The 70,883-nt window shown below is 40.4% G+C and overlaps 6 protein-coding genes and 1 long non-coding RNA gene across 10 annotated transcripts in view; 3 read left to right on the forward strand and 4 right to left on the reverse strand.

Annotated features, from left to right (window-relative positions):
• Positions 1-434: 434 nt before the first annotated feature.
• On the reverse strand, positions 435-4,505 carry cfap97 (cilia and flagella associated protein 97). The gene is made up of 4 exons (XM_086034745.1): positions 3,633-4,505; positions 2,700-2,971; positions 771-915; positions 435-609 (listed from the first exon to the last, which is right to left on the reverse strand). Exons 1-4 carry the CDS (start codon positions 4,171-4,173, stop codon positions 488-490), a joined length of 1,080 nt encoding a protein of 359 aa, XP_085890871.1. The 5' UTR covers positions 4,174-4,505; the 3' UTR covers positions 435-487.
• A 516-nt stretch (positions 4,506-5,021) lies between these two features.
• ufsp2 (ufm1-specific peptidase 2) lies at positions 5,022-9,274 on the reverse strand. Its single transcript, XM_086034743.1, has 12 exons — positions 9,142-9,274; positions 8,902-8,989; positions 8,233-8,416; positions 8,076-8,142; positions 7,504-7,658; positions 7,222-7,414; positions 6,840-6,986; positions 6,611-6,775; positions 5,864-5,988; positions 5,713-5,789; positions 5,420-5,544; positions 5,022-5,322 (listed from the first exon to the last, which is right to left on the reverse strand). The coding sequence occupies exons 1-12, from the start codon at positions 9,142-9,144 to the stop codon at positions 5,236-5,238; spliced, it is 1,416 nt and encodes a 471-aa protein (XP_085890869.1). The 5' UTR covers positions 9,145-9,274; the 3' UTR covers positions 5,022-5,235.
• Positions 9,275-14,429: 5,155 nt separating this feature from the next.
• gucy1a1 (guanylate cyclase 1 soluble subunit alpha 1) lies at positions 14,430-31,310 on the forward strand. Its single transcript, XM_086032760.1, has 8 exons — positions 14,430-14,918; positions 15,055-15,113; positions 17,049-17,128; positions 18,919-19,631; positions 21,997-22,482; positions 25,538-25,681; positions 27,183-27,337; positions 27,532-31,310. Exons 1-8 carry the CDS (start codon positions 14,673-14,675, stop codon positions 27,668-27,670), a joined length of 2,022 nt encoding a protein of 673 aa, XP_085888886.1. The 5' UTR covers positions 14,430-14,672; the 3' UTR covers positions 27,671-31,310.
• Positions 31,311-32,321: 1,011 nt separating this feature from the next.
• On the forward strand, positions 32,322-50,057 carry gucy1b1 (guanylate cyclase 1 soluble subunit beta 1). 2 transcript variants are annotated; one of them, XM_086032762.1, is made up of 14 exons: positions 32,375-32,452; positions 32,679-32,752; positions 33,952-34,272; positions 35,936-36,036; positions 37,178-37,296; positions 37,584-37,781; positions 39,342-39,572; positions 39,702-39,818; positions 40,366-40,499; positions 42,072-42,269; positions 43,630-43,867; positions 45,314-45,454; positions 47,505-47,659; positions 48,818-50,057. In XM_086032762.1, the coding sequence occupies exons 3-14, from the start codon at positions 34,232-34,234 to the stop codon at positions 48,939-48,941; spliced, it is 1,797 nt and encodes a 598-aa protein (XP_085888888.1). In that variant the 5' UTR covers positions 32,375-32,452; positions 32,679-32,752; positions 33,952-34,231; the 3' UTR covers positions 48,942-50,057. The 2 variants fall into 2 exon arrangements, with proteins under 2 accessions (XP_085888887.1, XP_085888888.1); XM_086032761.1 differs by lacking the exon at positions 33,952-34,272 and having other exon boundaries at positions 32,322-32,452.
• A 3,362-nt stretch (positions 50,058-53,419) lies between these two features.
• On the forward strand, positions 53,420-57,655 carry fabp2 (fatty acid binding protein 2, intestinal). The gene is made up of 5 exons (XM_086033304.1): positions 53,420-53,477; positions 54,568-54,695; positions 55,080-55,252; positions 56,527-56,634; positions 56,742-57,655. Exons 1-5 carry the CDS (start codon positions 53,455-53,457, stop codon positions 56,790-56,792), a joined length of 483 nt encoding a protein of 160 aa, XP_085889430.1. The 5' UTR covers positions 53,420-53,454; the 3' UTR covers positions 56,793-57,655.
• Positions 54,636-58,648, reverse strand: LOC147146220 (uncharacterized). Its single transcript, XR_015087116.1, has 3 exons — positions 58,257-58,648; positions 56,517-56,592; positions 54,636-55,250 (listed from the first exon to the last, which is right to left on the reverse strand). It is a non-coding gene; the product is annotated as an uncharacterized LOC147146220 (long non-coding RNA).
• Positions 58,649-58,893: 245 nt separating this feature from the next.
• The window catches only part of usp53b (ubiquitin specific peptidase 53b), a 30,714-nt gene continuing 18,724 nt past the window's right edge, over positions 58,894-70,883 (reverse strand). For 2 of the 3 annotated variants that reach the window (XM_086033255.1, XM_086033254.1), the window contains exons 14-17: positions 69,951-70,012; positions 69,098-69,176; positions 67,530-68,317; positions 66,613-67,388 (exon numbers count right to left, since the gene is read on the reverse strand). In XM_086033255.1, the coding sequence (XP_085889381.1) occupies positions 67,267-67,388; positions 67,530-68,317; positions 69,098-69,176; positions 69,951-70,012 (1,051 nt within the window). In that variant the 3' untranslated portion in view covers positions 66,613-67,266. The other variant, XM_086033256.1, reaches the window with a different exon arrangement.

Here is a 70,883-nt window from a genome sequence, read left to right on the forward strand (position 1 = left end):
AAATGACTGTTCTTTTTTTCACTTTTTTCCAAATATATAAAACATTTTAATTTATAATTCAATAAAAAATTAACATGATGAATAAAGTGGTATGTACATTTTTAAACATTGGCGCTGTCCTGTGAAAAACACTTGTCCATTTTTCTTATTTTTACATTGTTTCGGCGTTACAGACGTCGCATTAATGTGAATTTTTTTTAACATTCCAAAATTGGACATACGTATTTTTCACAGGACAGCAACAAAATACAATTTCAATTGTATTTTAATACATGATTTAATTAGTTTTAAAAATATAGCAGCGTTACTTTTTGAATAAAAAAACTTTTATTTGATTAGTGTTATTTCCATTTTAAAAAATATAGAATTAAAATAAATCGAAACCGACTATTCTATTATTTACCCTGATGAAATTGTTTTAAATCACTCAAACATTTCCTCAGATAAAATAGATGCATTTATTAAGGAAAAAGAAAGACACATGCAACTAACAACAAAAAGGTGGGCGGGCTGCGAGCAGCGCTTTGGACCTGGTTGCGTTGGAGCTTGCGGAGGTGACCCGTGTTCCGATCTGGGAGGTGGTGCCCCGTATGGAACTCATGGCAGCCACTGTGGATGAGGACAACGCGACATATTTGACATCTCATATTCACATTCAAACAATCATGGGATCAAAGACATGTCCTTTATCACTCCCATACTTGCTGCTGCCATACTAAAGATTCCGGACACTTTTTGCTGACTATTTTTGTGTGTCGTCGAGGTCGTACCGCTGGATGGAAGTCTGTTGGTGGCGGCGTCGCACACTTCACACGGTGTGGCCTGATATCTGGCTTGACGCTGGTAGTCGGACAGCTGGTTGGCACGCTTAAGTGTCGGCGTGGACTTGACGTACTCCAGCCTTTTCAGGAGGGCCTGCAAAGACAGCAAAGACGCCGTTAGGCAACTACCAACACGTCATCAACATTATTGAGCTTGCTGTCAGTGGTAAAAAACCACAAGACTGAAAAGGCTATCATGATTCCTTTCAGAGTTTTGTCACTTCTCTAATATTGAGACACGTGAGTGGAGTGATGAACATGTGATCGCATATTCAATTACTGCGCACCAGGAATAGACCATGTGACAGAGTGGACACTCTGGACTGTATAAATTAATCATCACACAGCAATGTAGTGATATTTTGGTCAAAAGATCATGCGAAAGCAAAAATCCAGGTACAGTATTGTGGGAAAAAAACAGATGATGTAGAGATATAGAGTAGGTAGAAAAAGCTCCCAATGTTTACGATCATGTATATATTTGTTAGGCTTTTATTTTGAAGTCAGCCCTCGCGGCACATTGCCGTGTTACCGCAATGCTTAGTATGAACAATCATTGAGGTGGCAGGTTTCAATAAAAGGTTTCTTTGATTTAACAATTCAAGAACAGTTGTGAGCAAGCAGAGTTGAGAACCACCAAAAAATATTTTAAAATATCATAAAATAGTGACAAACATTTTTGCAAACACGTGGATCCGCTGGGTGCCGAACAGTATACCATACATACAGTACATGGCAATATCAATATAACTCAGGCTACGTTTGCAGTGCAAGGCGGAATATCCAACGCATCCGTGATGTACCACGCATGCGCACAGGGCACAATGTCGAGTGACACGCACAAAAGACGTTACGAGTCGAGTTGTCGTGCTTTGTAAAAAGTTCAATAAAAACTGAAAACATTTTCACCCATGATACTGTACTGAGACATACAATATGAGCTATATTTCAAGATCAGTTTTTGGCCCTAATATAAACAATACATCAAAACAAGTTTAAGCAAGATTAACATGGACTTTGTATGGATTAACATCACAATAATGACTGTCTTTACCAGCTTCTAATTTACCATACACTCTTGTGGGCGTGGTTAGCATAAGTCAACAAAATCATTGGCCCACGGGGCAGTTACCATAAGAGCCCTACGAACTCTGCCCGGCAACAAGCGTCCTTGCGAGCGTGGCATGACCATGAACAAGAATCCCAGGATTCTGTCAATTTAGGTTACTGTGTATGCTTGGCGCTTGTTTTTCAGATATAGACCAAAAGCGCACCACTTTTTCAGCATATGTACAGTACACTGTGTGAAGAGGCAAAAGAACTGCAGAGTTTGGACTTTCCCATAATGTCACAGTGCAGTCCTGATATGGTGCGCCACCATCCCCCACCTGCTGCCATCCGTCCACTTCTGTCCAGTGTCTTCTTTCAATGTGCCCACACTCACCAGAACTCAGCTGAGCAACCACCTAGACTAAAGCTTAAAAGTCATCAGTGGACTAATTCCATCATTGTATCCAGAAATATAGAGTGAGGGCAAAACCAGGGCGGTTTTGTATCATGTAATTCACTGACGCCGGGGCAGTATACTCACATTTGCATAGTAATCACTTTCAGGAGAAAAAAAAAGCAAAAAAAAAAAAAAAACAGCATGTTTGTTGAGCCATTAACATTTTCAACACTTTGATTGGTCAATTTGTAAAAAACAAACCAAAAAAATAACTTGAGTGACTAACTGAACCAATATTTGATCATGTGATACGATAGGTTGCATTATCAACTTTGTCGCACCTGTATCACATCGACATCAAACTATCATGTTGATTATTTGCAATGCTATGAGAAAACGTGTCATTTGAGAGCAAAAGAAGCTGGACTCACTTGGTTGTCCTTATCGATGCGTTTCTGCTCCCGTAAGCGGTTGACGGAGCTGTGGGGGATGTGCGGGGCGGTGTTCTTGCGGGTGAACTGGTTTACGATGGCGCCGGGCGCTAAGGAGATGCGGGAGAGCACCCGCAGGAGTCGCTGATTCTCGTGGTCGATGCGTCGCACCTCGTTGTTGTTGAAGGTGAAGTTTTTCCTGCTCGGCCGTCCTCTGCAGTGAAGGATGAGGTTCTCCTGCATGACACTGTTGCTGGCAAAGGAGTCCATATCTGGAAGATTGTCAGAATTCTATTTTTTCCCAAGAATGTCCTATGCAGGCCCACTAGTTGAAACAAGGCATTCTGATAAATATTGCATTTGTGGAATAAGAGTTAATCTTAAATTAAGGTAACGACCAATCACAGCTCACCTGTTTTCTGGGTTGGTCTTTATCTGAGCCCTGAGAACTGTGATGTCATTTTCAGGCGACAGAAGTGACAAAATCGCCGGCCCCTGATATAGCTAACCCTATTTTTCTGCTTAGCTTAAAATAAAATGAATATACCAATGTTGCACACGCTGATAAAAATACAAACAGGAACAAACCTAAGTAAAAAGCAACATTCAGAATTGTGAATAGCATTGGATGTCAGTGACAATTGATTATTCTGATTGGCTGATAGTTAGCGAATCGGTACGTGAGCTATGAGACAAAAGCAAAAGAACACCAACCAACATGGCATTAACTAGTCAATTAAGTTCAGCAAAACGTTGCTGTGGATGGTATGATAAATGACGCACGCAGGCGCACATGTATGCACCGCTACCTGTGTTGCTGTCACCCTGGCCAGTGGTCACCCCGCTGAAATATTTTTGGGCTATGCCCCTTGTTGAGATGTACTAGTCGATCCAACAAAGAGCATCTCCGCTACACTGACAATTGCACCGCACCTGCATTCAAGGGTACCCCTGGACGGAGGATGCTGCTGGCTCGGGTCGGGGTCGGACTCTCCCGCCGCTTCCCCTTGGCACTGCCCGCCCTGGGCTCCACCAACTGGAGGCGCTGCAAAGGTGAGGAGACCGGACTGTCCCCGTCCCTCAGCGTGTAGTCCGACTCCTCGGCCAGGGAAAACCTGTTGGACGTCCTGCTGGGGACGCGGGCGGACGGCTCTCGGCCTCTCCTCCTGGAGCCTCCCGGCGAGCTGTAGCGGCTGGAGACGGTTGAAGAACTCGGCGGCCGTTTGGCTCGGGAGGACCGCTCGCTGACTCTCTCCGACGCAGAGTGCGGGGCGGTGGTTGGCCCTCGGGTGTCGTCCGTGCTGCTGTCACTGTCTCCGTCGTCTTCTAACGCATCGAACGAGCCGCTGGGCGCGTCTTCATGCGCTGCATTGTCCTCGCTCCTGCGTCCTCCTCGCCGGTCTCTGTCTTCGTCGCGGTCGCTGTCAAAAAAGGAGTGGTCGACGTCACCCTCCAAGTCGCTTGGGTTGAACATGGCCGGCGTCCGGGCAACGCTCGAGCGCGGAGTTTAAAACCAGGAAGACGAGGGCCGAGTGCGATGTGGATGACGTCACTTCCTGGCAACGGTGGCTGTGGGTCGTTGTTGCCGGATTGGTGAGTCCTCGAGACACAATTTCAAGTTTCGAGCGAGACCGTACCAGCCATCGAGATGGGAGCTCGAACTCTGATTTAAAAAGCGCATCATGTTCTCACGCAAGTGGTAAAAAGGTGACAACGGTGTTAATCAAAGCCGTACACCGATGACGGCTCGCAATTACATCAGCGTGTCAATTACACCGCTCAAAGGCCTTACGTGTTGATGTCAGTAGATTTAAAGGCTTATGTCAGCCCCTGACGCGGATGACGTGTCTATGCAATTGCCCCGTTTGTCCACAAGATGTCACTCGTCAACAGACACAGGGTGTCATCGCTTCATCGTTATCACGATGGAATTTGTACGCAGTACGAAACGCGCTGTGGTCTGATAATAATTGGTGTAATTTGAAGGATCTATTTAATCGTAGTTTGGCAAAACTATTGTGAGCCAAAGCAGCCGCTATAACAAGAATAAATATACATACTGCAGAAAGAAAGTATTTTGCCCCAACCGCCCCCAAAAAAAAAAAAACCCAAAAAATTCTCTTTTGTCAAGTTCGAGGAAATTGTGATTAGTCATGTTTTTTCAGTGAATATTGTGGGTAATGTTTAAAAAAATCCACTAATAGATTAATTTGTGAATGCCAGGCCATGGATATGCAGGGAACCACTGTATTACAAACAGCTCTCATGGTGATGCAGTGCAGTGGCAAACCACTGCAGAATAAAGCCACAATAATAACCATATTATTGAATGAATACTTCTTTGACTGTCACAAAAAAAGAATAGCATTATATTCTTTGTGAAGGTTGAGCTCTTGTATTGGATCTTATGAGACTGCACCTAATGAAGTGGCCATTCAGTTTTAGTATGACACAATCCCAGAGCACAATGTCAGTCTTCTGAAGAATCAAAGCCTGATTTGACTGATTTGGGGTTTCACATCATCATGGCTATATATCAGATTGTTTTGGGCCTCTGGGGGAGACACATATTGTAATATGCAGTTTGATCCCAAAAGTCAGGTCCTTTCCAGCCACACCAACCCTGAGAGAAACACGAGACACACAAAACCGAAGTCAGCAATGTCTGTAACGGTTTTTTCATTGACATCGGAGAAGCGCCAATTCATTTCGAGGCCCACCTTCTCTGTGATGACTTGCAAGTCCTCTGCGCCTGTGTAATGAGGGTCCAGGATGAGGAAGCGAATCTGCCCAGTGGTCTCGCTCCAAGCAACGCCCAGGATGGTGTGAGCCAAGACCCCCCCACCTGCGAAGGACAACAAACCTTTACGTCAACATATTTTCACCATACCTGGTGCAGTAAAATCAAAATTGATTACGATTGTGACAAGAGCTCATAATGGCTCAAATAAGAGTGTGCAGGTATGAGTATGTATTTTGAAAACATGTTTAAACATCAGAGTGAAGAGCTCACCAATCATCACGGGTGTGCCCTCAGAGAGGAAGTGGTTGGCCAGTTCTCTGCCTTTGGAGGCCATTTCAGAACCCTGACTGAAAGTACAAGTATTCATTATTCAATAAATCTATAATATGAAGCCATCAGACAGGGTGCAAGGCAGACAAACCTCACAAACAAGATCTTGGACGTGACCTCCAGGAGTTGGTTGAGGACGGCGTGGACCTCGAAGGATCCAATCCACTGACGAGACCCCACAAAGGACCCTTGTTTGTCACCAACATCCACTAAAGCCTAATAAATGTTTAATAGGGAAGTTAACCCAAACTTTTTTCCCCCCAAGAATATGTTCTATGAATCCCACTAGTTGAAACAAGGCATTCTGATTAATATTGCATTTGTGGAAAATGAATTAAGCAGCAAAATCCACCCGTTTTTAGCCATCCCAGAGGGCGGCCATTTTGTCACTTCTGTCGACTAAAAATGACATCACAGTTGCTCAGAGCTCAGGTAACAACCAATCACAGCTCACCTGTTTTCTGAAATTGCGCCATGATGTGTTCCTTATTCTGTACGAATGTACAGCAGTACCAGAATAAAAACATATAATGAACTCAAAGCACAGGTATGACATTAATTGACAAAGACAAAAACACTATGTTTTTTCACTATAAGTGTAGTTAATTTTGTAACTTAGTTTCAGTTTTGTTTTTTTAAAGAATTTTGGTTTAACTTTTTTCATTAGTTTTTGTAAACTAGAAAAACCTTGCCTTGCACTTGGCCAAAGTAACTATAATGACTGACTGCCGTAAAGGCCTAGCACCAAATTTTAGATCTTCAAATCACACCATCATCATCATCATCATCACCATCCATTTGCTTCTTAGTGGGAGGTCATAAAAATATTCCACGTTACCTGCTGGATCTCCTTGTGGGTGGGCACGGGACGTTCCACGTAGCCTTGCTGCCGGAACCAGGAGCAGATAGTCTGCAGGGAGCGATAAGCGCAACCCCAGCCGTTGTCGTCCATGCGGTCCTGCATGTAGTGGTGGTAACTGTACAGCCCCTGCACCAAGTACACCTGAAACACACATCTCATCAGGACTGCTATTGTATACCGGTAAAAATTTAATAAATAGCCTTACCTTTCCATCGTCCAGGGTAGGATGCGTGAGAGCCAGGTGAGGGTTTCGCAGGTAACCGTCTTTGTAGGGTTCATTTGGGAAGTGGTAAGCATTGGCTCTTCTAAAATAGGGCCTGTCTTCTGGCAGATCAAAGCGCTCATGCAGCGCCTAATCAAGCAGAGATTGAGTGCCAAAATTAAAAGAAAAATATTCCAGAGTCCATTTTAAAAGATGACATGTAGGTTGTTTCATGATTTTTTTAATTTGGAATTTCTCTTCCGTCAGCAACGGATTAGATCGTACACAAAACAAGTGCACTGTAGAGTACATAACTGCAGTGTGAGGTCAAGTAAGGTCCAAAATGTAATTTACTGGTTCCCGTGTGCCACTGTCATCGACGTACCTTGCGCTGCTTCTCTAGCTGGCTGTCGGGCACCCCGGCAGGATAGACCGCCGTCACCAGTCCTTTGGACTCTGGAAGCAGAAAGTGGAAAGGCTCCGGGACTGATAGCGTAGTGCCCTTCATGTGGCGCAGCATCTCTCGCTCCATCTCATGCAGCTGATGTATTAGCGCCTCCAACAGGCCCTCACAGGCACTGCATAATGAGATAACCGAGTGTTTAAAATGTGAGTTTTAGCCTGTTCTTTGCACCCCGCCAAAAATTATTTTAATTGTGCCGGTTACTCTTTGATGGTGTCAGTGGAGCGGATTTGAACAACGCAGTCCATGGGAAGGGCTGTAGACAGGAAGTGGGACTTCTGGATGGTTGTGCAGAGGATGGGTACAGGTAGGGGACCTGGCTTTGACACTTCCATCATGAGGTTTAGGCTGATCACTCTCTGAATGGCAAACAAATTGATGATGAAATTAAATTGTACACATGCATATTCTGTATAATACATTTTCTTTAGTAACTGCTATTTGTACTGTACCTTGCATGGAGCACTGTTTATACTGCAGTATAGTTGTTATACTGTATAGCCAGCATACTTTACTACTCATAGTCAAAGTCATAGCCTGTTCGTAGTATATAAATACCTTTACAAATACATCATCTCATGCCTTACATGCTGCATTTATTGTACTGTATTATGCCATTTAATTGGTGCTTATGCACTTCGCTTCGATGCAATCTTTATTTCCTGCCTTGTACTAGTGATAATGACAAAGTTGAATCAAATCCAATGTATTTTTCAAACTGTGGCTCTTCTAATAGAGCATGAAAGAAAATGACAAATTAGAAAATATTCACATACAGCAGCTGAGCTTTTTTTGCCCTTCTTCTTTGCGGACCATTTTCCAGCCATCTCTTGTTCATCTGTCCTGAAATGTAAGAAAAACAGAATAGAAACAAAAAGAATGGGTGTAAAAAAAAAAAATAAAAAAAATAAAAAAATGAAAGAAACAACTTACTGTATCCATTTATGTAGTTCTTCACACAATGTGCTTGCAGTTATTTCTTTCGGAGTCACGTGAACATGTTTGTTTGGCCAAATAATAACTGGGCTGTCCTGGACTCTAAGGACGCAGGATTCTGAGTTCACATGAGAGCGTATGTTCTCAAATGTTCTTGTGATGGCTTTTTGCATGAGCGTCACTGAAACAAACAAAAAAAAACATTACTTAATTAGTGTTATGATACATATGCATTGTTCTATTCTGCATTTGAGAGACAGCTGAGTGATGAAAAGGACAACTTCATTTAGTTGAACTGTTTTCATCCATTTTTAAAAGGGCATGTCGATTTAGGGACACACGTGAGCCGCAGCCTATTCCACCTGACTTTGGGCGATAAGTGGCCTGGATTGGTCGACAGTTAATCGCAGAGCACATATAGACAAAACCAAGCATTCACACTCACTTTTGCATGCACTTTAAAATACAATTGATAGAATAACACAATTTAAAGTCCGAAATGAACATATAATGCATGTTTTTTATATGTGGTAGAACGCCGGAGGACCAGTAGGATTTTTTTGTTTTTTTGTTTTCAAACTATAATATTAGTTTCACCTTACAGGCTTCTGTTAGTGTTGAGAGAAAATGACCCTTTAATTAACATTTCATGACGTTCCATCATACCATCTGTGCTTTCCAGGAGACATTTGAGTTCCAGCGGTCCTCTCACTCGGAGAAAATCTCCTGGCTCGATACTATTTGAATCGACAATCTGAAAACAAACAAAACAAATCAGCAGCTGGCAGTGGAGGTTTTACATTCACCATGTGGACAGCTAGCGACAACGCGCTACCCAACTGATGGCATTGTACGTGACAATAACAAAATCGGTCAACATTAACACAGTAGTATTGTCATGCCCACCATGGTCAAATTTTGTTGGGAAAATGTAGAAACACGAAGCTAAGTTGTTTAATCACAGGTGGCTGCCATGTCTGTTTGACGTGTGTTCTACGTGTCTCTTTCCGCGACAGCTGATTGGACCATAACATCCCCGCCTACTAGTGTTGCATTCAGTGTAACTCGTATTTTTTTTGGGGGGGGGGGTGGGGGGGAACTAAGCGTCATCTAAAACTGGCTCCAACGATGGAATACTGCTGCATAAATGCAAACAATATTGTCGGTATGAGAAGTTCTTTTCACGTTTGACAAAAAATATTACACCTGAACAAAACGGACTTTAAAACTGTTCCCAGGTTTAATGCTTTTGTCAAAATACCTCAAGCTAAAGGATCAAGAATGATAGGTTTTACAGCATATTTCTTGCTATAGGGATATTTGCCTATTTTAGGGGCAATCTGTTTCATGCATTATGCCTTCATTCCGACCCGCATGCTGCCAATGGCAAGCCAAGTTTTGTTAAAGTGACGGTGTGTAGAATGTTTCAATGTTCATTCATTTTTAAAACCCCACTATTAATTTCAATATTACAAAAAATAAATGAATAATCCTCTATCACATCACCATGGTTTAAAAAAATATATATGATCATAGGATAAGTCATCTCTAATTATATTACATAGGGCCTACACCGTTCACCTGATTTGGATTTCTGCAGTCAGTTAATGCATATCTTGTTAGTTTCAATTCAAATCCATTATAGTAGTGTTTGGAGCCAAAAAGATGTATCTATTGTATCAACATTAATGTGTCCTGACCCCAGAATCCAGAGCGATTCAATAGGCTGTCATATAATGTATAAATTCAAATTAAAGGTGGGGTGGGCTGTTGGACTGTACATCTATACATGTCTCACTACTGGTGGGTCATCATCTATAGGATGGAGTGAGGCATACAATATCTAATTATTCCAGCATCAGTGCCCATGTCACCCATCCTATATGCATCATAGGAAAATATGCATTAACCTTTCCTTATTTGCATTGACATTTAAAATATTCTCGTTAGTGTCTATTTGTATTGGAAAAAAACATTACTAGCACTGTTTTCACTATAACAGAGAAGAAAGTGAAAGTGTTTCTTCGTGCTTCTCCTGTTTGCCTCAGGCAATGGCACGGCAGCCATGCATGCAAGATCAGGCAGAGTGAGTGGACACAGCATTGGAGACATTGCATAGTAGCATTGCATGCACAAATGGGAGCTCAAAATTCATCATCACAACACAAGTTTCACCGGAATTACAATCATTTTAGATTTCTATTTAATAAAAACTATCTTGAAAAATCTTTGCACCAAATGTTTGACTTATTAACATCATTTTGTCATTAAGTTGCCAGAAGTGTTTATTTAGTAACTGCAGGGCGAGCAGTCATTTATCTAAGGGTGACGGGGCATTATTTGTAAAAATGCATTTTTGTATGAGTAATGAGTATTTATATTTAACTTTAAAATACCTATTCAAAAGAACCTTTTGCCACACATTGCATCAACCGAATGGCCATTTTGCAGCTCCTTCTGGTATGCCCACCTTGACCACCTGGAGGCAATATAAGACAAACACTGCTCTTCTCAGCTCCTCACAAAGGATACGAATATATGACTGGGAAAAAAATCTATATGTATGACTGTGAATTCTGTTATTTATGTGTTGCTGCAGCTTTTGTTTTCAAATACCCCTTGCTTAAAGGGTTATTTACCGTATTTAGATATATGCATGTATATAAACTGGATGGATACGCTCCCACAAGTGTTAGCATTAGCATTAAACTAGTGGATTAAAGACTAAACTATAGTGTTATACATAACGTGTAATTCTCCTAGTTTGATGTTTGTTTTGACAGTAAATCTCAATTGGGAATAAAATATTTGCCAAAGAGGGGACAGAGAGAAAAATAAAGAATACAGGGCACTTCCTGTTAGGAAAAAAACAAAACAAACCATTATGTGGCATAGTGTGCGCTTAAGTCAGAAAAGGTCCTTTATTGGCTGCGCAGATATTCCGAGTGTCTTAAAGGGAAATCCATCCAAACACATTTTCTTTTCAAGAATATGTTCCCAGGAGGCCCGCTAGTTGAAACACGGCATTCTGATTAATATTACGATTGTGGAATACGAGTTAGGCAGCAAAATCCACCCATTTTTAGCCACCCCAGGGGTCGGCTATTTTATCCCTTCTGTCTACTGAAAATGACATCACAACTGCTCAGGGCTCAGCTAACGACCAATCACGGCTCAGCTTCAGAAAACAGGTCAGCCGTGATTGGTCGTTACCTGAGCCTTGAGCACTTGTGATGTCATTTTCAGTTGACATAAGTGACAAAATGGCCGCCCCCAGTGCTGTCTAAAAACGGGTGGATCAACTCTTATTCCACAAACGCAATATTTATCAGAATGCCTTGTTTCAACCAGTGGGCTTGCATGGAACATTCATTCATTCATTCATTATCCATACCGCTTATCCTCACAAGGGTCGCGGGCGTGCTGGAGCCTATCCCAGCTGTCTTTGAGCAGTAGGCGGGGGACACCCTGAACCGGTTGCCAGCCAATCGCAGGGCACACAGAGACAAACATCCGCACTCACAATCACACCTAGGGGCAATTTAGAGTATCCAATCAACTTACCATGCATGTTTTTTTTGGAATGTGGGAGGAAACCGGAGTACCCGGAGGAAACCCACGCAGGCACGGGGAGAACATGCAAACTCCACACAGGGAGGCTGGAGCCGGGATCGAACCCACGACCTCTGAACTGTGAGGCGGACGTGCTAACCAGTCGACCACCGTGCCGCCTGCATGGAACATATTCTTGAAAAAAAAAACGTTTGGCCTGGGTTGACTTCCGCTTTAAGAAGCACCTCAGATGAATGCCACAATCTACTTGGAACCAGTTTTGCTTGACATTGACCTCATGCAGCACAAGCTATTGCTGTTTATCTCTGATGAAATCTCACCATGTCGGCCTTGATTTGCGCCAGGGCCGTTGCTATCTTCTCTCCGTTTTCGTAAACAGGATCTGTGCACTGCTTGAATATACGGCGCGCGCTGTGTGCTGGAAACGCAAGGCGCACACGCACATCCAGCGCGAAGATATAAGCATCGTGTATCTTTTGCTTGTGTGTGATGACACTTCGATGTATACATTGTGAACACGTGGTGAAGTATTTGCGTTATTTTTCAGCTCGAGAATTCTTGATAGATGGCCATGCAATGTACAGTTTACTCCAAAAGTATTGGAACGGCAAAACTAATTCCTTTGTCTTTGCTGTTTACTGAAGACATTTAGGTTGCAGATCAAAAGATGAACATGAGACAAAAGTTCAAAATTCCAGCTTTTATTTCATGGTATTTACATTTCGATGTGTTACCCTTTTTCTGTTTTCAAGCCACCCACTTTTCAAGTGAGCAAAAGGAGAATAGCAAGAGATAGAGATTAGAAGTACTGGTCAAATGTTTGGAGACACTTTCTCATGCTACTTAATGGCCAAGTGTCCCGACACTTTTCATCGCTTCTTTATGTATCGCTCAACGGATGTCAGTAGCTGTCAAAAGTGAGGTACTTGCATACCAATTTTTATCATCAAGATTTTTCTTTTTAATGTGACAGACCCCACTCATGACGAGGAAAAAATACAATTTGTCCCACCCCACTGTAAACAAGCACAATGAGTGACACTGTCACTCCAAATCCAAAATGAGCATTATTAAAGGTAGAATCCTTCCGTTTTTGTATTGCATCTCATTAAATTGTGTAGGTGGTAATATTGTTACGGCCTGCTTTATTTAGCAGTTTCATTGTGTTCTGTACTGGCACCATTCTTGGTCTTAAGCTTAACAGCCTTCTTCAGTAAATCATTTTTATCACACTGCGCTGGCAGATGCATTGACAACAAAAAAACTGTTGGAGTGTCTTCGGCTATGTTTGTCAATTTTTCACAGCTTCAACAAGACATTTATTTTCAACTCATTGTATAAACAAAAGTATTTGGTCATCGACAATCACGGGGAGTAAAAATGGGAGAAAATATGGAGTTGCGGTTTTAACAACCGTTTCTGTTGGAATTAGCCCCAAAGTATTATTTGCAGAGCTGGGCATTTTACAAAAAATTGAGCGTCCTTTATTCGTCATCCGTCTGCAGAGTGGGTACCCTTCCGTCGTCCATCATTCACCTTTTTTTCAGAGGGCAAAAAAAAATAGTAACAGTCCATAGGCCGGTCCACCTCTACTTTTAAACGGCCGTAGGTCAGCGAGTCCGACTAAACTTTCTAAACTCAAACTTACAGCTAGTACCACCTATAAAATACCACCATCATGACCAATTAAGTACAGTAGTGTGGTGACACAAGATATAAAAACAACCCAATTTTTTAAATTCAGAAAGTTGGGACAAAATTGACCCAAGTAGCAGTTGGTCATTTTTGACTGAAATTTGGTTATTTTTGACCCAGCAGTTTTATTGACGTATGTTTTTTTTTTTGTCACAGTTTTTAGATGCCCATTGTGATGCAACCTACCCATTTTATTATGGGTGGGTTGACGGCCCGAACCGGGATTGAACCTAGTTTTCATCAAAAAATGGACATTAAAAAAAAAAAGTTGTTTTGCATAAAACAACCCAGAGTGTTGGGTCAAATTGATCCAAGAAGCGGATTGGTCCAATTTTTCACCACAACTGGGTTACTTTTGACTCAGCAGTTTTAAGACTCTACATAAATTTACTCCAAGTCCAGTACACAAAATAGTGACTGACTTCAGCTCTTCAGGGTGCCCAAACCCAATTCTCAAGCCAATTTGCTGCTGTTATGAATTAACCAAATCTTGAATAAAAGTTACCCAATCTGCACAAAATCTACCCAGTGAGTGGGTTATGAAAACAACCCAGCATTTATTTTTTTAGTGTGTACGAAGCATGCTTTTGGAATATGGAAGGAAGCCCAGAAAAAAACAAGCGAGCATGAGGAGAACATGCAAACTCCACACCACACATGCAAACCGCAACTAGGATTTTGAAGCAGGACATTAAAACTGTGATGCAGGCGTGCTAACCACTCGTCCACCATGCTGGAGCCAATTGCATATAAAGTGAGGGGGGAAAAGTCTATTGCATGCGAGAAGTCGTCTGGAAATAACGTCCCCTTGCTGATAGGTTGCTCAGCTCCACCAGACGTGCTTGAGCATGGATTGGCCTGCAGCTCTCTGCCTACCCCACAACACCCCCCCCCCTTCCCTCCTTCTGCTGCTCATTGGCTTTTTTTTAAAAAAAAATTATTTATTTTTATTGGGGCGCCCATCGCTTTACACCACCATCAGTCCAAAGAACCAGAGTCCAGGAGAACATCGTATCACGCATTGGAGGAGGTGGTTGAGGATTCAGCGAGGAGGCAATGCAAACACAAAAATAAAATGCGCGCACCAGAAGGTGGCATTCTGGCGCGTTTGTCTGCATGCACAATGAGCTCAGCGCTTGTGTGGTGAGGACATCGCAGCGCCAGTGAAGATGTTCTGCACCAGGCTGAAGGAGCTGAAGATATCCGGAGAGTGTCCGTTCTCCAAAAGCGACCAGCAGCAGCAGGAGAAGGAGGAGGAGGAGGAGGAGCAGCGGCAGCAGCAGCAGCGTGGAGATGCCGGGGAGAGCTCGGCCGTGCGCGGCAGAAGAAGTGCGCACGAACCCGCACGGAGCAGCAGAGCCAAAGTCAACCTACATACCCTGGGAGAGAGCATTCGCAAACTGGCGTGTCCCCAGGTGGGTGCGAGCATGCGCTAATAGAAGGCGCTTTGAAAGAAATCAAAATTGGCTGCCATTTTAGGATTGTTCTATTTTATCCGCTACCCCACCCCCTCCTAATAATCAAAGCCGTCCCTCTCTTTAAACTTTACAGTTTCAAAGGCTGCACGCTGCCCTCCAAAGAATGACGAGACAAAGCAGGGAATCGGAAAGGTAATATTTTATTTTTGGTAGAACTTCAAGGTATCGACTGCATTGAGAGCCCCTCAGACAAGGGTGGGGAATATCAGGGGCCAGTTCACTTTTTTTTTTTTTTTTTTTTTTTAATCTATCAAGCGCCGTACAGTAATAAGAATAATAATAACAATCGCCACCACAATCATCATCATCATAATCCAATCATATTCTGAAGTATTATTTTTGTTATTATTATTATCAAGAGACAATCACAAGCAGAAATATAATATAACACTGATGGCCTGCATGCACAACCCCAACAGCGTGATCTCAGACAAGGCTGATATATGAAAGCAGAAAATAAAATGGTTGCATACTTAAATTCAAAAACTAGAAAAACAGTAAGCCCCCTCCGTTGCGGGTTCTGCAGTCTCGCTATTTCGCTAATTATTATTATCATTATTATTTTTTAAACAGGTTGCAGTTTCAATTTTGGGTCTAATTCCATTTTTGGGCCTGAAAAAAAAAAATTGGATTTACCAACATATGTTGCACATTATTAAAATGTGGTAAACTAACAAACGCATATAATTTGAGGGGTTTTCTTTCTTTTTTTTTTTTTTTTTAAAAAAAGGGGAAAATTATATCCATTTACCACATGTTAATCATGCATAACTGTAAATTAAGCACTTTTTTGGGTGCCCAAGATGGCGACGCACTACTGTTTTACACTGTGCAAAGTTGAAATAAGTGAAAACAAGAAACAGGTCTGTTTTATAACCAGTCTAGTTTTTTAATTCAATCATCTCAAATCAATTGTAGTCCTGCTTTTTATGCCTACAGAAAGCAACCGACGTAGGTACATTTGTATATCATTGGGCATTATTATTGTTGTATACATTTGTGAGATGGTACGTTTGTTAGTTTCGAAAAAAAAAAACAGGATTTGCTTTCTGTAAACACAGAGGGGTTATACTGTTTGCACAATATTTTTTGGGTTTTGTAATATATTGCTCTCCCTCAATATATGTGTTGTTGTGATGCTGCCACCGCCATACGTGTGCTCTTCTTTTGGTGATGAACAGTGTTGTGTTTTTGCACCAAACACACTTTGTGGAAGGAATTATAGCCTAAAAGTTCCGCCTTTGTTTCATTTGACCAGAACACATTTGTCCACATGCATTTGGGAGATTTTTTTTTTTATTATGTTTGTTACAGTCCGCTGAAAGCAAAGAAACTCAGAAATTCAGAAATGTATTTGGGGTAAATCATAAGCACTTTAAACGGTGGCAAGGTGTGTGCTGACTCACATTTGAGTTTAATGTTTTATTCTGAACACAGCCACATTCAAGTTATATATAGAGGGTGTGCACACTTATGAAACCACATTTATTTTATTGATTACATTTTTACTTACCCTTTCAAAAAGGTTTCCCCCCCACTTGAGTTCTGCAGGTTATAGGCCACATTAATGGTGGTAGATTTTCTGAAAGGATTTTTCTTGGTTTTCATTTTTTATACCACAAAAACTATGCATTTGAACAGGGGCGTATAGACTTCTTTATTCACTATTTATGGCTGAAGGATTTGTACAGTAATGCGTTGACTATGTGTTTTTGTTCTGGGCAGATCAGCCAAATAAATATGGAAATGTGTTGCTTTTTGCACAGTGCACTTTTTGCCTTTTGATCCATCGTGAAGACAATAGAGTCGAGTGTTTGTACAAATTAATCTTTAAACCATTTGTTATTCTGCAAATTTTAAGTGTCATCATTTGACAATGGTGCTGGCCATGCTATTTCCAAATTACTGGTACTTGGAGGGGAACAAATCTTGTTCTCACGCTCTGTATCATTCTTATACTGTGTAACAATTCTTATCAGGTTTTCCTGTTAAATCCGTTGCTGACTGATTTGTAATCCTTTGATAAAATGGAGAGTACTTGTTGTAACCTTATGTATGTGTTTACAGCGTTGTAGTTTGTTGCACAGACTGTAGAGAAGAACCAGAGCATTTAATGGAGATGATGAACGCTCACTCAACCAAAGCAGGTAACCTCACATTGGACACCAATAACACACATTACCAGTCAATGTCTGCAACACAGCTATTCGATAGTATGAAAACAGGCATCCGAACTTTGGCTGATGCTGTTTTAGGGTTCCGATACGTTTTGTTGTTTTAGCGGTGCTAATAATGAGCATGACTAGAATGTCAAAAGTTGGAAAAAAGAAGTGTTGTTTGTCCATGTGCTTGTTAGTTGTGATGCTGGTTAAAATAGGTGAGCAGTGGCATTGCAATTGAAGATTCTATATTGTAGAGCTGTGTGAAATGGACAAAATCGCAGAATCCGATACGGGTAATAGTAATATCCCAATAATGATATAATTGTAATAATTCCTAACCTTAACCCTAACACGTGTTACAGACTTCGCATTAATGTGAAAATTAAAAATGGTTTCCAAAATTGGAGGAGACAGTGACAATATGCTTCCTTAAAATTACATTAAATAAATGGCAATCTTCCTTGATCTTGTCGCCATTTTTTTTTTAATACAACACATATTTCAGAAAAATGTTAAATAAAAAAAGATAAATAAAACACAAATATCAAGTGGCCAAGTAAATTTCATTCTAACAATCTGATAGTACAAGCAGTTTTCAAATTATGCAATAAAGTACAAAGAATGAAAATAAATACAATAACCAAGTGTTCAAGTAATATTTAAGTATGTCGACAGTCTAATGGTTAAACGTGTCAATAAATGAACTGTTTCAGAGGAACACAAGTTTGTCAGCTTGTTCTTCTGTGACCGTGGCGTCCCAGTCTGAACACTAGGGGCACTATGTAAAAGGAGTATCCGGCTGGCTCCTGCTCTAGAATACCACTGAGGACAAGTGCTCTAGAAAATGAATGGTTGGATAATGTCAAAATGACTCTTGTGAAAAAGGTTGTTAAAATAACAAAGTTAGTGGTGTCTCAAAACGTTTGCACAGTAATGTACAGTATCTCACAAAAGTGAGAACACACTTTTTTTTTTTCATTGGGCAACACAGAACAAATGACACTGCAATGTAAACATCAGCAAACTGCTTGTACAACAGAGTAAATTTACTGTCTCCTGAAAAAAAAACTCGGCACACAGCTACTAAGTTTGAATCACTGGCAACAAATGAAAATGTCCTTAGTGAAAATGTCCAAATCGTCTAAAAAATATTTTGTGTGGCCACCATTATTTTTCGGCACTGCCTGCCCTTAAGCCTCTTGGGCGTGGAGTTCATCAGAGCTTCGCATGTTCCCACTGTAATCTATAACATCACAGAGCTGGTGGATGTTAGAAACTTTGTGCTCCTTCACTATCTGTTTTGAGGATGTACCATGTGTTGGCAGTCGTATTTGAGCTTGAGCATCTTTATGTAGAGCAAGAAATCTTTATCAGATCCTCACAGTTCATTGGTGCAATACTGAACTTCCGGTGACTAACCTGAGTGTGTGTGAGAGGAATGACAAAAAAAAAAATGTACACACTTGCTCCCCCATTCACCTGAGACCTTGTCAGACTAACCTAAGTCACATGACACTGGGAAGTGCAATGGCTAATTAGGCCCAATTTGGACATTTTCACGTAGGGGTGTACTCACTTTTGTTGCCAGCGGTTTGGCCATTGAGTTATTTTGAGGGAACAGTAAATGTATACCGTTATTAGCTGACTACATTCTAGCCAAGTGTTGTCCCATGAAAAGATATGATGAAATATTTACTGAAAATGTCAAGAGCTGTACTCCAATTAGTGAGTTAGTGTATATACAACTTCTCATAGTCCCTGCTTGTATCCCGCAGCCATCCCGATTGAAGCCTTGAGAGTGTCTCTCGGAGAGGAGCTCTTCCACATGTGCTATGAGGAGGACGGCCACATTTTGCGGGTGGTTGGGGGCGCGCTTCACGATTTCCTCAACAGCTTCAACGTGCTCCTGAAGCAGAGCAGCGCTCCCCGAGCAGATGCGAGGGATTGTTTAAACGAAGCATCCGTGCTGTGCTTAGACAAAGATCCGGGTCTGCTTACTGTCTACTTCTTCAACCCCCGCCCCACCACCGAACTCTTCTTCCCTGGGGTCATCAAGGCAGCCGCCCGTCTGCTCTATCACACCGCCGTGGATGTGCTGATGGATCCCCCCAGCGCCAAAGACAGCATCCTTCAATCCAACCCGCAGGACAGTCTTCTCTACACTGTGGTTGTCAAGGGGGATAAAAACCTGAGCCCCAGTCCTCTGCGGGCGACCTCTGCCGGGACCCTTCCTACCTCTCTGTTTTCCACTATCTTCCCCTTCCATTTTATCCTGGACCAGGACCTGGTTCTGGTGCAAATTGGACACGGGCTCAGGAAGCGATTGAGCAGGAAGGACGGCCTGAGGCGGGCTCTGACTTTCCAAGAACACTTCTCCATCGTGTGCCCTCAGATCAAATGCACCTTTCAAGGCATCCTGACCATGCTCAACGCCCAGTTTGTCCTTCGGATCAAGCACGGGGTGCCAGGAGCTGACAACACTGTAAAGGTACGTTCGGGACCAGAACCGCGCCAATGAGGCGTCTCTCTCGGGCGGCTTCAGTTGAACTTATTAGCGGCACCACTCGGCTCGAGGTGGAGATCAACATTCTGCCACCAGCCGAGATCACAGGCAAATGTCAGAGGCGTTTTCTCCATCAAAGGCTCAGTCGGCCTCGCGCTATTTATGGACGGGTGCAACTGGTCGCCATGACAAGAACTGAGAAGTCTCTGAGTAAACACTGATACCTATTTGTTTGAATATTCTCACAGTAGCAGGGGAGACATTTAGCGAAGGAATAGTCAAATACAGTACACTAGTATTCACAGGTGCTTTACTTACCGTAAATAGCGATAAAAACCAAGAGCAATTGATGCCCCTCCAAACGTTAACTGTTTAGGTTCAACATAGTTGAGCATAAGAAAGCTAACACGGTGCAAACGTCACTGCTCCGATACTTCCGTGCATCCATTGACACTTACTAAGGCCTTTTATGTCACGGGTGACGACCAGCAGTTACGGTATGAGTCCTCCGCAGCAACCACGGCAGAGCGCCAGGATGCTCTTATGGCTGCAGCCCTTTCCCATGTATTCACGTCGACTGCGAAAGCAGACAAATCGCGCACGGCCTTCTCCATGCACCTGCTCGCGCTCTAAAATGAATTTTGGCAAGTGGATGTCGCCGATCCGACATAAGTAACCGGTCAAGCGAAGAAGGTGCAATGGATTGGAAGTCAGAAGAGCCATTTTTCTCCTATGAAACTGAACTTCCAGATAACGGCCATTACTATCAAGGTAACCCCTGACTTTAAGATGTAACAAGAGGTTCTTCATGTTTCATTGTATCTTCCGGTGCATCTGTTGAAATGAGTGTGTCAGGTAAAAGGACTAAACAAAGGTTGGCCTGAATCCATCTTCTGATTCTTGTCAGGGTATTACAACTTCAGTTCGGTTCAGTATTTATTGTCCCAAAGGGGCAGGACTTTTTAAGGAAAGATACACTGTTCTGTAGAGACAAGACAAACAATTGACACATACAATACAAAGACACACAACCTAATGCACTTATTATAGTTATAGCTATTTGTAGCGTTGTGCAAATTTAGCACTTTTATTGCTCTAGAGACAAAGAAGTCTCTGGTCCTATTTGTCCTCGATCGGGCCTCTAATTTTCCTGACGGAAGGATCCCAAAGCAAGAAGACGATGTCATTCACAGTCCAGTATGGCTTTGGCCTTTTTTGAAGACTTGCTTTTCAAATAATTGTCATCAGAGGAGTCTGTGGTGCACAGATGAGTTTGCTAGCCAGCTTCACAATGAAGAGCTGTGTGCTTTTTTTTTTTGTTTGTTTTTTTTTTGCTTGCTATCCTGTGTGAACGACACTGATATAAAACGAGGAGATCAAGTCAAGCTGCGAATTTGCCAGCTGCGGACATATTGTAGTATTAGATGACGTCGACCAGTGCGACTGGAGTGTGAAGTTTAACACCAGAGACTTTCTGCCCACAGCCCTCTATGCTGAAGGCAATTGGTGCTGTGCCAGACACTGACATGGACATTGACACAAATGTAATAATCGGAATGTGCGAAGCGCAATCGATATTCTAATGTCCCATCTGTGTCAGTTCTGTCCGAAAAGGATCGGTGAATAAATGCTAGCGCTATTGGTATGCCTCAGTGAGAAACACGCTGAAGATTCTTGAAGCTGTTGGGATAAACATTTTTTGAAATGGCTAATTGATGTTGTGGACATACTTTTACAAGTTATAGTTTTCCAAGTGGTGAAGAATGATTTTAGTATACCATTAAAATGAGCATAGTGTGTAGCATAAGACCGCATATCGCTTTGGAATGTAACTAAATATAGACCAATATTATTAATCCAGACCCCCAAGACAAGAAAGTGGATAGTGCAATCTGGAGCAGAAGAGTGCAGTTAAAGACAAAGTGGACTTCGGTTGGTTGGCATGTGTCATGTTTAGAAATAGCATTCCATTGCAATATAAATAAATATTCTACTCTGGCATGGCTGACGCAGTTGCACCCTGTAGAGCTGCCAATACTTTGTGTTCTTAGTCATACTGTGTGTCCTGAGAAAGTTTATTGATTTGTCTGTGATGTTGTCCAAAGGACACAGGAAAACCATTTTTCTTTAAGTAAACTAAACTAAGAACTATAAATCCTTAGTAAAAGATTTTTTTTTTTAAGCTAGAAGAGTTCTGTGTATGTTGGCGGTAAAACCGGCATGGGTGATTGTTCGGTTAAATGGTGACCAAGCTAAGTTTTTTGCCCTAAATCAATTAAGTTAGCCCAATACGCAATAAGGGGTGCACGGCTGGGCGGCTCTCTAAAATCGGACTGATTTGCCTTTTCAGCTCATGGACCTCAAGGGCCAAATGATCTACGTTTCCGAGTCGAATGTGATCTTGTTCCTGGGCTCGCCATGTGTGGATAAGCTGGAGGAGCTAACGGGCCGCGGCCTCTACCTGTCCGACATCCCCATTCACAACGCGCTGCGTGACGTGGTCCTGGTCGGCGAGCAGGCCAAAGCACAGGACGGCCTGAAGAAACGTCTCGGCAAGGCCAAAGCGGCACTGGAGCAGGCTCACCAGGCACTTGAGGAAGAAAAGAAGAAGACTGTGGACCTCCTTTTCTCCATCTTCCCTGGCACCGTAGCTCAGCAACTGTGGCAGGGCCAGACGGTCCAAGCCAAGAATTTTGAGCGGGTCACCTTGCTGTTTTCCGACCTGGTGGGCTTCACCGCCGTTTGCTCGCTCTGCACACCGATGCAAGTGATCACCATGCTCAACGAGCTGTACACCAGGTTCGACCACCATTGTGGGGAGCTTGATGTTTACAAGGTAGGTTAGCGTGCCTTTATGTTTCCACCTAGTGGTGCACTGGAATCAGTTAATTGGCTGTGAGCTGTGTAAAGCGAGATAGCAATAGCGACCCAATTAACAGTTACAGTCGTACGAGCTGTTGCTTGGTCAATTTTTTGCTTTGTATTGCGAGCCAATATTTGCGTCACGAGTTGGCTTCAGAGACGCCTCCACTCGAGTGAAGTGAAAAAAAACGTCGGAGCAATTAAGGGATTGCCCACAAGGAGTGCCGAAGTCACTGATGCACTTTCGCCCACTTATTTCACGGGACGTACAGTCGAACACAAATACAAAATGAGACTCACAAAGAGCCGATGTCAGCCACAACTCAGGTCCTGACGATCACACCCAGACTAAACGGCCAACCCGACGCCAGTCATTAGGCCACACCCCTTAAGATCACACATCCAACACGCAAATACTACAGTACCTATAATTACAGTTTATAAACATTTTACATTCTCTTTTTTTATGTTTTGGTATGTTTTTATAAAATAAAGTGTTATTTTTCTTTTTAAAAACATGGAAATGGTGGAATAGATTAAAGGACATTTCAATGGAGAAAATCAATTTGATATACACACAATGTAGCAATTCAATTTGTCATACTCAGAGCTGGGCATTTTACTAAAAATTTGTTGTCCATTTATCACCTTCCGCCTACAGCCAGGAAACCCTTCCGCCGTCCGTCTATCCGCTATTTTGTAAGGCCGGACCAAATAATCGCCTATAGGCCGGTCCGCCTATTAAAGACACTTGTCAGCTTGTATTAGTGGATTCTTTAGACTTGGATATATTTTTCAAGTGACCGTACTACCGGTCTCATTTTTAGTAAAATTTTGCCACACGATTGCGGCACCACTGCTAGTTTGCTGCACGAATCCATCACCTGTTGATTTCTGCAAGGCCTCTGTGTGGCATGTGTTGTTATTAGTTGACTTCAAGCTATAATCATCATGTCGACAAGTCATTTCAACCCCTACTACTGTGGTACTCCCCCCCAAAAGCATCTTCTCTAGATGCCATAAATTAAAGAACTCATTAATGTTGGTATTTAAATAAGTGAGGAGGTGACGGTGCAGATTAACCCAGCGCTCGTCCGCCAGCCTAGAGAAGCCCTAAAAGCATGTTAACTGACAAGCTAGCTGGCGGTTAGTACCTTTCATTGCATAGCATAGAAAGCCCCACTATGTCCCAGTGGAATATATTATGGCCACTGGAAACTTTTTGCGGAAAGATGCTCAATGAAGTAGCATCCCTAATTCACCGGGGTCAAATTTTATATACATGACAATTTTTTTTAATCATTCAAATTTGACATTGTTGTGAACAACACTCCTCTTTGTGGTGTGTGTGATTCAGAAGACATTTATTTTCTCTCTACAGGGATTTAATGGAAACAAATAAAACCAAACTGAACTGCTTGACGGAAATAGGTCTTATTAACTAATTTAACATTTCACAAACTCCAAATTAAAAAGCACCATTTCGTTTTAGTTTTGACAGTAGATTCATAATGGAATACAGCTGATAGTGGGGTCGGATTTGCGTGCTGGAGTGATTTGCATCGAATACCTGCAGATGACGCCGAGCGTGTGTATCAGGCATCGGCGAGGCCAGCCAAAGGCTGGATGTTATAAACAACATGTCAGCTAAGTCTTAACAGAGATATAGCTGCATGTTTGACAAAGGCATCGTAAAGATGCGAGGAAGCTCCTTCAGGACCCTGTTCCACTCCATGTGTACGTCTAAAAATAGTCCCACTTTGTCTGTGTCACATAGTTGTCGAGTGCTCTCTGGTTACATGAAAGAAGACGACGACTTTAAGATGGCAAAGGATGAAGTAGAATTGAATTTTTATGGCTGCTGGCTTTCAGTACTCTTGTCTTGCGCTGAAGGATGGAAGACAGACTGCCTTCCACTTCACTACACTCGTCATTTTGTTGATAATTACTTTTTTTTTATTAATGACACTATATATTTATGTTGACGCAGGCGGGCAAAAGACTGCAATGTAACCGTATAGGTCTATGTGTTGCCAAATTCCATGAATTTTTAATGGAAATTTATGAGAGTCAAATTATTTTTCAAAATGTTTTGTTTTTCTTTTATTCCGCCGCTAATTGGATGCATTTTTCATATATTGCACAATCCGTGTTAAGAAAAGTGACAGAGTCTCGCATATTATTATTATTTAGTAATACTTTACAGAGTATGTAGGTGCCAGCATTGTGTCACATTTTGTAAATAGGTGGATATAATTGTATTGAAGGTGTTTTCTGATTAATTGGTATATGAGGTGCTTGTCACGTGGTGTGGGTGTGGTACGTCAGCACAGCTGGTAAAATCAAATTAAAAAAATAATTAAATGCATGACTGATCACTTTGGAACGCATGTTGAACCCACTTATGGAACGTAGTGGACATATTAAAAAATAAGTCAAGCAACCTTCTGGAACGAGGACCGTTGTGGACGCATGGACGAGCGGCGCGTCTGGCAAGGTAAAGACTCCCCGTACTCAGCCTCTTGGTGACTAATGATTGCTTTTTTGATAAATCGCTTACAGATTATAAAAAATGGAAAGGTAGTAGGTCCTGATGACATACCGGTACCTGAGGAGGTATCGAAGCATTTAAGAGATATGGCCGTGGAATTTTGTGATGGATAGGCTGACAGATGAGGTTAGACTGGAATCCCCATGGAGCATGATGTTCGCAGATGACATTGTAATCGGCAGGCAAATCAGGGTGGAGGTACATTGGGAAAGGTGGAGGCATGTGGCGGAAAATTGAGGAATGAACATTAGCCGGAGTCAAACAGAATATTTGTGTGTTAATGAGATGGGTGGAAATACTGGTGATGAGGATGATTCTGCCTGGCAAGAGAGTTTGAGGAAGACCAAGAAGGTTGAGAGATATAGTGAGGGAAGACTAAAGGGTAGGTGGTGTTAAAGAGGAGGATGCAGAAGATAGGCGTACGTCGATGTTTTTGGGGGAAAGTTATACACTTAATCCTGTACTGTGTTGTGTCCAGGTGGAGACCATTGGGGATGCGTATTGTGTAGCTGGTGGACTACATAAGGAGAGTGACACTCACGCGGTCCAGATTGCACTGATGGCCTTAAAGATGATGGAGCTTTCAGACGAAGTCAAGACTCCAACTGGAGAACCAATACAGGTGGGGAAGCAGTTTCAATGGGATTATCAGGAACATGAAACCTACAATGGCACTCAGTAGAGCGCACAACTCAGTAGAGCGCACAACCAAAAATTCTAAGCAGTTTGATCATTGTCCTAATTGGACCCAATGCATGTGGACTGTAACATGCGATCCGTATATCTGTTGACCCAGACGCTAAAACTCAGAGTAAGAAGAAATCTGTTCAGTACTTTTTGGATAATGCTGCTAACAAACAAAATAATCCAGATTACCCTCATAATCTAATGGTTCCTTGGGTGACTATGTAGCAATCTGCACTCAAAGGTGTGTGTGAGGCAGGCAAGTGGTGACGAGAGACGTCCAAGCAAGAAAGGTTCGGTGCAAACAGAAAATGTTGTTTTTTAAAGCAAGAAAACAAAGCAAAGACATTTGATGATATGTAGTCCACAATGATCAGCCTATTTTTCCATTATAAGTCATTCAAGGTTGATCAAAAGTTCTTTTACGCTGTTTAATTAGTCATTCCGGTTGAATAAGAAAATCAAAAAAAATGTTGGAATACTCAAGATATGTATCTGTGTTTTAAATTTTATTTGACAGTCAGTTATAGTAAAGTTCAAGTTCCTGGAAAGTGAATTCCAAATACATGATTAGATAATTCACGATAATTGCCGACAACATCTGCAAAGACCGAGAACTCAGTTGCACTCAATTGCGGAGATAAAGCATTAAACAATTTTTCCACCATTTCAGTTTTCTTGTTTTTTTTTGGACGTAGCTAAAACGGAATGTAAGCACTTTAAAAGGACGAGGACGGACGGGGTCGCAGGACGATTTTTTATTTTTATATGAATAAGGATAGAAGAACGATGACGGAAGGTTGCCCAGGTCGCGGACGGAGGGCGCGCCCGGCAAAATAGGGTAAAGTGCCCATCTCTGCCAGTGACGCATTTTGTCATCTGGTATGATCCGCCATCCTCCTCGTTATAAGAACTTGAGTGCTCTCGTTCGCAACAGTGGTCATCGGCACAATTGTGAGCTACTGGGCTCATTTCTACAACTACAGCGTGCAGTTAGATAGCTAGCTATGCCTACACTCCGAAAACCCATCCGTCCTCGATGCCACAATTTACAATTTGCCTCTCGTCGCGGCACGGAAAGCCCTCTGGCAACCCAGCGGGATATATTCCAGCCACCGGATGATTTAAGCGAATATGCAGTATTTTCACGGCTCAAACTTGCAGGGATATTTATAAATGTGGCATTTTTTTCATCATTAAATTTTGGCAGGGTTGTTGACAACAGTCTTCTCTGTGGTCTGTCTAAATATAAAGTAAGTTAATTTTACAGAAAGTTCAAATTACAATACATGCCATACATTATTTTGTTTCTGGCCTCGCCTTGAATACAATGTCTTTAATTACCGAACTGTACCTCTTGATATTTAATTGAGGATATGTTTGAAAAGTAGAATAAAAAAATCGAGTAGACTTATGGCAGATATGTAATTGTTTTGCAGATGCGTATTGGCCTGCACACTGGATCAGTGCTGGCCGGTGTAGTCGGAGTAAGGATGCCACGTTATTGCCTTTTCGGCAATAACGTCACTCTGGCCAACAAGTTTGAGTCGTGCAGCCAACCGCGAAAAATCAACATCAGCCCGACGACGCACAGGTGACATCTCCGCTCGTATTTACGACAATGTCACATTTCATACTTTACACTGTCATCCTTTTCCAAGGTTACCAAAGGGAAAGAACGCATGTACTAGAAAGGAAACTGAAAATCAAGAGGAGCACTGTGTTTCCTCGGTTGTCCACTCAGTTGCCACATTGATTCATGTTGTATTTGTGTACTCTTCATCCCAGATTGCTGAAGGAGCGTCCAGAGTTTGTTTTCATTCCCAGGAGCAGGCAGGAGCTTCCGGCCAACTTCCCAGAGGACATTCCTGGTATTTGTTACTTTTTAGAGGCTTCCTTCAAAACTTCACAACTGTCTCGGAAATGAAGTCCAGCTGCTGCAGAGAGGCTCTTGACTCTTTCTTTACCAACACTCATCATTGGTTCTATATTAGAGTTGTCCAGATATTGATGTCACTAAGTGTTTGTCTCGTTTGCGGTCATTTCAAAATACAGTGGACACACGCTATTCGCGAAAGTTAGGGACAGAGCCCGACCGTGGATGACTCATTTCCGCAAATAATTGACGCTCTCCCAAAAAGTGATTATAATTGCCTTACTAATAGTACAAACATATCGCTGATGTCGGGCCAAAACCTTGTAGCCCCGAAATAGTCACTTTTCAGGAGACCCCCAAAATGGCAAATTTGTTCAACCATTACCATTGGCTCACACTAAGTATGCACATACACCATGTACAGGACCAATTTGTACATGTCAACAATTCTGATGATGTTGATGAAGAATTGCTATAGTGATGCAGTCCGGTATAAAACAAAGAACATTTGACGCCACAGCAAAGCACAGGTGTTACATCCATGGTGCCAATGCTCCGGGGCGGCCTGTGCTGGTGGGAAATGCCAATGTTTGGTAGGCCGATGGGCCAACGATGAAGTTAGTGCTTCGTTATTTGCTGACCCAAAACTGCTGGTTGCACGCTGTGACAAGAAAAACCGGCAGTGGTAGATACTTTTAGCGTTGTTCCGTATCCCATCGTCTTCGATGCCGTGTTTAGTCCTAGTTTGGTGAAACACCGCTATGCTCGACATCATCTTCCGCTGACAGAGGCAGCCGCTGTTAGATTTGTGATTGGATGGGTGAGTCGGGGCCTGGGAGCAGAGCGAGTGAGCGTGTGTGTGGGCGAAATCAAAAAACAAAACAACCTTCTGCCTTCTGCTGTGTAAGTTTCTTTGAGTGGAAGTTTGTTTAAGCAGACAAGTAGTTTGATGGTTTTTGGCACATTTACGTCTGACAATGACTACAATACAGTACAATAAAAAAATATTATACTGCCACAATAAAAAGCAAATAGGTGAATTTTTCAGCCAACGGAAAAAAGGTTTTAAAAAAAACCCACAACAAAACAAAAAAAACATTGATTCATGAATACCAAACTGTGAATATGTGGCGGTCCACTGTACAGTTATGAGGCATTGAAGAAAACTGGCAAGTCAGAAATGGATAAATTCCAACTTGGAAACTTGTATTGACCCTCAACATCAGAGTTCCCATCCGAGAGTTCACTGTTGTTATAAATAAACATCAGTTCACCCTAAACTTCACAAAGATGATTTAATATATAATACACAGCGGAATTCTCTGGTCGCCCTATGACACTGCGTGGTTTACTTCTAATTTGAACACATTTTTCCCATGTCAAAACATGTAAAGTCAATCAATTCATTCCAGATTCAAACTGTTGCCCCCATAAAACATTTATTAACTGTACTGTACAGGCAATGTTTCAATGAAAATTTTAACCCCCCTAAACACCATAGAATAAAAAGTTAACCAGTGAAACATAAAACTAAAATAGGGCAAACCTACTCATAAAGTGTGACGTCACGTATGATATTTTCAACTCCATGTTTTGTTTAACTTTCAAGGAATACATAATTTTTCCAGGTGTGTATATTCAACTCTAAATTGTACCAATTTTGAGCAATTCAACTTTAGACGTTCCACTGTAGAAGCAATGTTGTGTATAGGTTATATTTGCAATTTAACACAACCCCAACAATGCAATAAGTAGCTTATCGTGGTAGTCAGACATTTCTATTACTGCTTTGCAATCAGACCTTGTAACTGGTCCATATAGGATATTCCCACCTTCCCAGCAGTCTTGAATGCAGCGTTAATACCAATATGAGCAATATAGCACTGAATGAATCCTCCAGACCAATAGGGGGCAGTCAAAAAAGAAAGTTTGCAATAAAAAAAAAACACTTTGTCATATTTATTAAAACAGTGTATAGGCACAAAAATTAATTGATAACTAATCACTTATCAAATTAATCCTTAGAGTTTCCGCCTCTCAACAGGGAATATTGTCAGATTTCTGAGTCTTTGCACTGAATCAAAAATAAAACATATGGAAGCATCTGCTTTCAATTTGGAAAGCAAGGATCAACATTTTTCCTATTACAGACCAAACCAGTGCCTGAATCATATTTAGTTTGTACATTTTCTGCATTGCCAATTTGAAATAGTGTCCTGTTTTTTAATAAAGGGATGGAAATTTAAATATTTTTAAAATCTGATATCGATTTACAGAAAATTGACAAATTAACTGATTATTAAAAATAAAAAATGAGTTGCAGCCCTAAAATAGTCATCGTGACTTACCAGTAATACATCATTAAATATGATCTATTGCCCCATCTTGTGCCTGTAATTTGACAAACACAAAACCACTGCACCCGAGGAAAAGCAACCAATCAGAGACAGAAACCACGAGGTGTCAACCATTTGCTGTGCACTTGCAGACACACTCATAGCGGTGAATGGTTGTTTTTCCCTCAGGTGTGGTGGCTGTATATCAAATGAGAGGCACAAGATGGGGCTTGAAATTGCAGATTTTTTTTCACAGATCAAATTCTACTGTCAAGTGATAATGACTGTTGTAACAAATACTACAAAAATTGATTTTTAATTTTTTTTATTGCAAACTCTCCTTTTAAATGTAACCCCCCCAAAAATAATTGACTTGCATGATGGGTGAAGTGTTCTAACTCTGGTTTACTTGAAAGCAGCTTTGGCTAAAACAATGAAATTGTGACCACAGATGTCATTCACCAGTTTTGTTACCGTAGAATTAAATTTGAAAGGAAAAATGTGATTATTAGCAGATGGGACACGCCAGTTTATTTTGATTGAAATATCAAGACATGAGTTTATGATCACATGTGTACAAACACTCATTGCAGGCTGAGTCAGTTCTAAAAATGTGTTGATAATCATATCGAACCTTAATTTAAGGCACTGATTTTCCTTGTTAAGACTGTTTTTGTTATAAGACCGCAATATACAAATAAATGCTGCCAAAAAGTATCAGTAACATAATTTGATAACATATAAATTTGAAATGCTTTTTGGGTTGATCCATTGCATTGTTAGAATGATCCAAATGTTTTGTGAGAATAAGAAATAAATTCTATAAATATTTTTCCAGTAAATGTTTAAGTGACATTTCCCCCCTTTTGTAATTTTCTGTCTTCCTGCTTGCACCTTGATATGAAAAGTTAACAAAGACACTGAATTGGCTTTGCGTATTTTCTATATTTTGGATAAGCAGTGAAAATATAAACATAGATTTTTAAAGGTTTACATTGTGTCTAGAAGTAAGATTCACAGAGCAGACTCAGGTGCCTTATGAAAGCAGGATCGCACATTTTTGTGTAAAAAGGTTGATCACTTTTGTTTCTTCCAATATGAATGCAAGCCACAAATTCTTCCATCAAAGTCTATATTTGAAATACATTCATTATACATTCCAGTATTGCAGTTTCCTAGTAATGTATTTTTACTGTTTTCACTGTACACGTTTATACTCTATTTATTACATTGCTTTCATAGCACAAAGAGCATATAAAACAAGAATACAATGAATGTCCTTCAATCACTCATAGGGATGTGCTTTAATTGTTATTGTAGTGCAAACAAGAGTGCAATAAATATAACAAAGTGAACCTGAGTCCGAAGCATATATTTTGCACCACAAATGCCAATGTGAGGTGTGTGCCTGAGGTTGCAGGAATGTCTAGCAAGTACTGGCTGTTTAATACAGACAACAATCTCCCATCTACTTCATATGTCTGTGCTATAGGGTGGCAAGACTGAAGCCTATAACACACAAGCCCGGGTAAAAAATTTGCAAAAACTGGTTGAAATCACCCAAACATGTGGGAAAATGTGTCAAGTTTCAAATGTATGCTTAAGATTGAACTTTCTGGACATAGTTTCAAAAGGTAATTTGGCGCTAACAGTAACACAAAATCTCGCAGTAGAAACTAAAAACATTTAAAAGAGGAGAAATCTAATTAAGCACATCATTTAGCACAGTTGACATGTACAAAAGGGAGTAGGAAGAAGTACACATACATATATACATATACATATATTTATACATATACATATATATATATATATACACGTATATAGACATATACATATATATACATATATACACATACATATATACGTATATACACATATACACGTATATACACATATACATATATATATATATACACATATATATACACACACATATATATATACACATATATATACACACACATATATATATACACATATATACACACACATATATATATATATATATATATATATATATATATATATATATATATATATATATACACATATATATACACACACATATATATATATATACACATATATATACACACACATATATACATATATACACATATATATAAATACATATATATATTTACATATACATATATATACATACATATATATATTTACATATACATATATGTATATACATGTATATATATGTTGTGAAACAGCGGAGCTCAAACTCAAACTGTGTTGGCGTTCACCAGCATCATCAATCTAAACAAACGACAATGCGTTCTCATTGGCCCGCTGCGCCACTTACGTAACAAGCGTCTGACGCGCGATTGGACTAGTGTGGTGCCAATCACAAACTGATGGAGCGAGGAGGTATGCACGCAGCGACGACTATCAGCATCTGTCACCGAACGATGACGCTTCTGTCCGAAGCGACCCTTTTTGCTTAAAAAGAAAAGGAGCGAAAGAAAGAGCAGCCGGCACTATGGTACGTATATTTTGTGTTCGGCAAGACGGCGGCGTTTATGCTTAGCGCTTCTTTTCCGGTTGTTACATTATTACTCGGCATATTAACAGGTGAATACAATCCAATATGTACGCTTTAAATATGTCCTCGTTGCGGTACTAATTTGTCCAAACGAGCGTGTCTAGCTGATTTTAAAGCGTCAGGAAAGCGGTCATGCGTGCTGTTAATGTTTGTCATGTATTTACAGTACGGCTTTGTGAATCACGCCTTGGAACTGCTGGTTTTGAGGAATTACGGACCGGAAGTGTGGGAAGACATCAAGTGAGTGTATATTGTTATGGTTTTTATGATTGTTATGCTTATTATTCGCTCGTGTTGACATATAAAAATGTTTGACTGGAAGCAGGGAGTGAGCTCGGACGTGGTACAGGCCCACGGGAAGCTTGCTTTTATGATTAACAAACAAGATCAAACCACAGGCTCACACCAGGACAAATATGATTTTATTGAACATAACTTGTCGAAATAATTGATTCGTAGCTAACTCATAGTAATGTCAGAAATGTGCTAAAAATGAACAATGAAAAATATTAAGTCACAAGTCTGATAGTTTGATGAAAACATTTTGGACATGTGATTATGAAAATTCTTGATTGCCCATCCACCATACTTTGATTTATACAGCAAGTGCAGTCGCCCAATTACGATGGTCTACTCTCATGTGGTGCAATTTGGATTTTTGCATCATGGCAGAGTAAACAAGAGTAAAAAAAAAAGATCAGGAAACTGCATATTCTCAGATCTGAATCAGGCTTCTTTTGGTATCTGACAACGCAAGTGCAACACATCCACACAGATGGGATTTTGAAATTCACTGATTAATGGTCCAAAAAATTAAACATATTCACAAAACATTCGTTGTAAATCTAAGCATCAGTGAAAGCATATGCAATAAAATGTGGTCTAAATATGCAACATCAGATGTGTGCAACGGGACCATCTTGCCGTGATGGCCCATTTTTCACTCAAAAAGTCTCTTTGTGGATCCGAAAAATGATATTAGCTTGCATTTTCAATTTTATCTATTTATTTGGGAGGAATCAGTAAATAACTAACTACTCCTAACACTAGTCAGCAATAAGGGTATGGCCCCTCTACCTCTTCCCATGTCTTGGTGGGAGTTCAGCAGAGGAACCGGACAAAATTTGTCCATATTGTACATAATGTCCAAAAATGGCAGTCAATCAGTACCAAAATTTATGTGGATATCTATACTATGCCCACTTTAACCTCTGAAAATATCACAAGATATTCTCCGTGGCTCACTTAGAAGAGAATGAGGAAATGAGCAGCTTTCATGCAGTTTCTCTCATGCCAGATTTGCTGTCTTTGATAAGTCCCCATAATGTGAACACAATGTTTTCCAAGAGGCTTTTCAAAGCTGAATTGTTCATAGGTACCCGGTAACTATATATTAAACTTCAATCTATAAGGGTTAAATTGACTTACTTTTCCACCAGGGTGTATGCCCGCCACTGTCTATCCGAAAATAAGGAACCCTAAGCGGCCACACTCGGCTGAAGGGTCCCTTTGGCTGGAGCGTCAGGGCTCTGAATTTTTTGAAGTCCATCCATCCCTCCGTCCATGCTGGATTTTTCAAAGTCCAACTTTGTGTTGCTGCATATCCGAAATTGACGCACTCAAAAGGGCCACTTGCACCATGACGCCAAGCTGCATCTGTGGCCGGACAGAATAAGCATTTGGCCCACTACTGCTCCATGAACGGCGGGCGACCGCGACATGGAGCTCCTCAGCTGCTCCTCACCGTTTTCGGACACTAGGTGACACAATATTTTAATACTTGCCTTCTTACTTCACGGACGTAGTCAGGCTGAGATGTGCAAGTATTGTAGTGCTAACATCATTTTTACATAAAGACCTATTATATAAGTGCTCATTGTCAGCCCAGTAAAGTGTCCCTTTAAATAACCCAAATAACTGTTGGCGGCGGCCAATAGAGTAATGGTGAAATTACATAGAAATTGATGGGGTATAAATTGTAACTGGGCACTTAGACCTGCATTGTAAACTCAACGTTAGTCAGAAATCCATGGTATTTTTTCATTTGGTTGTCAGCACTGCACATTTGTACAATCCAGATGTATTTACATCCCCCCAAAAAATTACAGTAGAACGTCTTGAGTTCGAAGACGACGTACGATTTGGCCAAAATAATGTTTCCTATTGCAACCATAGGAAATAGAAGTGGCCGCCATCATAAAAGTCCTGATTTGCTGTACAGGCAATGTTTTAACGTACATTTTAACACAATTAAACTGTTTTAAAATGTCATTTTCTGTCGACTGAAGATGACATCACAGCGCCTAAGGGCTCAGCTTGTGAATGTCACATGACCAAACCCCAAAAAGAGGTGAGCTGTAATGGTCGTTACCTGAGCCCTAAGACACTGTGACGTCATTTTCAGTCAACAGCAAGTGACAAAATGGCTGCCCTTGAGATGGATGAAAACGGGTGGATTTTACTGCCTGATTCATATTCCACTAGCACAATATTATTCGGAATGCCGTGTTTAGACTAGAGCGCAGAACATATTATTCTAAATAAAATGTCTGACGTGACTTCCCCTTTAATTGCTTATTATATACTAACTTAGGATACCCTTAGTAAAAGTTATTAGCTTTGTTTGGAACCAGAAATAATTCTACTCAATTAACAAAAAAATTAAGATGCTTTTGCATTTGTACTCTTCTTTTAAAAACACCTGGTAAATGTTTTAATTTGTCAATCTTGCAGGTCCTTGACTCAGAAAAACAATGTTGCTTTATTTTGGGTTGAGTTATTGCAAATGTACAAAAAAAACCAACTGTGGGAAAACCCTGAGGATTACTGCAAAGAATGTGCTACAAGTGGCATTTAAACGTGTTGCTCTTGAGCGCCTCCTTTTCTATCACAGTTTAATGTCAACATGACATTTTTTAGCACGCACTCTCCATTGCGCCCTGAACCCGCCACGACCCTAACAGGCAAAAAAAAAAGTAGAAGCGAAAGTTAAGAGCAGCAGCTGTCTTATGTAAATGTTTCCAAAGTTGTTATTCTCGGTGCAGACATTCTGCATCTCACTGCTATCTCATATAAAATTTATCACCTTCCTTTTTCTTCTCCTTTTCAACTGGGATCAGCTATTGACAAATTAATCCAGATTTTCCATGAAAAACCTTTTATGGTATGTTTTTTCACCTGCTACGGGTTGTAATGATCTGCCCAGTATTGCCCATAAATCATGTTTGTTTTCTCAGTCTAAGCTAATTACAACCTCATTTGTTTTTCTGTTAGATAATGATGCTGTAGTGTACATTGATACACTTGAGTGACTGCGGATTTAAAACTGATTAACAGTTTAGCTAGCAAGTGCAATTACCTTTTCATGTGTAAAATAAATGAAAACATGTGGACGTCTGGTGTGACAATGAATTCCATCTCTAGGAGGGAAGCGCAACTCGACATCGAGGGCCAATTCCTCGTTCGAATCATTTACGATGACACCAAAACCTACGATCTTGTGGCAGCTGCCAGCAAAGTTCTCAGTAAGTTGGTTCTCTTATTTGTCGTGGCTCAATTAGCAATGCAAATGTCACAATAATAGTTCAGACGCAATATGTAAATAAATGAGATTACTCACCGAGTGGATTACTAACATCGACTCATGACTGACTGTGTTTAAAAATGTTTGTATACATTTTGACTTATTGACTGTCACAGAGGTAAAAATTTAACAACATACTTATGATTCCAGTGGACGCCCGCTTATTTACACTTCGCTCTTCGCGATTTCAGCTATTTACATATTTTTCTGTGGAACCTATCCTCAGCTATTTGCTGAAAGCTCACTGATTCACGGTTTCTGTGCTCTTTCTGTAATACCCTAAAATGCCAAAGGATGGCGCCAAAGTATTGGTCAATAGGAATGTGATAGTTTGCAACAGGGAAATATGTTTGTGATACATCTTGACTGAGGTGCCAAATTTTAGAGGTATATAGTTACTAAATATTTGGGTGTGCATTTGGTAAGCCTTCACCACGACAACATAAGCACACCCGTAATACATATTCAACAAACTGTACAATGCGATGTACACAAGCTGTACTCGAAGCAAAACATACATACAAAATATAAAATAATAATAGAATCATAAATAACCAAACAAAATCTTCTCCAATAAAACCATAGCTCTCTTCACCAAACCCTGAACCCTAACCTCACGGATAAGAGAGATGACAGTGTCTCCTTTGACCGTATGAGAGAGCCGAGATTTATTATTATGATTCGTATGATTTTACCGTAACATTGAATTGGAGGATGCCTTGTGGGATACATTGTGATTGTTTGTTACTAGGCGTTTTAAATGAAGTTTGTAAAAGGCAACATTTTCGATACAACTCTCGTGTGGGATCTCAGTACAGTGTGTCCGTGTGCGTGCGTGTGTTACAGAGTGTCCTCTGATGACATTCATACTACGTTCACATGTGCATGGAAGTTAATATATGAATGAGTTGAATTTTAATTTTATCTAGAGTGCATCACTATGCGCATCTACAGTATTTCCTGTGTGGTATGAAATTTTATAACACCAGCCTTTAGACTTCTGTGTATATTTATCACATGAACATAGCAAGAATTGGACCACCACACAAGGTCTCAATCCTTTTTTTTTTTTTGCATTCCAGAGATTAATGCGGGAGACATCCTGCAGATGTTCGGGAAGATGTTCTTTGAATTTTGCCAAGAGTCGGGATACGACACCATCTTGCGGGTGCTGGGGTCAAATGTTCGCGAATTCCTTCAGGTAAAAGTCTTGTTTCCAAATTAAGATGTTAGAAAGCCTGCCACAGAGCGTACGTTTTACAAGCAGGCGATTGCTGTCAGGGACGGTTAAAAGAAACTCTTACTTTGTTGTTGTTACAACAACACAAGAATGCGTTTTACCTATCCCTACTGACTTTGAACGAAAAGTGAGGTAGTGGGATAACAACGGACTGGTCAATAAATGCTCTTATCTATGAATAATAATCGCTGAATGACTTTGCTGTTACAGAATATTGATTAGCAAAGATTGTTTATGATTTTTCTCAGAATTTGGACGCCCTCCACGACCACCTGGGTACCATCTATCCCGGTATGAGGGCTCCCTCGTTCCGTTGCACGGATGCGGAGAAGGGCAACAATCTTATCCTGCACTATTACTCAGAACGAGAAGGCCTGCAGGACATCGTGATTGGCATCATTAAAACGGTCGCACAGCAAATCCATGGCACAGAGATAGAGATGAAGGTCTGCTTTGCCCTTTTTACATGCAATTTTTTTTTTTTTGCCCGCTGTCTCCTGGATCCTGTCTAATTGACAAGTGCAGAGGAGGAAGCAGATATGATATGAGGACTGACTCACAAAAAGGCCAAGGTGGTAGAGACAGTTTTTGGAGAAGATCTGTGACAAGGAGAATATTTTTAGATCCAAGAAATAGTCTCTCTCGCACCGAGTATTTTCAAGATGATTCCATTTATTTGAACTATTTTCATCTGTCATTTTTACCCATATATATGCTAATAAGACAACAATCATGACATGATGGGAACATTCTACGCCACTGTGCTCTCCAGTTGCTGCCCCCTAATCATTTTATACAGACGGGATCATATATTTTTCAGCATTGTGTGCGTGTATGTGTAATGAAAGCACAGATGGAAAAAAAACGGCAGACGCTCCTAATGCGAGACCCAATCTGGGGAAATATTAGCCGCGGTTGCTGTGGAAACAGGGCGCAGAGACGGCAGCCTGACGTCAGTGTGCCTTATGCCAACACTGATTAATGTCATCGTTGGCGCTCCGACGTAATTCTACTGTAATAGACTTGAGATGAATGCATATTGCACTAATATTGTTTAGGGTTACTTATTTAAAGACGGTAAGGACGTTACAACCACATTTATCGATAATTTACTTAATCACGGCACAGTTTGGATCAGTCGTCACTTTATACCAGTGGTGTCAAACGTACGGCCTGCGGACCATAACCGGCCGTCACGGGGGCCAGAACTGGACCGTGGGGATGATTTCTGCAAAGTGTAAAACTTGGGGAACACATGAACTGCAATTTTTCAATAAAAGTAACTTTTGTTGCTTATTTTGTTCACTGGAGGTTGCACTGACAACCACTTAAATGACCACTTGCCACTTAAATAACATGATGAAATTGGCTGCTACTCAGACACTGGATATTGATGATCTTGAAGATGTGAAGACTAAAAGATGACAAATTTCAGGAACAAAGCTTACTCCATATAAAATGCCGTGCCATCTTCGCACTGTGAAGAAATATAGTTCTGTGAAAACTGAATACCTACGGTAGAACATTGCCAAGCCATTTTCAACACTTTAGATTAAATACAGCTGCAGATAATCAAATGCTTAATTACTGAACATGATTTTTTAAAAAAAATCCACATCTTTTATTTCATTATTTAAAATTAATTGAGTTTTAATTAATCAACCAATTATGTTATAAAATAGATTTGGAAAAAAATTTAAAAAATATTTATGAGGGAAATGAATAAAAACAAACAAAAAGTAATACGTTTCTATGAATCATATTTAGAAAAACGGGGCTAAATTAATGCAGCCAATATTACAGGATGCCTTGATAATGTAAATGCTCAGGTGCTGGATTAAGGTACAGAGCGGGCCGTGCTTTGCCAACCCTGACGTAGCTTCTCAAGGGTACTGAGGCGTACCAATAACATTCCTACAGAACTGAATTGTACCGCTTGGTACAGAAGAGGCTAACTCAATTTTGTAACATTACGAAGAAGTTTCATTTTCAACTTTTAACTTCAGATGATCCAGCCCAAAAGTGAGGAGTGCGACCACATCAAGTTCCTGATTGAGGAAAAGGACTCGGAGGAAGAGGCCTTCTACGAGGACCTGGACGGCTTCGAGGAGAACGGCACGCAGGAGACGCGCATCAGCCCGTACACCTTTTGCAAGGCCTTCCCCTTTCACCTGATGTTCGACAAAGACCTGATGCTCACACAGTGCGGCAATGCCATTTACCGAGTGCTGCCTCAGGTCTGCTTGCCGTTAATCACGGGGCCATCAGTTGTTATAGAGCTGACCATTTGGACGGCTGGAATCTGTATACATTTCTAATCTTGAGTGTCTGAATTATGCATATTTTAATTTTCCTCTGCCTCTTAGCTTCAACCTGGCGCCTGCATCCTCCCGTCGGTTTTCTCCCTGGTCCGCCCACACATTGACTTCAGCTACCATGGCATTCTGTCCCACATCAACACAGTTTTCGTCCTGAGAAGCAAGGTAGAATCATGCGTAAGAACTGTCATTGTTGCAGCACAGTTTTCTAACAAGTGTATGGTTACCAGATTCATCGAATGACTCGAACAATTCAATTACAAAAAATAAGGTTGAAGCATCGCCTGAAGGGATCACTTTTCTATGGAGACTTAGTTAATGCAGTCACGCGCGCCCCTCAGAATCGAAACAAGTTATATAAATACACAGTTAACAAATAAACTTTCACTTGAACTCAAAATGGCAACCTGTTCAGAGATTAAATTAGCCAGAATTAAATGAAACTTCTGCAACAACACAACAAAAGGCTGATACAAATATAAGACCCAATTTCGGATGATTGACAACATTCAGCAGACTCAAATCTAACCTTTGGTCCATGTTTAGTTGTCTCCAGTTTCCTGTGGCTGGCAGTGCATTCAAGACCTTTTAGAAAAAGAAAGCTTTTTGAATTTAAAAATAACAAGCGAGGTGGAGTTGCGCCCGGTTTTTAAGCTTGTTTCGTGAAGGAACATCCAATGAAATATTCATAAAGGTGGTGTAACCCTGGCAGGAGGGTCTGCTAAATGTGGAAACGGTGGAGAACGAGGACGAGCTGACAGGGGTGGAGATCAGCTGTTTACGGTTAAAAGGACAGATGATTTATTTGCCCGAAGCGGAGAACATCCTCTTTCTTTGCTCGCCCAGGTAAGTTTACACTGTACCTTTGTGTTCACAGCCCAATCTTGCTTGCTTATGTGTGCCGTTGATTTTTTTCAAACATTCCAAATGTGTGCAAGCACACGGCCATGTACGAGCAATGAAACCTGAAAATTACTGATTAGATTCTCTTGTCCCCTCCATTAGCCTTGCTGCTCTTTGTCTAAGCATTTTTATTGGAAATATTGGAAAGAGGAGAGCAGGGTTCAAGAGAGCTGGTCCTCGCAGATCGAACGCACTTTTACAGCAGAGAACAAAACATCCGTCATCGCGCCAAAGGTTGCTCCACAGCATGAAATAAAGATAATATGGGACTTAAAGAGGGAGCAGAGAAGGTTCACACCACACTCGTGCACTCAGATCATGAGGAACGAATCGGTAAAAGATACAGAATGTTCAAAAGTTGGGATTTTTTCATGCTTGTAAAAGAAGCTAAAGTTTAATGTGTCTACTTACTGCAAAGCAGAATTGCAATCCGGTCTACAATAGCCAAAATAAGGCACCTAATCGATGTTAGCTAATTTGATATAGCCTACCACCTCTAGTTTCAATCGGTTTATTAAACAAACAGCAATAAAAGAAACAATTCATTCGTAAAGCTGGCCACAACTGATGTCCATGCATTCAACAGGCAAGGCTGCCTAACCTGAACCAACAACAGCCAAGTAACTACACGCCTATTCGCTGACACACACATCACTCACCAGGCCAGTCCCCGCCTTTTGAAGTCACACACATTCAAAGTCACAAATCGTCGCTGTCCTGTGAAAAACACTTATGTCCTATTTTGGCAACATTTTTAATTTTCCTTGTTTTTTTAAGTAATTGATGGGATAATAGGTGTACTGAAAAAAAAAATGTGCGGATAGGTTAAGTTTGCTAATGTACTCCAATAATTTTTGTGGAGTGTTTCAATGACGTCTTAAAAGTGTTGTGTGACACACTATTATGCCCATTGAAATAATTATTTTTTTCAGCTAGGAACTTTTAGTTCATACTTGTAGTTCATGGAGCAATGTTCCATCGAATATGTTCAGTGCTACACCCTGAAGACCTCTCAAAAGTACCACACCCCTAACTGGGTCTTTTTTTTTTGGGCCCCTATAAATTACTCCATAACTAAACACCCAGTGGTGCCTGCAAAAGTTCAGTTCTAAGTTCAGTATATGACATTGATTTTTGTGATTGGAATGCACTAGAAGCTAACCATTTATATTTTTTCCTGATCTAAAAAGGTACAAGTATGTCCTCAAAGTCAAGTGTCAAGGGTACACAAAGGAAGTACATTTGAGAAGACGATCGCAATGAAGAGACATTCTAACTTTATGAAAAAAAGAGAGCACATAAAGCTTTATTAGCAGCAGATAATATAATATGATAAATAAACCTTATATATAAAATATGAGCAACAGATAGTAGTGGTTGCAGTGCTGATCGCTTGTGTGCCATCATCTGCTTATTCAGGCCAATTGAAGAATTTCGTGTTCACTGACACAAACGCAACTGAACAAAAGACTATAAAACCACCATCCCCGCATTGTGTCTCCTTGTTTTTGTAAGTGTGATGAACCTGGACGACCTGACGCGACGAGGCCTGTACCTGAGCGACATCCCGCTGCACGACGCCACGCGAGACCTGGTGCTGCTGGGCGAGCAGTTTCGTGAGGAGTACAAGCTGACCCAAGAGCTGGAGATCCTCACTGACCGTCTGCAGCACACACTCCGGGCACTGGAGGACGAGAAGAAGAAGACGGACAGGTTGGACTAGTTTCTCTTAAATATGCTCTCAAATTCTATGTACAATAACAAGTTTGTGTGCATTCACACACGAGCTACCGATGGCCACAAGTAATGTCGAGCCACTCAACACGCAAACAGTTAACAGCCAGCTAAACTCTACATTGTCATTCGTAGACGCCCACATCACTCACCAGGAAAGGCCCAGCCTTTCAAAGCCATACATGCTCAAGTCACAGATACTACAGTAGAACGCAAGGATAGTGACTCCAAGTGAACAAAAATAATGCCTACATCTCACATGCACGTTAGTGTTTTACAAGGCAACATACATCTTTTTTATTGATGGGATAATTGGTAGAATACTAAACTATAAATATTTGCTACATGGAGCCCGAGAAAAATTAGAAATACCTTTGGCAAAGTTGTTGATTGTCCTTAAAAAAACGATTCACTGGATCTCACACACATTTGACTGCAGCAAACAATAGAAAAAGAAACGGAAACAAAAATCACTAGCACACAGTAGAGTAGACTATCCGAAAATGGACTAGCACCAAATTGCTACATAATCACAAATATCCACCTCTCGCCTTGCTAGAATTTTGATATTAATGTTTAATCACTGGGAAATTAAGAAAAATATATGTTTATGGTTTGACATATGTCACAAAAAACTCCTTAGTTGAGGTGGTACCTGCTGTTAGGCTGCTGTTAATTTAAAAGTTGTGTGTGTGTGTGTGTGTGTAGCCCTCTTAACTGTTACTTTGTCCAATTGACATCTTTTAAACACTAATCCATGCCACTCAGTCATGCTGAAGTGTCGACAAGGTGAGAATCTATTGATTCTCGAAGGGTCTGACCTTCCACTAAAGACTTGGCGTTATTCATTTGGCAGGAGGTGAGCAGCACTTATTGACGTCAAGAGAAAAAAAAGACTTGTAGGTGCTGGTTACTAATATGAGTGTTGTCCAATTGGATGGTGCACTGATAGCAATTCAAGGCTTCCCTGTTAGTATTTAACAAAACCGTAACTTAAATCATTGCCTGTATAGCTGAAGATTTTATGATGGCAATAGTTTTATAGCAGAAGGGATGAATTTAATTGGAATCCATCGATTAAAATAAACCATGACATCAGACAAATTAGATCTATAGATTTTTTGCATGCCTGAAAGCTTTGACCAAGCCTCCATGATCTAAGTGGTTGCCATAGAAACACCACCCTTTCATCCAAAAGCAGCCAGCGTGTAGAAATGACCAAAAGATGGTGGGTGAGCGAATAAAAACACCCATCCAAAAGGACGGCATCCAATCTGTCCACTTGACAGCATAAAACACTTGCCCACCACATTCTTCATCTTGATCTTTTGTTTTTCAGATTGCTGTACTCCGTCCTGCCGCCGTCTGTTGCCAACGAACTGAGACACAAGCGGCCCGTCCCGGCCAAGCGCTACGACAACGTCACCATTCTTTTCAGCGGCATCGTGGGTTTCAACGCCTTCTGCAGCAAGCACGCCTCCGCCGAGGGCGCCATCAAGATCGTCAACCTGCTCAACGATGTTTACACCCGATTCGACATCTTGACCGACTCGCGAAAGAACCCTTACGTGTACAAGGTTGGGAATTCACTTGTTGTTACCGTAAAATCCTGTGAATAACACGCACCAGTGTATAATACGCCCCCCCCCAAATTACCCTTAAAAAGCTTTTTTTTTTTCTCTAATTATGTGTAATACGATCCCCCAATTTGCTTCCTTTATTATCAGTGTGAATAATATGAATGAATAGATTCAATACATACCAATAAAGTTTAAATACTTTAAAATCCTGCTTAAAAACTATGCTCTTTCTTTTCAAAGTATTTTTGTTAGATTGCGACATTTTATGATCAAAATGACTTTATTCTCGTAAAATGCATTTTCTATTTTTTAAAATGTATTTTTTTTTAGTAAGCAAGATTTAAACCGTTTTCTCGATGAGTGACCAGTCTATGATATCTTTCCTTTCTCAAAAAATAAAGTTTTATTTTATTGTTAAATTCACTTTTTTTCTTGGACTATTACGACTTTTTGGCAGTTCTAATAACAGTACGGTGTTTTTGCAAAATATAAAACTTCTCACACGATTTTACTTTTATTAGATTGCCTGTTGAAAAAATACAACTTTCTTGGAAAAAATACCATTTTATTGCTGATGATTTTTTGGGGGGGGGAACAAAAAATGCAACTTTATTTTTGAAATATTACATCCCTTTCCATGAAAAAATTATTCTTGTAAAAAAAATTTAAAAAACTTGGAATCACACTTTATTCTCTTAAATGTTTTTTCTTTTTTCTAAAAAATACAACTTCATCATAATACCACTAGGACTTTTGTTTCCAAAAAAATATAAATTGTCAGAAAATTTAATTTTTCCCAAGAAAAAAAAATGCCACTGTGATGAATTTGATTGCAACTTTTTTTCGAAAGGAAATTCTAATTCTCATAAGATTATGACTTTGTTCTGACATATGTTTTTTTTCTTTCCAGTGTGGAAATAATTCTTCTTTTGTTAGAATCCAGCAGTGACCCTCTGGTGCAAAAACGTGATGTAACGACCTTGATTGCGTGCTGGCAAACGACTATTTATAGTGGTCGACTTGAGTTTTTCACCGGTGGAACAGTAGTACGGATTTCTAAACAACACAGAGCAGCTTTTCAGAGTGAGCTCAGCGCTTTATGGGCCTCTCGTGGCAGATTTACACTGCAGGCTTTCAGACAAGAATGCACTTGAAGGAATCAAACAGACCCCAGCCACTTCCAGCTAAGCCTCCATCGGCTTCAGGCACTAGGTCACCAAAAGAAGTAATATTTACTCAACGAGCTGAATGGCCTGGTGGTCTCGCCACTTGAGCTCGCCCCCACCTCAGTGTCTCAAAGCTGATGTAAGTGTTTATCAGCGAGTTTATTTTTGGCTGCTCTGTGTATTTAAAGACATTAAACTCCTTTAGTGGGCTCACACAATGCACTTTTCAAATAAAGAGAATGGTCTCACTGGAAGCTATGGAATCTTTTCTACGCAGGTGGAGACGGTGGGCGACAAGTACATGACGGTGAGCGGCCTGCCTGAGCCGTGCACGCACCACGCCAAGTCCATTTGCCACCTCGCGCTCGACATGTTGGAGATCGCCGGACAAGTCAAAGTGGATGACGAGCCCGTACAGGTGGGGTTTGGGCACTTATAGAGGTGTATCGCAATAAATTTGAAGACTGTAGAAAAGTTTATTTCTTTCATTGGTTCAATTCAAAGAAGGAAACCTATTATACAGATCCATTAATGTGGACAAGTCAAAATGTTCTTTGCAATGTTGTATGTGCCCCCATTAATCAAAGCACAGTATTCTGATTAATATTGGGTTGATGGAATTATAATTAAGATATTATAAATCCACTTGTTTTCAGCAATCCAAGGAACCTGAGATTGAAAGCAACACCGCCCCTCTCGACTGAAATTGATGTCAAAGTACTCTTGGGTTAGCATTGCGAAAGTCAAGGCACATCCGTTTTCTGGATTTGGTCACATTATGCTGCACCGTGAGCCCAAGGGCATTTTGACATCGATTTCGTGTTTAGTATTTAGACTGGTGGGGGCACATAGAACGTATTATTGCAAAAGAAAATTTTTGACTTGACTTACACATGAAACATAGGAAAATAAGTTTTATAATGCTAATTCCTACTTAATTTGGATATTAACTATTGTTTTGATTTTTTTTATGTTGCATCCATTTTTTGCAGTACTGTAGTGAATTTTCTGTAAACTATAACCATCAAAATTTTAAGAAATGAAATCGCAACTTACCTGTATGTCGTGAAACTATATAATATAGTGGAACCTTTGTTTACGAACGACCCTATTTATGAGTGATTTGGTTTACGAAGATACTTAAAAAAAAAAAAAATTACCTTGGTTCATGCACTATTTTCAGTTCACCAACAGTCTTGGCATAGCCACAGAAGACTCACTTGTGCGTTTTGCTTCAGACGTGTCTTTGTTTTTTATTGTTTTTTTCCTCTAAATTAGCCTTCAGTATGGCTAAGTTCAAAACAAGAAACAACTGCTAGTGATAGTGTGATTAGAAAGCCCAAATTACTGCTGAAAAAAGAAATAGCCAAACATGAGATTTGTGTTCATGCTTGTGATCTCACTGCAGTTTGGTTTGTCCAAATCTATCAACTGTACTTTTGTTGTACTAAAAAAGAAATATTAATAGTGAAAAAAATCTAATTTCTGTGGCACTCAACACCCAAAGATAGTTATTGACATATAGGTGGACACAGAGACACGTAAAAAACCAAAACCTTGTTAGATGTAGCGGGGGTTGGCAAAATAGTCCCTCCGTGGAAGCTAGCAACAGCTAGCTGACAAGCTGAAGCCAGGTCTCAGCTAGCGAGTGTTAATCGAGGTGAAAGTTTGCCAGGTTTCACCTTTGGCCACGGTATTCTGATGTTTCCCTGTAAATCCCCTTCCCTTTCTTAGATTTTAATGCGCTGTCTTTCTCTCATGTGACTTCACAGCATTATTTACATTCACTCTGGATACCGGTAGCCCAAAATGGCCGCCCCACCTCATTGGAGTAGCTGTATTCACGGTGACCATAACCATTACTGTATGTGAAAAGGATAAGACGTTACACAGTGATTTGCTTGTGAGCAGAAAGTGCGTTTTCACTTATTTTTATATTTTACAGTATTAATTTTAACCACACACTAATAAAAATAAGGTAATCATAACTTTGTTCTGGGGTTGGAACAGATGCACCTGTACAGCAATGTGGCAAGCATGAGGCTTTTTTATGACTTTTTACTATAGGCCTTATGGCCTATGCACTAAAAAAAGGAAAAACGGTTAATTATAATTGACGCCACGAAAAGGTACTTTAACATATTTATAATTATAAATTTGTATTCATTTGTGTGTGTTTTAAACAGCAGGATACTCTAAAATGTACTGTTGGTGATGGTTATTGTAGCATTGACTGCAGAACATGCTTGCTTTAAGAAAAGCTAGTTTATTTTGGCCACACAATGGAGTGGAGTTTCACTCAAATCTCATGCCAGAGTTAAAAATAGATTTTCATTCATCTCTCACACAAGAGTGCCTTCACGCTCTGAAGACCACCACAGTGCCAACTGCTTGACAGGGAAATGGTCTGTAGATTGCTTACAAGTGCCTCTTCTGGAGCTGTTATGGAAACATTGTTGTTTTTGCAGATTACCATTGGGATCCACACGGGGGAGGTGGTGACCGGGGTGATTGGCCAGAGGATGCCCCGGTACTGCCTCTTTGGCAACACAGTCAACCTCACAAGCCGCACGGAAACCACCGGTGAAAAGGGCAAAATCAATGTTTCAGAGTATACTTACAGGTGAGAAAATCCTGGTCATGTTTGTCATCCAAATTTTCTTCACTGACTATGGATGACGAGTGGAATACCATATTTATTTACTTTAGTGCTCTGTGAAAATGGTCCAAAAATATTTCGTTAATTTTTGTTGGCATACAATACTTTTTAAAGAATAACATATTTAAACAATAGTTTCGACACGTCTTGGCTTCTGCCCTGTTTCAAGCAGGTTTCAAATTTAGTACAGAAAAAAAAAAACATTTTAACACATCCCACAATAACTGCTCAGGGTAATCTAGAGAGACATCTGACAATCAGGCCTTGCTGACTTTAATCGTAAGGGAGGGAAAAAGTCCCAATTGTTGGTATTTGTAAAACCCCTCTTGAGTAGCTAGCTGTAGCATGATTCAAAAACATTTGAACTGCCCCTAAAGACATTGAACCAAAGGTAAGAGTCATTTGTCAACTACAGTTATCATAATTACAAAAATATATATATACATATATATATCTTAATTGTTAGCATGTCAATAGCATTTTCCACAATGTTAGCATTATGCTAGTAGGGAGCCACTGTTTGGTTGTTCTACATGCAAGAGGTGTAATTCTTTGTTTTACGTTTAATTTGACGGTAAACTTCATCCGGGAGTGGCAATTAACAGATGGAAGCCTCTTTTGAAAGATGTTCATTTGCCAAACTGCTTATTGTAAAGTGAGTGGAGTTCACTGCCACCATATAGCACTTTTATCTCAAGTCAGTGCTCCAAGTCAAGTCACTGCAAAAAAATCAGCGAAATGACAGCTTGCATCTCGAAAAATTTGTAAATAGAGTAACTCACATCTCAGGGCACCACTGTAGTCAGACCAAGTGTGTACAGCGTCAAAGGAACTCCATGCCGCAAGTAGCGAATATAATACACACTTCCTGAAAAAGCCATATAATTGCTTACAGATGCCACTAGATGGTGGCAAAGCAATTTTTTTCTGTCAGACAGAGTTATGGTCTGACGAGACGAAGCTCCTCCCCTCATTTCTCTGAAATTCCATGGCACCAAAGCAATACTTTTATATTAGACAGTGTTTTGGCCTGAGCACAAAACCAGCCAATAGGTGAGTGTACACCCTAAGCTATTATGCTGAAAGCACAGCTACAAAAACAAGCCTTTGCTGTTGTTCCAGGTGCTTGCAGTCCGCCGAGAATGCGGACGCTCAGTTCCACCTGGCTTATCGAGGCCCAGTCACCATGAAAGGGAAGAAGGAGCCCATGAAGGTGTGGTTCCTGTCCAGACAGGAAGTCCACTGACGCCCTCCTCGATCTTCAACTCTAATTCTTCTGATGGATTGAGCAGAATGAAATAACATGCTGTTGATATGACACAAAGGCTGTTTATATAAAATTGTGCCATTGTGTTTTGCCACACTATAATAGACAGTCCAGTATTTACTACATTTTTTTAGTACACACGATTAGTTTGAGTGATAATAGCTGTATTTGTCAAGCACTTTACACAGGGCAAACACACCCACAGTGGAATTACATATAATGAAATTCAAGTGAGTTAGAGATTTAACTTTTTAAAAATGCCTACGTAAAAATAAAACTATATATTAAAAACAAGTTCATTCTATGTAGGCTACATCAACATGTTGGTGGATAATCTTTTTTTTTCCCATAGGTTAGTGAGAACATTTTCAACTCTTAATATATTTACTTTATTCCCCCTTATAAGTGGACATTTTATAGTCGACTCGACTGTTGTTTTTTTCTTTTGTAAAAGATGTGTGGGAACCCCTTAAGTGTCTAATAGCACTCGTTTAAGCACTTCCACTGTGTACACTAGTTGTCTCGCCAAAATGTTTAGCACGTATGTTTTCCAATTGCTTAAAATAATATTCAAGTCTCTAATGTGGGCTTTTGCACTCTTAATGTGGCAGCATGGCGGAGAAGTGGTTGGCACATCCAACCCACAATTCTGAGATTTTGGTTCAAATCTCAGCTGTGGGGAGTTTGCTTGCTCTCCCCGTGCTTGTTTCTGGTTGTCTTCGGGTATTCCTGTTCATCACACATTCCAGAAACATGCCTTTTAGTTCATTGAAGATTCTAAAGTGGCCATAAGTGTGAATATTGTGATAAAGGGTTTTTTTTGTCTACATGTGCCTGCCATTGGCTGGCGAACAGCCCCAATGAAATTGGCTCCAGCTCACCTGCGACAAACAACAAGATGACAAGTATAGAAATTATGGAGGGATGGATAATCTTAGTTCACCTAATGAAATGGCACATGAGTTTACTATTTACCACTGCATTGTTAATGCACACGTACCTTTTAGAGACACATATTTATTGTTTATGTCTTATTTTGCTGTATTATTGTATGTAACCTTTGGAAAATACCCCAAATAAAATATTTTTAACTCAGCTCTCATGAGTGCAAAACGTATCATTAACAAAGTTATGATTATTAAACCACATATTAAATATTTGTCTATCAGTTACCTAAGCTAATGCAGTAAAATATCATAACATGACGACGTGCCTGCCCAAACTAATTGGACACCGTTCGTAATCTCGAAACGTCGTATGTCGAGCCTCTTTGAACCTATTGTTCAGGTAGAGTTGGAAAAGCAAAATGTGGTAATGTAATGTGTCACGGGCTCCCTCTAGTGTCTGTAAAAAGATCAGAACCCTGTGGAAAATTGCTCAAGATTTGTATACACTTTAACTAAAATTACAATATGGAATTGGTGTACCAAGCAAGACATGTATTGATTTGGATTATCTGAAGTCGATGGTAACATCATTTGGAAGGAGCATGTCAGCATTATTTCCATTTTTAGCTGCTCAGCTCTTCGTAGTGACTAAGAGATACTGTACGTGTTTATCTTAGTCCTGATAACATCTTCTGATAGGAGCACAGTGTGTGTACTATAGACACACACTTCAACGTGGTGATAAAAGACACTTTATTGACTGAAGAAGATGGCAATCAAAGTGAGTAAGGTGAAGAATGCAAACGTTCAAAATGATACGTACGAAACAAAAAAGTTGAGGGAGAAGTGTGCTGTGATTTTAAAAAAAGAATTTTTTTTTTTAATTATATAATAACAATAGTACTGTATAGTAGTATCTGTGTGACCTATATCTTTGCTGCTGTAACGCTGAAAATGTACCCACTGTGGGGTCAATAAAACTCTTCTTATCTTACTTTATAACTATATACAAACCCCAGTTCCAAAGAAGTTGAACAAAATACATTGATTTCAAAATCTCTTTCACCTATACTTCATTAGGTGGGAATCTCTTTGCTTGTGTACAACTTCAGTTGCTCTACAGTCCCAGGCTCTCCATTGTCTTATTTTGTGCTTTATGGTGCCTTCACAGATGTGCAAGTTACCCATGGTCACCCCCTTAAGAATTCAAAAATCCAAAGCAAACATGCAGCATTTAGCTACTAGGATGCATGGAAATGGTATAAACTGTCAACAGAGGTGAGGTCAGCCCCAACTGTGAATACTAAATCCAAATTAAGAATTTTGACTTTTTGGAATTTTGGCTTTTGAAATTTCCTCTGAAAACATTCCAGATATTCCTTTTCCTTTTCGGCCCGAAGGAGACAACGTTCATGGTTACAAAAAATAAATTGTAATGTGGACTCGTCAGACCACAGCGCACTGTTTCACTTTGCATCAGTCCATGCCAGATGAACTTGGCCCCAGAGAAGTCGGGGGCGTCTCTGGGTCATGTTGATGATATGGTTTTCGCTTTTCATGGAAAGAGTTTTAGCTTGCATTAGGTCATGTCGCGATGAACTGTGTTATCTGACAATGATTTTCTCAGTTGTTCCTGAGTCCATGTGGCAATATTGCTTACGAATGCGATGGCCAATATAAAAGAGCTGTCTCTTACTTTCCAAAGATAATGAGGATCTCTAATGAGATTGTACGGGTGTGTTATTGTGTTAAAGGTTATCTCATGGGATTTGTCCCTGTGCTGACGGTAGAAAGGTCTGAAGAGGGAGATAACAGGAAGAAAAAATGAGATGACAGTGCGGATCAACGTGAATACTGTATTCTTGTACAGCACACTCTTCAAACTGCTGGGTCAAAATTAACCTAAATTGGGTGAAATTGCTAAACCAGCACTGGGTCCGAAAGGGACTAAGGCAATGCTGGGTTATTTATAACCAGCACGTTGGGTTGAGGACTTGATTTTAATTCAACAAGGGGTAAAAACTGCCCATACTGATGAGCTAAAGATAGCAAGGAATAGGTTACCACATTAACAGAATATATTAGCTTTGGTTTAAGAATAGTAAGAAGAAGCAACTTAACCCAAAGTTAAATTGCTCACGTGACATGTTTGGCACAGTTTCTACACCAGATGGCAATTTTTCATGGGGAGGCCCGCCATTCTGAGTGGGACTTGAACCCAGAGCCCTGTGTCCAATGTCAGTGGAATGTTACGTTAAATTTACTCCAACGACAGTACACTGATCAGCTACAGCTCTTCAACCCGCCCAAATCCAATCATCAACCCAATCTGCTGAGCCAAAATAAGTAATCCAATTCTGGGTGAAAGTAACCCAATCGGCTCAAAATCCACAGTTACCCAGTGAGTGGGCTAGGATACAATTTAGCATTTTTTTATAATCCTTACAATGTGTCCTGATTGTCTTGACTTTACTTGGTAACAGTCAGCAGACTCCAGCATTTTCATTATCTCAAAATGGATACATATATAGTGCATATCCTTTACGCCCCCATTCTGCAACCAAACTACAACCACAATAAAGCCACTGACAGTGGGCAAATTCTATTTTTAATTTACTTAAAGGTGCAGATGTACCTCATAAAATGTCCGGTGGTGTATGTTTCTCTGGGAAAAAGGTAAAGTTATCAAAGTGTAATGTGAACTCCTGATTTTAGTTAATCCAGAGTTTATCTTGGACACCTTCTGCAGGGTGCAATTATTCTTGTTGACAACACAATGAATGAACGTGAGAGCATGTGTGTCCCTTATCAAAGCTCTCCTGTATGAGCAGATGAAGGTCAAAGTTATCAGTGTGGCGTCACTATCGCTGTGACTGCAATTACGGGCCATCATGTCATAATCTATCTACTGAGTGATAAGCAGCACTGTTGATCACACTTGATCCCGTACCATGTAAATCGCACCAAAGTAGTTCACATTGGGACACTCTTACCTCAAATGAGCCACTAAAAACTTGAGTGGGCTAACTCCAGTTTTGACATTTATAAGTTAAGTGCAGAACTTAATTACAAGCAAATGAACATTACACTGTGCCAACTCGCATTTTCAAGATGGCCGCATCCACGACACCAGGCTTCTCTTCCCATCAAAACATTTCAGAAAGTGAGGTTTACAGATTTGTACAGTGATGCCTTGAAATAAAATGACACGATTTAGAAGTGCTTCAAGATCAGAGCCGTTGTTTGACCGATTCTTTGTCTTTGACTTAAAAAAGAGGCTTAAAGTTGTTCAATGCCACTTCCAGTTGAACCTTACTGGCAAACTAAAGATACAACAAAGAGAATTACATTACTGTGTGTGTATTTAAAACAGCCAAACAACTGTAGGAAGACCAAACTCGCTGAGTTCACGAGACCATAATCTGCATTCTCGATACTGTGAAACAGCTATTGTTTACGTTCAGCATGGATATTGCTAGCATAAAACGGCCAGCATATCCCAAAATGCAACACGGCTTTCACGTTGCGTTATGGGATGTGGTGGCCATTTTGGGCTAGCGGTATTCATGTAAAAAGGCCTGTGTGGCCACGGTAATATGCAATAAATGGAAGACAAGGAATTTAACATGTAAATATTTGACCACAAAGCCTTGTTAACTTTCGCTAACTCTATCGCAGAGTTATCTCTCATAACATGGCCAAAGGTGGAACCCTGGGGAAAACTTCATTTTGGTGCGGTTAACATTCGTTGGCTGGAACTTCGAGCTGTCGATAGTTAGCAGGTTCCTCCTTCCCTGGATGAAAGACTTCACCACCAACAGCACTTGCTGCTGGGACCTGACTTGGGCCAGCTAGCTAGCCTCTGGAGCGACTGCTTCATCGCCCCCACTGCTTCCACCGAGACTTAAGTTTTTCATTTTTAACTTGTCTCTTTGTTTGTGTACACTTATGTTAAGCATATTTGGATGTTGAGAAAAGCGCTATACACATTTCTATCATTATTATTACCATATAATACTGATGGTAAATTTGTGTTTTTTTTTTATTCTTATAAAACCATACAGTAATGACCTAATTAAATACAATGAAATTAGACAGTTTTCATTTCACTTCAATGGACATTGTGCTGCTCCTTATTGCGTGCATACAGTACAGAGACGTCTCAGCTCCTCAGTAAGCTGACGTAATATTAGTCATTCTTTGCAGAGGCTAAAGAATATATACCTGGGAGTATTGTTACATTATCAGTCTATCGTGTTGAGCCACTGTTTGGATTCAAATCTGATGACGGTGGTCCCCAACCATTGGTCTGCAGACCAGTGCATCTAGTACCAGGCCACACGGATAGAGACTTTTTGTTTTGTTTTCAGCATATACCCCCATTACATTTACCATTAATATTCATCATTAATGAACAGGATTACTGATTTATGAATAGCTTTTAAAGCAGTTATGTGCAAACCCTTATTGTAAAGTAGTAAGCTCTGCATTGTGACACAAGAAGCAACCCCCTTTATGCAAACACGCTTTGCATGTTTGAACGGCTTCAGTCACTTTTTTTCTGTTAGCAAAAGGTGTCCAATGAGAAGCGGCCGTGGGGTGGTACTTACTTGAGAAAGCGTGAGCTTTACACAGCCACATCATCACTCAGATAGATGAACAGATAAGAGTGCTTTGAAAAGGAGGCACGCTTTCAGCACTCCTTTGCTTTGCTGCAGAGTCAGAACGCCTACCCCCCCACCTGTATTCACCCTCAGCACCACCAGCACCACCACCGCCATGGCTTTCAACGGCAACTGGAAAGTGGACCGCAATGACAACTACGACAAGTTCATGGAGCAAATGGGTATGTGAGCAAAATGAAGGATACTACTGGAATCCTTATAATTATTTGGATTTGGTCATGGGATGCTATTTTGGCGAAATAAGCTGGTGTAATAGTAATAATACAAGTGATATATAGTTGTCTTTGTAAAAAACGTATAGATTAATGCTCCATATAACTGAAAATACTACTCTTTTGCGCCACTGTTCTGCTGCATCAAGCAAGTGGGTGTGCCAAGTAACCTCAAATCCCACCTATAAGATAGCTGAATATGAAATGCTTGAGTAAATATTGGTGTAAGGCTGCAAAGTGAACACACCTGCAGGGACCTGCAGTGTCAGTCCGGCTTATATGTAACAACAACAAAAAAGCCGCACCACTAACACGTGATATGTGTGTTGAAAGGTGTCAACATGGTGAAGAGGAAGCTGGCCGCCCACGACAATCTAAAAATCACCATCGAGCAGAATGGAGACAAGTTCCAAGTGAAGGAGAGCAGCAATTTCCGCACCCTGGAAATCGACTTCACCCTGGGAGTCAGCTTCGATTACAGTCTGGCTGACGGCACGGAAGTATCTGTGAGTAAACAAACAAATGCTACTAAGGACGTTTATGTTGCTGCTCCTAATCTATCACTTCAGACTTTGAACCTTGGAGGCTCTGCAATATTTGAGTTGTTTGCTGAAAAACGTAAACTGTAACACAAAGCAAGTGAATCAGTAACTTTACTGATTAAACTTAACGGATTAAAAAGTACCTTAGTTACTTTACTGATTACTTACTTGAAAAGTAACTTAGTTACGTTGCTGATTACTTGATTTTAAAAGTAACTAAGTTAGATTACAAATTACTTTAATAGTTACATTCAGCAGTTCCTGACAACTTAGCATAAAAATGACACCCAACTTTGCCACTTAAGTAGAAGCGCATTTTTAACGGTGGCATTTAAGAATAAAGTTTGTTCTTGATTAAAAATCAAATAAAGACAAGCTTTTTGACTTACCGTAATGACTTTTATTTTAAAAAATGGAATTTCGGAATTACACTAAACAGAAACTACTTTTTTTTTTTTTTATAAAAACTTTTTTCTATAGACCTCACCTAAACGTCAATACATTTTTAAATAAAATAGATAATAAAGACAGTGTTTTTTACTTGACGTTTAACTACTAATATTTTGATGGCAAAACTCAACATTTATAATGTACATTGTTCATAAATATAATGATTACATTTGGGGACCTCCTGCAGTCACACAATGTAACTCTCTTTAAGCTCGAATGCATACTGCGCTGCACTCAATGTTTTTAAGTCTGCTGAGTTTTGCCATTGTCCAGCGTGACATCATGCACAATGATTTTTTTAGAATTTTGGTCGAATTGTGAGTGATACAACCATAAGGACAACTGAGTTGAGAGATTCTACTGTATTTTCTCATTTTAATCTAGTCATTTCAAATTCCAATTGATTCCTATGTAGTTTCCAACTACAGCATAAGTGGAGCATATATGGCTCAAAGTTGTGAGATTTGGGGTTTGAATCCAGGTTCTGGCACTCATTTGGGGCATTTTCATGTTCTGCCTGAAGGCTACTTGTATAGCTTTTCTCTGCTTTCTCCCACATTCCAAAAACATGCTTCTTAAACACTTTAGATCGTGAATCTGATTGTGAAGGGTTGTTTGTCTATGTGTGCCCTGCAATTGGCTGGCAACCAGTCCAAGGTATACCCAGCCAGCCTCTGGCACAAAGTCAGCTGGGATAGGCTCCAGCTCACCTGCGACCCAATGAGCATGTAGAAAATGATTGGAAGTTTTCAACAATCACAATAATTAAAAGTTAAACCTGATTGCAGGGCTCATGGGCGCTGGAGGGCGAGACGATGAAGGGCACCTTCACCAGGAAAGACAACGGCAAGCAGCTGACAACCACACGAAGTGTGCAAGGAGATGAGCTCATACAGGTGAGGAACCATTCACACACACACACACACACGCACGCGCACGCACACACACACACCCCTTCACAGTTTGAGTCTATTGAGGTGGTATTTTTGTTTACCGCCCACAGAGCTACAACTATGACGGCGTGGATGCTAAAAGGATTTTCAAGAGGGCTTAGGTTTAAGCAACCTTCTGAGGGGGTTACAGACAATTTTGTAGACCTGCATAACATGTACAAAGTGCACTGACACTGTGTGTCATGTCTCAAGTATACCCTCACAACCCCACCCACAAAAATTTAATTGCACTGGATTTTGACTTTGCCGTAATAAATAATTATACTATAACATTGTTGTTGGTATTTAATTTACGTAAATCGAGCACCCCCAAAAATGTGTCGTTTTGTCATAAAATGTCGCAAGCTTTTGTTTCAAGTCGGTTTTTTGTGTTGTATTAAGGTTATATGTACAATAGACGTTGATGCTAGGAACCATGCAAACAACTGAACGGCAATCGGCTATCTGGTTATGCCACATTGTTTCGTAACATCTCATCACTATTGTGCTATAATACTGCCCCCATCATTCACTCTGTGCTTCTTTTCGGGCTTTTGTGTCGAACATTAGTGGTAGGCTTTATCATGCAACTGTGATTTCAAATGAATTTTTTGTTTAAATTTTTTGTCATCTTCAGTTGCCTGGCAAAGTATGACAGCAGTGTGAGAGCGTGTAAAGGCACAATATTGGTGCGCTACACAAAAGCCTGAAAAAGAAGCACAGAGTTAAGAGTGCCAGTGGCGGTTTCTGGAATGTGCGATATGTGCGGCCACTAACGGTGACACTTCTGTGGGGGCGGCAAGGATTTCGTTGAAAAGTGCTTATACGTGTCAATGAAGTATGATATCTTTGTTGTTTGAAAATCAGTGTATCTGGGGGAGTAACTAAAAACTGTGCTGTTTTGGCAGCCCTTTTATTTATAGCCTTGGACGAAAATGTTTGTTTGTTTAAGTCACATTTTCATCAGTTCTGTATGTGATGGTTTAAGTCAGTGGGGTTTTAGTAAAATAAAATAAAAGTATTAATCTTTCAACAAATGCCCATCTGTGTTTCAAGTTCAACACATAATTCTGACATAATAGTACCAAGTTAAGAAAGTTTATTGGCCGTAACTATCTAACAAGTAAAACAAAAATACGTTTTGATAGCTTATCAATTACATGGCTGGCATCCAGCCACTAAATATGCTTTCAGAGCTTTCTTTCTGAGCAATGCCTAAGTTCAAATGTATCTGTACCGCCTGGTTTGTTTGTCTGTTTGAGTCCCCCCCAAACTCCCTGGAACTTCATTGTAAGCAGTCATGACACCAACATTACAGAAATAAAGTGTGCTGTTCATTTAGACAAACGGATACACCAGCAACGAGTCCAAAAATTCCCTCCAAGTTTCAGACAGTCACTAACATTTAAAACGTATTACACACATCACAACACACACAAAGAATTGACGTTAGCACAACAAAGCTAACTTTAGGCTGAAGCTAGCTAGCAGTCCGAGCCAGTTGTGTGGAAATTAACTTCAAGCTTATTATGAGGTTTATCACAATATTGTCAAGTAACATTTTTTCAGTATGTGTGTTAACTTACCTTTGGGTTTAGAGCGGCGAAGTGAGCATCCACTAACATTTTCGTCCCGTCTCATCTATATCAACGAAATCTTCCACATCTTGTCATGTTTGAGTCATCAGAGACACGTGAAAGGGAAAAGGACTGCCAATGGCCGCAGGTGTTTTGAGACGACGTTGAGCATGGACAATGTGGGGGTACTTTCTGCTAGCTGAGGGTGGGGGGGGGGGGGGGTCGGTACACAAAACACCACCCACAACAAAAGAATGGCACAATAAGAGCTGGGCAACGTCTAACCGCCATCGAGTTCCCGTCTGTATATTTAAACCACCCAGGTGTTTTCTTTTTCTTTGTTTGGCGGTGCGTCTGCACTTGCATCGCCTGCGTGTGACCTGATTACGTTTTCAACGCTGATTGGCTCTAGCCGACGAGGGATGAACTGGGACCACGTGGGTGGTATAAATAAGCAGACGGGAACTCGGTGGCGCGTAGGCAATGCCCAGCTATGAGCACAATGAAACCAAAACCAACAGGTAAGTATATCTCACACATATACAATACAATACAATGCGATTGTGTGTGTGGTGTCAAGGAGCCAAAGGGGGGTCTTGAAAAGGGTGCAGTTCAAGAAGTGAAAAAGGAAGAAAAGTGACACCTGTTCAGAGTGATACAATAATTTATTCAACAGTAATAAATAAAAAATAAATATATATTATCTACAAAAATATAAAGTGCAGACAGATTCTGGACGTTGTTTTCCCGAAATGGTGATGCTACTCGCACAGAGATGTGATCCACATGTACATACAGTACAAGGCAGCATCGGCCGCTACCACGGAGAACCACAACCGCACGTACACAAGTTCCGTGTGTGGGGATGAAAAATTAGAGTGATTACGTCTCCAAACATTTTCAATAAAGAGTGCTGTCTACCATATGTCCTCAAATAGTGGCCTTCGCTCTAATAGACACTATGTCTTAATTTGTCATGTGCGTGTAGTCAAATTAACACCTCCCTCAAATAAATAACAGCTACATTTTACTACGGTCGTTTTAAACACTGATTTAGGTTTGCTTCGTAAATAGTGGAACATAATAGTAGTGAATTCAAACAAAAAGAAAACAAGCAGGAGTGTTAAACTCATTTTCGTCATGGACCAAATGTTCTGCAAAAATGAAAAGAACAATAACACATTTAGCAATTGATGACCAGTCAAGCATGTAGCCTGCCTCTAGCTCAAAGTCAGCTGAGAAGTGAGCTAGAGTCGAATTCACTTGCCACCCTAATGAGGACAAACGCTATGGAAAATGGACAGGTGGATGGGTTTCCAAACAGTGGCTTGGGACCAAAAATATTTGGTCGATTTTTAGAGGCTATCCAAGTAAAATGCATAAAAAATGCAATTTACTTTATTGATCATCAAGAAGTACATAGAAGACTGGAAATATTCTTCAGAAAGAGGTTTCAAGCTGTTTACTGCTACAACAACCATATCGCTTCAACTAGTATACAATGGGAAACACAATAGGCACACACACTAACAATTAGCACCCATGCAGTGGTGTAGCAATGGAACATCTTAACACAACCTTTGCAGCAACGCAACAGACAGATAATCTAACAGTACTCACAGGCATAAAGTCTTTATGCTCTACAAAGAGCAACCATATTACTGCCGCACTGTGAAGCTGAGAGGAGCTGAGTCTCCAGTACAGTACTGTCCATGTGTCTTATACTGCCCCCAACATATGCATTGCAGGAGAAAGTGCAACAAAAACGGTTTAATTCTATTTGATTATCTCTTTACTGTGTGCGCTATATCTAAGGTTCTTTACAAAGAACACATACTTTTTATAATTTTATGCTGGAACAGATTAATTGGATTTCCATTCATTTCAGTTAGGAAAGATGAGTGTTTTGAGTTACAAACACAGCCAGGGAACAAATTATACTTATATCTCAAGGCACCACTGGACTATTTTTAGCCCATATCGGGCTCTCGAGACCATTTCTAGCATATACAATAGAACAGAATCCAAATGAAACAGACCCTTGTGGGATCCCTATATATGAAAAATACAACGCATAAGTCTTACAGAAATAACTACTCAATCCATCCACTTCTCTTCAATGAGCAGCAGCATGTCCTTAGGCAACAGATGCCTCCTTCCCAACAAAATCAAGCCCACTACTTGAGGAAATACGGTAACAATACGTCATGTGACAGGGGACAAAAGACCCCAACCTTTGGATGCTGTGAAACACAATGAGTACTTCTTAAAACATCTCAGCTTTGCCATGGTGATGACATTTTTGCCTGTGATTGGGTGGCGAGGGCGCTCTAGAAAACATATGAATGGATGATCATTTTTGCCTGCACATTGGTCGCCCGTTAGCGCTGCATATTGGGGAGCGAGGGGGGGTAGGGGGGTTCGGGGGGCGAAAAGTTCTGACATCACATCCCGCTTCACGGGCCTCCACACCAACAAACATGGTGTCACTCATAAAAATGTCAAGGCACTCGTGATGCAACGGAAGACACGCCGAGTGTAAGATACAAGAACATGTAATAGAATTCTGTACAGAGAGTGAAAGGAATTCAAAAGGAAAACAAAAACGTCATACAGGTGCTACATCGTCATCGGTGCGTCAAACAATGGCTCTAATAGTCCGCTAAAACAACACAAAGGAACAATCAATCCATTAGTAGAAGCACAACAGCACAATCAACTCGCTTGAAGGCATCCTTGAATCACGTCGCACACTCTCTTTAGGTAATGGAGGGGATAAAAATGCACATTTTGAAGGTGTGACAGATCAAATTAAATATACGCCATCAAATAATGATTATTTCTCAAACCTCATTACAGTCAATAAAAACAACCCCAGGGTTCTCTTCTCCACCTTTGAACTTTTAACTAGTTCTGATTTTAATAAGTCCCCACAGAGACCAACAGATGCTCTCTGTGAGGACTTTGCAGACCACTTCAGAAGTAAAATCGATGACATAAGATCCAGTCTTTTAGCCCGTCAAAACACAAGTTTTAATAAACCCGGACAATCATATTTACATGAGGAAACACTGGAAAGTTTTGCCCTGGTTGATGCAAGGACACTTGTTCGAGTTTTCTCCCAGGTAAACCCAACAACCTGCCTTTTGGATCCAATTCCCACATTTCTTTTTAAGACATTTTATGGATTTTTTGAAGAACAAATTTTAAATATAGTCAATTGCTCTCTTCAGACAGGCGTCTTCCCAGCTGCCTTTAAAACGGCGGTGGTGAAGCCCCTTCTGAAGAAGAGCGGTTCTGACCCGAGCGTTTTTAATAACTACAGACCCGTATCCAACTTACCGTTTTTAAGTAAGATTTTAGAAAAACTGGTTTTCATCCAGTTGAATCATTTTTTAAATACAAATAATATTTTGGAGAAATATCAATCTGGTTTTAGGATGAACCACAGTACGGAGACTGCTCTTTTAAGGATCTTAAATGATATTAGGTGCACTGCAGACGTGAGAAAACTCACAGTCTTGGTGCTACTGGATCTAAGCGCTGCTTTTGATACAGTAGATCACCAAATTTTATTAAATAGACTTAAAAATCTAGTGGGCATCTCTGGTACTGTTTTTGACTGGTTTTATTCCTATCTCACAGGCCGATATTTCTTTGTAAGTATGGATACTTGTTCCTCTAAAACTCATGAAATTAAATGTGGGGTTCCTCAAGGTTCGATTTTAGGCCCCTTACTTTTTAATCTTTATATGCTTCCCCTCGGGGATGTCATCAGGGGACACGGCATCAGCTTTCACAGCTATGCTGATGACACGCAGCTGTATATTGCCGTGTCTCCTGATGACACAGGACCCATTGATACCCTTTTAAATTGCATTTTAGATATCAAGTCATGGATGGCAGATAATTTCCTACAGCTCAATGAGGACAAGACTGAGGTCTTAGTTATCGGTCCCGAAGGTCAGAGAGAGAAGCTTTTACCAAAACTACACATTTTTAATCCCTCACACTGTGTGAAGAACCTTGGCGTCATTTTTGACTCTGAGCTCAGTTTTATTCCTCATATTAAAAATGTAACCAAGATTGGTTTTTATCACCTTAAGAATATCGCCAGAGTCCGCCCGTTTCTCTCTCAGGCTAACACGGAAGTGCTGATGCATGCCTTTATTTCCTGTCGTTTAGATTACTGTAATGCCCTGCTCTCTGGCCTCCCGAAAAAGAGCATTTCACCACTGCAACTACTGCAGAATTCAGCCGCTCGGGTGCTGACGAGAACCAGAGGGCGGGAGCACATTACGCCAGTTTTGAAATTGCTGCATTGGCTCCCTGTGTGTTTCAGGATCGATTTTAAAGTACTTTTATTAGTTTATAAATGTGTTAATGGTCTTGGGCCATCTTATTTATCTGATTTGCTTTTATCATACCAGCCCTCGCGGATCCTGAGGTCCTCTGGCGCCGGCCTTTTATTTATTCCAAGGGTGAGGACCAAAATGCATGGCGAGGCTGCATTCAGCCATTTTGGTCCTCACCTTTGGAATAGCCTGCCAGAGGATGTCAGGTCTGCAGAGACTGTTGATATTTTTAAGAGGAAGCTCAAGACACACCTTTTTAGTTTGGCTTTCAACAACTTTTAAATAATTTATCTTTTCTTTTGATTGAAGATAATTCTATGTTTTGCTTTGAATGTTTTAAAGCACTTTGAGTTGCATTTTTATGTATGAAAAGTGCTATATAAATAAAATGTGATTGATTGATTGATTGAATGATAATAGATATACAGTATGGATTAATATGGAATGAGATAAGTTAAGGGCCTGGAATGAGGTTTGTATTAGAATCCTTGAAGAAATGTAGAAACACGAAATAGGACAAAACATTTGGTACACTTGTAATGTATTTCAATTGAATTTTATTTAGGATAGCCCCTTGAAATGCAGCATCTTGTGTTCAAGGAGGTCTCATTAGTGTTAATAAAGATCATGTTAAATCCATCTAATAATATGGTTCTTAGTGTGGTTGTAGTTTGGAATGGTGTTGAACAACAAGAGTTGTTTGATAATATTTTCAAATGATTAACTGCTTTTTACATTTACAATTTTAACATTCTCAGTAAGATGCACTACAGTTCAATAACACTGCCAACAACCACAGTAAACATATTGTTCAATTAATACCTTTCTAACAATGGCTATCAAAACTGAGTCATATCTTTTAAATTAGAATAAATAAATTACAGTAAATTCTATTTACTGTATATTTTAGTTTTACGTTATACATATATAATGTATAATACATACATTACACATACGTATATTGTAAGTAGGGATATAGGTACGTATATACATACAATTTACAACTTTGAGTATGACGCACTCCAATTCAATAACACTGCAAACAACCACAATAACAACATATTATTAAATTCATAATTCTGTGTCAATCAAAAAATAGCATTATTATATTTTTAAAGGCCAACTTTTTGTATCTTTTATTTTAGTTTTGTTTTTTAATTACGGCCATGAGTTATTTGAAAGGTCCTATATAAATCGAAGGTACCGTACTTAAAAATAACCATAATAATGTGTACAAGTGTACCTAATGACACGTCCAATCAGTGTATGTATATTGTTTTTTTTGTGTTTTTTTTTTTAATATGTTTTTGGAGGCTACAGATGTAGCAAAACCTTGACAAATGTCAAAATAATCTTATCAACTTAATGCATAGTATAACTCCGGACAGTTTCGAAAGTCCATTATTTGCTTCATACGGTCATATATACAACAGATGCATTCGTATAAACAAGAGAATAAGAACATTCAAAGTGTTAAAAAAAAAACAACAACAAAAAACAGTTGAAATTACAAACAGCAATCGGATTAGTATGTTTGAATAAATATAGGAGAGTTTATGTTGTTTTGGACTATTTTCATGCTCATGCTTCTGCTGTAACAAGCAAGCTAGTAAGACTTGATAAAGGCCACATGCACGTTTGGGAAATTTTGGGGACATTTTGGGACTTTTATCCCAGCATGACGTCGGATTGGCGTATGAATTTCATTGGTATCATTCAGCAAACATCTTTACACCGAAAACATAAATAGTACAATTGAATACGTGAGGACAATGGTAGGTCAAACGCAAAAACGTTGCATTGTTTGTGGGTGGCTGGCATGCAACTTATTTGTACATATCCCCACGTGGAGGCCTTGAAGTCTCCTTTAAATCACTGACGGCACAAAAAAAAAATCTTCATCGACACATTTGCACGATCTTCCGTCACTCATTAACACTGGCAGGTTGTTAAAAGAAGCGATAAGTGGCGCCAGTTTGGACTAAGTGATAAGGGTGTATGTCGCAATGTTGCCAGCAAAGTTATTTGGCCAGTTTTTACCATGCTGCCTTCATACACCATCATAATACATTTGAATTAAACCAATCAATGTACCGGTAAGTGGAGTGTAGATGCAACTTTCATTTAAGATGATTCACAAAAACATTCTGTTGCTCCATTTCAGGGGTCCAAAGTGCTATCATTGTGAATGTAAGCAGCATTTGACTGCATTTATGGCTCTTGCGGTCTTTATTTATGTCTTCAGTAAGTTAAGAAAACATCCTCTATTGGGTTTAGTTCAGGTCACTGACTTGGCCATTGAACGATCACAAATTTCCATCCATCCATCCATCCATCCATCATCTGCCGTTTATATAAAAAGTCAACACACTCCTGTTCGATGCTTCTGTGATTTAAATAAAATGACACCAAGACAAATTATTTCAATGATTTTTTCACCATAATGTGAACTAGAACCTGTACATTTCAATTGGGAAAAAAATCATTTCAAGTGGTTATGGAAACCCAAAATGAAGTTCAGAAGTTCTAGTAGGTTTTCTCTGATTCTAAGTCTGATTTAAAACTTCTGGTCATATTGGCAAATGTTTTATACTCCTGTTAATAGGCTAATTCTTGAATGTTAAATGTCCTATCTTTGTGGGGAAAATTGTATACCAACACTTTAATCAGACTGCATTTTGACAGTGTGTAAAGGTATCGTCATAAAAAAAAAGGGTAGACTTTGCAGTTTACCTTCCAATCTTCAAACGATTCAACTCTAGGGAGCCATCATAGTGTAGTATTCATTCTCAATGTACATAAGTTAACTGCCCTCAGCACTGATGATGTAAGCCTCTTCAGTGGGAACATGACATGACATCATACTGCCGTGTCAAGACAATTGTATAACGAGTTCATATCTAAATGGACCGACACTCAGCAGTGTTCCACTCCACTGCAGCACCTCTGCAGGTTGTTACATATATATATATATATATATAAAATCGGGATATGCATAATGCGTCTAAAAGTCAGTGCAAAACTGTCCAGATGTTGAAACAGGAAAAGTGGAAGACAAGTGCTTGTGTGTGAAAGAGAGCGTTAATAATGCATGAAACAATTAACAACATCTTTCATATTTAAACAAGGCTTCACTTATCACGGGCTTGCATAAATAAATTCCACTCGGTATGGAAGCGTCACACTTATATGGACAAAATTAGTGGGACACACCTCACGATTTATTAATTAATTAATTTATTAATAAAACAACAACCCCCGAATCGGGGGTTCTTGTTCTCTTCTTGAATCATGATTCATCGTAAGTGGGGTACACACATACCAATTTTTGGCATCTCAATCAAGGTTTTAAATGTGAGTCCCCACACATAACGAGGAAAAGTGTGTGCTTACTGCTCTTATAGTGGGATAATCTTTCAGAGACATCCGATAATCAGGCCTTTGATGACTTTGTTTGTGTGTACCCCACCTAAAGAATACATTATGGGCAATTCTAGGCTTGGAGGTTTTAAATGTGAGTCCCCACACATTACGAGGAAAAGTGTGTGCTTACTGCTCTTATAGTGGGATAATCTTTCAGAGACATCCGATAATCAGGCCTTTGATGACTTTGTTTGTGTGTACCCCACCTAAAGAATACATTATGGGCAATTCTAGGCTTGGAGGGATCAGTCCTGGAAAGGCAAGGTCAAGAAAGGCATGCTTGGGTGAGTGTGAATTTGAGATCATCGACATTTAGGACGAACCACAATTGTAGCCAGGTCCAACATTCTGACATGGTGTCCCGACACTTTTGTCCACATAGTGCATTTCCACCTCTGTAAACTCTTTGGCATCCATTTTCAATCTCATATGACCGCACAGTAGATGCATGTAAACAAAACAAAACAAAACAAAAAAAAAAAGAAAAAAAAAAGACAGGTAGACTCATAAAAAGCCTCGTTCATCCAGGCCTTTGGCTGTCACTGGGTTCCATTTCGCGGTGTGTTTATTGCTCGTATTGCCTGGAAACAAATGAATGAAGGCACGTAAACAATCACCGCCACTGCAGCACTTCAGTGATACCTTGAAGTTCCAAAGCACCCAAAGTTGTATAATTTGGAGTTGCACCGAACGTTTAGTTTCAACTGTCATCGTAGGCAAGACTTCCACTAAATCACATAAAATTTCAGCAGCAAGGGATGACTGGGGTGGTTTTTATTAGTGAGGAAAATAGCACTCTTTAATACTGTATTTCATAAACATATACACCGTGATGACATAATTAAACAGAATGAATGGCCATTGTGCTGCTGCCCGCCTTGGCCGCCATTGGTGTTGCAGTGGCGTAGGTTGAAATCTTTCCTGGTTGATAGTCTCTCAAAGCATTTAATAAAAAAATATAGCAATTTGGTTCATTTATAATCTTGTAAGCTTCCTACCTTACCTAAAGAACATATTTTTCTTGACAAAATGTGGCCCTGGCTTCTGACCAGGATCTGCTCTCTCTTCTTCTCTGATGAAGAAGTGCACTTGACGTTCGAGACGCTCTTGAGCAATGTCTGTCATCCCGTGGTGAACACCGTTATTACAATTTAAAATTGATCAGCTACAGTAAACGTGTATTTTTCAAAATTAATTGAGCCCGCGGACCTCCAGTTGCCCTTCCTTGCTCTAAATTGTCCTTAGATGTGAATGCGAGAGTGATTGGTTGTTTGTCTCGATAGGGCCTGTGATTGTGACTGGCGACCAAGGTAGACTGATCGACCCTCTTGCCCAAAAGTCAGCTGGGATAGGCTCCAACTCCCTGGCGACCGTAATAAGGACAAATGTTGTTGAAAATGTTCTTTTGAAAAGCAACGGAATGGAAGTTCAGATATCCAAAATGACAGAAGTGGTAAGACTTCAAGGTACCAATGTATTATGTGAGTATCAGAAAAAAACTTACTTGATTCAGGTTTGGCTTTTGACACATCTTGCGTGTCAGTCGAAAGGGCGTGCGAGGCGTCCCTGCGCTCGGACGGGCCCGCGGCCCGCGGCACCGTGGCCGACAGCAGCAGAGGCCTCTGGTTGTGGTACTTGAGGCGGTACGTTTCCGTCATGCAATTGTCCACATTGAAGTACGTGGTGAGAGAAACCTCCTGAGTGGGGGGTGCCTGCTCGGCTCTGCACCCCGCCGCCAGTCTGTCATCGCTCTCGCACGACGACGGCGTGCTCCTCTCCGGATCCGAGCCCGACTTGGAACTGGCGTCCGAGAAGGTCCGCAGGCCGGAGATGTCGGGCTTCCTGTGGTGCGGGCTGGCCTGGAAGGGTTCTTCAAGCATCCGTGGGCGGAACACGGCGTCGCTCATCTCGCCCTGATGAGGGGAGAGCCGATGGCCGGGTCGGAGGTGAGGAGAGGCCAAACCCAAGGTGACGAGCTGGCGCTGAGGGTCCGCGGCGGCGTTGCCGGGGGCTTGGCGGTACGCCAGGGGGACGTGGGGACACTGCGGGTCGGAGGCGGCAGCGTCGCTGGAGCGGTAAGAGTCTCTGTCCTCGGGCTCGGAGAGGGCGAGGTCGTCTGAGCTGTTCCACTCGGAGCTGCTGGTCTTGGTGACGTGCCTCGAGGCCGCGCACTCCCCCGCGTGGCCCCGAACGCTTGTCAGCTCCTGCTGCTCACTCTGCCTGTTATCTGCAGCCACGCACTCCCGCTCGCAAGGTTTTCTGCAAGTACTGGACGTGTACTTGCATTTGCGCCTGCGCCACAGTCACAAACAATGACATCATTGCACCAATTAAGAGAGAATGTTGCGAGAATCCACAAAGACAACTTGGCCCTTTTCAGTTCTCTGATAAGAGTAACTGCATTTCAGGGTGCATATATGTGCACAACACTGCTTTCAATTGAAAACAGTTCACCCCACTGTTTCCCAACCTTCACAGTGGATATATATAAAGTCTAAACCCCCATTCAAGTGCCAGGTTTTTGTGATATCAAAATTAGACCAAGACAAGTGACTTCAAAACCTTTTCCACCATTCATATGACCAGTACAACTGATGTGGTTGCACCAAACATACCTTTAGAAATGATGGATGTGTTTTTTGAGTAAATGTCCAAATTTAGTGTTGCTGTGGTTTTAGTGTAGTATCAGGTTGTGCTGCAACATGCTTGAATAATACAAGAATATGGATGGATGGATGGATGAAAAAGGAGAAAAATAACAAGTACAGTATTTTTGTATGCTCTGTTTCTACTGTATGTCTTCTACTTTGTAGAGTCATGTAGAGATGTAGAGTCATCTCTTTGACAACACAATCAGTAGTAGCCCATGGGAAACTTTCCCAAATCCTTAAAAATAGCATTCACTGGTAGTTGTCGTGTAAACGAACGCTCAAATTTGGACACTCCATCAGAAAATTTGAACAGATTTTGGATTACACGTTACAATTCAATCTTCGTGGATTAGCATGACATTGGATGATAAACAATCTACACAGACACTGTTTATGAGACTGTAATTTGCTGAAGAAATACCTTGAACCTGGACTGCACTTAAGATGTGAATATGTAACCTGGTCGTGGATCTTTCCCTGAGGTTTAGTCTGATGTTTACCTGCAATAGAGGAGTGATAATGCATCATAATTACATAAAATAACAAAGGACTTCAACAGGATTAAAAGATGAATTTCATAAGGATGGAAAGTCTCTCTCTTTCTCTCTCTCTGAGAGAGAAAGAAAGAGAGAGAGTAAGAGAGATAGATAGATAGATAGATAGATAGATAGATAGATAGATAGATAGATAGATAGATAGATAGATAGATAGATAGATAGATTCAATCAGAGCACACAAGATTGACACAAGGTGGCAGCATCAGCAAGGTGCCAATCTCACTACACTCACACACAGCTGGATGCTAACTTCAGCACCAGGCATGCATGGCGGTGAATTCCAAGCCCTTTTAAAAATAGATGTGTTATTTTTTTTTCCCCCTCCTGGCTGTTGCCCTGCAGAAGTCCCTGCCAGGATGAAAGCTATTGCACGACGTCACCACGCAGTAACGGGAAAGATATTTGTGACGGTGCCAGCGGCTGTGTCCAGCTGTGCTTTCTGCATGAGCTCTGTGGGATTATCATCAGATTAAAGGCTGCTGGGTGAGGAGGTTAGAGAAAGACAGTCCAAGATGAGATGCCAACCTCTGGCATCCGCTGGATTTTCATTTACACAGACTGACTGTCTTTGGAAGTACAACTAAGAAAACCCTCAGACTACAGGAGTCAAATACTGCTGACCAAACACGCATGCGCACTTATTTTCACTTTATGGGCACTAAAGAATTTTATGGTGCCAGGAAAAGCTGAGGAGGCCTTAAAATAAATGGAACATACCATTGTGTGACGGTGAGGACGTTACGCTGGATTTTGCATCGCCTGCCTTTGCGTGAAGCTGGCTGAAAGTAAAAAAAAGCACAAATCACAATTAATCTCAACATGTTTTCAAGATGTTGACACAGCACAGGTATACACACAAAGATGTGTGGCATGAGGCCAAATACTCAAAAATTGTTGTGACTACTGTTTGATGAGTAATTTTGTTTTGAACAAGACTGTATTTGTTTAGCTCGACAAGAAAATAATTAAATAATAATAATAATGCATCAGATTTATCTAGCGCTTTTCTGGACATTCAAAGATGCTTTACAATGGATAAGTACACTTATGTGAATTAGTGTGCAGATCTTTGCATGAGCACATTGAGCAGTTATGTTGACAGATTTTTGCCAAACAAATAGACCCTTGCGCCTTGTGTAGACAATTTCCCCTGCAATCAAGTATGCACCAGTTATCAGAAGCTAACATTGATAACCTTAATAACGCTGGTCAACAGCAAATTTTAATCAGAGATGCCTTTATGTGTCCCTAAATACACTTTTGATGTTTATTTAAAAAAATGTCTCTTTTTTGTAGCTTTTTTGTTTTTAAGTTTCACCTATAAACGCTTGCGCAACATACTGATTTTACCATGTGTTATAATTTATAACTACGACATTGCAGAAAAAAATTCACCTGTTGCTGAGCCTAACCCTTAATTCATAAATATTACATATGATGATAGTTTACTTGCATCTAGGATTATTTTAATTTCTTTTGTAAAAATGTGTTGACCAGTATAATCAATAATAAAATACCTGTAGGCAACTAATCAATTGTGTCTTGAATCGACCGAGGCCAAAATGGAGTAGACTAGCTGGCTGTAATCAAGTTAATTCACTCTTTTGTTTTAAACAAAAGCACAACGTGACGTCCGCAAACGCCTACGTC

This window comes from Filicampus tigris, chromosome 6, assembly GCF_054856515.1.
Source record: "Filicampus tigris isolate MCC_2025a chromosome 6, RoL_Ftig_1.0, whole genome shotgun sequence".
NCBI classification, from domain to species: Eukaryota; Metazoa; Chordata; class Actinopteri; order Syngnathiformes; family Syngnathidae; genus Filicampus; species Filicampus tigris.

Excerpts from the sequence above, each read along its gene's own strand:
- cfap97 (XM_086034745.1), bottom strand. The coding sequence starts at position 4,173 with ATGTTCAACCCAAGCGACTTGGAGGGTGACGTCGACCACTCCTTTTTT. Across the intron at positions 916-2,699 it reads GCATCGATAAGGACAACCAA|GCCCTCCTGAAAAGGCTGGA; the intron begins GTGAGTCCAGCT and ends CTGTCTTTGCAG. Across the intron at positions 610-770 it reads CAACAGACTTCCATCCAGCG|TGGCTGCCATGAGTTCCATA; the intron begins GTACGACCTCGA and ends CCTCATCCACAG.
- ufsp2 (XM_086034743.1), bottom strand. Across the intron at positions 8,417-8,901 it reads TCTCCTGGAAAGCACAGATG|TGACGCTCATGCAAAAAGCC; the intron begins GTATGATGGAAC and ends TGTTTGTTTCAG. Across the intron at positions 5,545-5,712 it reads GGGCACACCCGTGATGATTG|GTGGGGGGGTCTTGGCTCAC; the intron begins GTGAGCTCTTCA and ends TGTCCTTCGCAG.
- gucy1a1 (XM_086032760.1), top strand. The coding sequence starts at position 14,673 with ATGTTCTGCACCAGGCTGAAGGAGCTGAAGATATCCGGAGAGTGTCCG. Across the intron at positions 19,632-21,996 it reads GAGCTGACAACACTGTAAAG|CTCATGGACCTCAAGGGCCA; the intron begins GTACGTTCGGGA and ends TTGCCTTTTCAG. Across the intron at positions 22,483-25,537 it reads GGGAGCTTGATGTTTACAAG|GTGGAGACCATTGGGGATGC; the intron begins GTAGGTTAGCGT and ends TGTTGTGTCCAG.
- gucy1b1 (XM_086032761.1), top strand. Across the intron at positions 43,868-45,313 it reads AGAACCCTTACGTGTACAAG|GTGGAGACGGTGGGCGACAA; the intron begins GTTGGGAATTCA and ends TTTTCTACGCAG. Across the intron at positions 45,455-47,504 it reads TGGATGACGAGCCCGTACAG|ATTACCATTGGGATCCACAC; the intron begins GTGGGGTTTGGG and ends TTGTTTTTGCAG.
- fabp2 (XM_086033304.1), top strand. The coding sequence starts at position 53,455 with ATGGAAGACAAGGAATTTAACAT. Across the intron at positions 53,478-54,567 it reads GAAGACAAGGAATTTAACAT|AGTCAGAACGCCTACCCCCC; the intron begins GTAAATATTTGA and ends GCTTTGCTGCAG. Across the intron at positions 54,696-55,079 it reads CAAGTTCATGGAGCAAATGG|GTGTCAACATGGTGAAGAGG; the intron begins GTATGTGAGCAA and ends GTGTGTTGAAAG.